The sequence below is a fragment of the Heteronotia binoei genome, chromosome 4 (genome assembly GCF_032191835.1).
Source record: "Heteronotia binoei isolate CCM8104 ecotype False Entrance Well chromosome 4, APGP_CSIRO_Hbin_v1, whole genome shotgun sequence".
NCBI lineage: Eukaryota > Metazoa > Chordata > Lepidosauria > Squamata > Gekkonidae > Heteronotia > Heteronotia binoei.
The window spans coordinates 128,262,590-128,334,678 of NC_083226.1; positions in this window are offsets into that span (position 1 = coordinate 128,262,590).

Genomic DNA, 72,089 nt, shown 5'->3' on the forward strand with positions numbered 1-72,089 from the left:
CCGAAGGCTGGACGGGCGGAGGTGGAGCTCTCACTTGATAATTGGGAATCTCTCCCTCCGTTCCTTGTCTCTGCTTCGCATATTTCCCATTGTTCCGTGCCTGACCCTTCCGGTTTTGTACTATCGGGGGATTTGTTACCGTTTGTTGAGGATTATATGGGCTGGGATTAATTTCCCCCTTCTGGTATTGAGAGTGAGGGCCGTTGTTAGCATAAGTGACAGTATGGACTGCCTCCTTAGGCCGGTCCTTCTTAGTACTCTTTTTCCCTTGCGCAAACGTGTCCATATATCTACTAATATTTTCCAGATTGGCATGAAGTGTGCTCCATTCGGGGTTAGGTGCATGTGTGGGTCCCAGTGACTGCCGCGTTTCTGGGTTGAGGCCTTTAATGACATCTGTTATAAAATCGGCGTCATTGTAGTCGGGATCCTGACCCTCTTCCTCTGGGAATACTACTTCAGCGGCTAAGGCTAAGAATTGTTTTTTTGCTAGATAGACCATAGGGTCTTCATCTGGACCTTGCACGGTCTGGGTATACACATATTTAACATTCTCTTCATTCCAAGTGATTCTCAATAGTTCAGCCATCCACTCCAAGGTGGTTATGGCGTCTGTTTTTGAGAGTAACAATTTTTCTCTCACCTTTTCTACATGAGGGCCGTTTACGGCCAATCTCAAAACCTGATTTAACTCCCTGATGGTTATGTTCAGGTATTCGCGGTACATTTGCATCATCCATCGGATGGAGGTTTCCCTATTATATGGGCCGAGAATTTGGTGTGCCATTTTAATGTCTTCGATTTTCCAATCCTTAACCTCCTTAGTTATCTGTACTGTCTCCTTGCTGTTCCCCTGTCTAGTGGTGGTGTGTCGGGTGACCACCGGGCATACTGGGGCGGGGGCAATCTCACAGGGTTGTATTTCCTCCTCATCCTCACTTTCCTCATCCGAAAAAGCATAAAAGGTGGATGGGGAGACCGTTGCTATAAGAGCGTTTTTACGGTTTAGCTTCTGCTGCAGTAAGGCAATCTCCTTTTTACATGCCTCATGATTGGCTGCTTCTTTGGTTTTCCTCACCGTTTCCGTGGCTATTTCAACGGCATATTGCAGTTTGTCATTCCGGTTTTTGGTTTGCTCCAACTCTTTGCTCAACACCTTTACCTGCGATTGAGCCTTATTTAGAGCGGCCACGGTGTTTTGGTAGGCTAGATTTAGGGTATGTCTATCTGCTTTAGTCTCCTCTAGGGTTTGATTTGCCCGTTGCCAATCGAGGTCCAAGCTATTGTTTTCCGCCGCCAGTCTGTTTATCTCTGTTTATCTCTGCGGCGTGTCTTCTATGCAATTCTGCCTGTTCTACCTCATGGTTCTGCCGAATTGTATCTATCTCGGCTGCATGGGTCTGGAGTACGAGTTCCTTTTCCGCGGTATGCTTCCGGAACTCATCCTCCAGCACCTCTGCATGTTTCTTAAGGCTTGCCTCTAATTCTTGTTCCTTCTTTTCTATCTGCACCTCTTGCTGTTCTATTTGCTTTTCCCTCTGGGTAAGCTGTTCCCTGAGTTGCTTATTCAGGGTAGTGCTGTCTCGTAGGGCTTCAAACAAGCCCCACGTGGCAAAAAGATCTCTTTTGCCGGCGCTAATTGTTTTGTTGCTACACCCCTCTTCAAAAATGTCCCTGAGGGATTGGAGGGGATCAGAGCCTTGGTTAAAGAGTCCCTTTTTCCAGGGATTATCTCCTTTTTTTATCAGCCACTTGTCCAATTTGGGGATCTCTTCCTTTTTGGCAAGAATATCCATTGTGGCGTATGTTAGTTAGTTTTCTTTGTTTGACTTTGGTTAGGGGTTTAAATGTCAAGCCAGCCGCTGGCTGCGCCTCGACCAAAAAGAAGGGTAGTGAGCCAGCCGCCGGCTGCGCCTCAACTACAGTTAAGGGAACGAGCCAGCCGCCGGCTGCGCCTCGATCCAAGAAAAGGGTAGTGAGCCAGCCGCCGGCTGCGCCTCAACTACAATTAAGGGAACGAGCCAGCCGCCGGCTGCGCCTCGATCCAAGAAAAGGGTAGTGAGCCAGCCGCCGGCTGCGCCTCAACTACAATTAAGGGAACGAGCCAGCCGCCGGCTGCGCCTCGATCCAAGAAAAGGGTAGTGAGCCAGCCGCCGGCTGCGCCTCAACTACAATTAAGGGAACGAGCCAGCCGCCGGCTGCGCCTCGATCCAAGAAAAGGGTAGTGAGCCAGCCGCCGGCTGCGCCTCAACTACAATTAAGGGAACGAGCCAGCCGCCGGCTGCGCCTCGATCCAAGAAAAGGGTAGTGAGCCAGCCGCCGGCTGCGCCTCAACTACAATTAAGGGAACGAGCCAGCCGCCGGCTGCGCCTCGATCCAAGAAAAGGGTAGTGAGCCAGCCGCCGGCTGCGCCTCAACTACAATTAAGGGAACGAGCCAGCCGCCGGCTGCGCCTCGATCCAAGAAAAGGGTAGTGAGCCAGCCGCCGGCTGCGCCTCAACTACAATTAAGGGAACGAGCCAGCCGCCGGCTGCGCCTCGATCCAAGAAAAGGGTAGTGAGCCAGCCGCCGGCTGCGCCTCAACTACAATTAAGGGAACGAGCCAGCCGCCGGCTGCGCCTCGACCCAAAATGTTGCCCGTCAGTCAGATTGCATCGGTCCACTGGCCCGCCTGCCTTCTTGACTGTCGGGTGCCTTAGACTAGCCTTGGCCCAGACTCGTGTAAGGACTTGGGTGTGTGTGTGTAGGTGTCTGAGTGTGTATGTAGTGTGTTTGCGTGTGTGCACTAAGCTCTAAAGAAAAGGGAGAAGGGAAGGGTGCTCTATCCAGATCTTAAACAATCCTAGCCTGTCCTGACATTCCCTCCCACGATAGACGCGTTTAGAAGGCCTCGGGACGGCGGCCAGACTTCACGGGACTTCCCCCTTGCGTTCTATCGGGCTCAGTCCTCTTGCGAGGTGTCTGGCCTCCTAGGTGCGGCTGAGAAGTCCAACGCTGAATGATAGAAAGGGGAGCAGCCCAACCCACAATTTATAGAAATGCTCGCTAGAGCCGTTCACACAGAACTCATTCACTCAATCACTCACGCAATAGCCTCGCTAGCAAGACTTTCTGAATGGTGTAACCTTATGTCTGTCTGTATGAAGGCACACGTGTCGACTCGCGTGTGTTCACACAAACAGGATAATGCCCAAGCTTTCTCCACCAATTTCTGTTAGGGAAACTGCTCTCAAAATGAGATTGGGGAATTAGACTGAGAGACAGCTAGCCCCAAAAAGGAATCTTTGTTATCTGTGTATACGAGGCTCAACCATTCAGATAGTCAATGCTCAATAAAGGACTCTAATTTAAAAAAATCAATTGTAGTTTATTTGAAACAATAGTTCTTTCATTCAAGGTACAAAATCAATCACACATTCACACAGGTCTAAGAAATATAGAGAGATCGATAGGGGAACATAAAAGGATGGACATACAGGGTAATACTACCTCTCGCAGACTCCAGGGAAGGCTCCGATGGCGACGAATGAGGAAATGGGGGAAAGGTCCCGAAACTGATCAGGAATCGGGGGTGTAACTACACAGCGGGAATGGGGGTTACTGAGTAGAAGGCACACCTGTGGGTAGCTAATCCACAGGTTATATAGAGTCACCTTAGTCCTGAGGGGATGGGAGGTGACTGGGAGTGGTAATGGGAGGTTCTGCTGATGACCAAGAAGGCTGGACATCGGCTGGACCAATGGCGAGCCAATGGCGACACCTGATTGGGTGTGTGCTTCAACCAATGAACATCACCTTCATCCTGGGCATCCTGGAAACTTCCAAGTTGCGACAGGGCCTGGGGCGGCTCCGCTGATATCAGTATGGGAATGGTTGGGTGATTGGGAAGAGATGGGATTAACTGGGAAAGGGACAATAGAGAATCAGATATGAACCTAGGTATCCCGGTGTAGACAAAGGGCTAGGATGTGTCAGGAGAGATCCTTCCTCTTTCTCAACTCTCCTGGGTGAAGACTGTTGTTCAGGAAATCACTTGGCAATCAGGATTAATAGTGGAGCCATTAATCCATTCATAAACTAGATAGGTTGCTTGCGGGCTAGGAATGACTCAAGGTGTGTACGTGAGGTTCCCACTTAGAAGGAATGAAGCCCAACCAGGCAGGAAGATGGCTACATGTGGTGTTAGCGAAACACAGTGGTTTCCATGCTTAGCGCTTCAACACCGTTCGCCTGGACAGCTCCGTTGCGGCGTAGCCTCCTCCTCGCCATGGCGGATCCCACGCGGTAGCGGGGAAATGTTTGTGTGCGGCTGCAGACACTCTGTGCCCGTCTCAAGCACTTGTATACTTGGTAATAAAAGCACTTGTATACTTGGTAATAAAAGCACTTGTATACTTGGCCCCGCAAAAATGACCACCGCCACCTTTATCCTCTTCAGATGAGGAGGGTGAAGATGAAGTTAATGCAGCTATTATGCAAAGGCTGAGGGCCCTGGAGCAAGCGTCTGGTATTTCTCCTTTGCACGGTTTTGGATCTGGAAAGGTTTCTAAAATGGCACTTCAGGCAGATACACTGGGTAAGGCTGGTGACACCCCACTGCTCCTGGACGAGCTTTTCTTCGTAGACTATATCGAGGTTCATTTCCAAGCTGCCCTGAGCCCTCCTTGGTGGGGTAGGGCGGGATATAAATCGAACAAATAAATAAATAAAATAAATTAGGTGCACAAAAAAGATTTGAACATCCATTGATCAACTTTTAGTGACCTGTTTTGACTCATTCTTTAAATTAGCTGAATGGTCCTTCCATTTCATTGTACCCAAAGTAAAAGCTAATAAATGGAACACTCTTTTACAGGTGCAGGCACCTATAACTCTGCTAGGATGGTATGAATCAATAAGCAGATTTGATGGCCAAGAGCCATGTGCTAGCTGTGGTGCTTGTAAATATGTGATGTGTATGATCTGCCATTTACTTGGGAGGCAGATTGTTCTATGTTTTTATGTTTTTACTTTGAACCAGTTGTTATAAAAGTGACAAGAAAAGTTGTATTCCACTCACCCACACAGTTGTTGTAGATGAAAAAAGAGCTTTTGCATTGAATTCTGTCCCTGATGAAAAACTATTGGGCTCCAACTCTCAGCATGGTTGTGAGCAGCCTTATGGTGGTGGGCAGTTGTCCACTCCTGAAACTTGTTGCCTATCACCAGCAAATTTGGTTATGGAAGGGGAAAGGAAGGGTAAAGGCAAAGCCCTATCACACCCCTGTCAAAAATTTCTGGTCTGTCCACCATGGAAACCACCTCCAGTGCTGGATTCCACCAAAAAAGCTTTGTTTCAGAATGTATGAGAACAGTGCTGTTTAGAGTATCAGACTAGGATCTGGGGTACTCCAGGATCAGATCCCCACTCTGCTATGGAAGCTAGTTATACATTCTCAGCCTAACCTTGCTCATGGAGCTGTTGTGAAGATAAAATGGAGGAGAGGAGAAGGATGAAAGCTGCTCTGAGTCCTCATTGGAGAAAAAGCAGAGTATAAATGAAGCAAATAAATAAACAATAATCCTTTCTGGACTCTGTTCACTGTCCTCTCCCCCCTCCCCGATAGGCCCAGGATCACTTCTATTACCAACTCAGATAGCAGAATTTATAGGGTTAGTGATCCTAGTATCTATAACGTTGGATCCTGTGGTTAAGCTGTGGATGTGCAGGTTTCCCCAAATCCATTTTTAAATTGTTACAGAATTTTTCTTTGTACATTATTCCATTTAATTCTGGTTCATGTAAGAGAAGTTTTAAAACAAATTCTGGAACTGGAGCATATACAAGCTTTGATTATCTTCAGTTCATCTGCATCTCCCCCTCCACTGTTAACGAAGCACACATTTACAGTGGTAAAACTCTGCAAAAAAGCAATCTTCAAATGACTGTATGCAAGACTACATCAAAATTCATTTTGTGCAGTACTTTACTGATATGCCTGTGTACTCTCGGGCTTATTGGTAAAAACACCATACAAAATAAAATTAATAGAACTGTTTTATCAATATGCATGTGTTCATTGGTGACACAGAAAATAAGAAAAGATGCTATTGAACAGAAATAAATCAAAGCTGTGGTAATCAGTTTATGGATAACATACTGTTCAAAATTTGGAGATAAGAATGGATCAATGAGTGGTGATTCATTAATAGAAACAATGACAGATAATCTGAAATTTCAAGATGGAGGGAGAGGATATCAGAAGTATTCTAAGAAGAAGAAGAATTGCAGATTTATACCCATCCCTTCTCTCTGAATGAGAAACTCAGAGCGGCTTACAATCTCCTATATCTTCTCCCCCCACAACAGACACCCTGTGAGGTGGGTGGGACTGAGAGGGCTCTCACAGCAGCTGCCCTGTCAAGGACAACCTCTGCCAGAGCTATTCTAACCCAAGGCCATTCCAGCATGTGAAGGAGTGGGGAATCAAACCCGGTTCTCCCAGTAAGAGTCTACACACTTAACCACTACACCAAACTGGCTCTCTAAATAAACCTCAATGTCCATTGGCTCCTCTGGATTTTTGAAGTGATTTTAGAGTGGTGTTAATTATTAGTGATAGATAAGTTGATTTCAGGTACCACATAGTAAACTTTTAAGCAAGGGATGTGCTATGACTCAGTGATAGAGTATCTGTGGTAGAGCATCTGCTTAGCATTTAGAAGGTCCTAGGACCATTCACAGGTATCTCCGGTTAAAAGAATCAAATAGTAGATGATGAATAATGCCTCCAGCTGTGACCCTAGTCCCACCCTTCTTGTTAGAGTAATCAATACTGATGTTGATAGATCAATGCTCTGGTATAAGGCAGCTTCATACATTCCTGATGGTTTGACTCAATATGCAGTTTGCATCCATAGTGGAAACTGATTAAATGGTATTAGACCTAAATACAATGCACTTTGAAAAATAATGAAAAGAAATTAAGATCTTCCCAGAGCATTTCAATATTGCTGTTTTTAGTTAGAAAATAGGGATTCAGCCTCCAGGCAGCTGCTGTCATCAGGCTTCACATGTCGCTGCCGAGCTCACAAGTAGTAATCTTCCTTGCATATCTTTAAGAATAAAAACCTCTCTAATTAAACTTTTAAAGCTTCTTATCGTTCAGGCCTGGTTGAAGCGGCAGCGGAATGTATCATTCCTAGTAACAATGGGTAGAATTGCAATTCCCTGAATAATACAAATCTACTTGATTGGAACAAATTACATTCATTAGAAAGTAATAGTTTTTTTTTCTTTTTCTTTGATCAAAGTAGTTGCACTTTAATCCAGTTTAGCGATAGAGTCGCTAGCTCACAATTAAAGTGCCAATTGGACTGCTGAAACACTGACATGAAACCAAACTCGATGTCACCTGTTCAGCACTGCAAGTGGAGATGCTATTCATGGTGCCACTGATGGTGAAACAGTATAGACAGAGGAAAGGAAAAGTCCCATTTAATAATGCCTGGATTTTTTATGCTAGATAAAAATACTACTAGTCAAAATCAGAATGTGTTATTTGTCTTCATTTCCAGCTGCTGCCACTCATTCAAGTCATTAAGGGAACCAAATCCTTAATCTATAATTTCTAGATTAGCTAGTCAGAGAATTTATTTATTTTATTTTTATTTGATTTGATTTATATCCCGCCCTCCCCGCCAAAGCAGGCTCAGGGCGACTTAAAGTATAAAACCACTACAAACAGTTAAAACAATACATATTATAATTTATCCATTCTATAAAATTACTCATTTTATAATAAAAACTATCACAAATTAGTTTGGTGCTAAACTCTTGATATTATACATTTTCAGTGACAACAATATTACTTTCTACAATATAGGCTCCATGTTAATTGAAGACCAGCCGGAAAAGAGTGGTTTTGCAGGCCTTGTGGAACTGGGCAAGATTCTGCAAGGCCCTCACTTCCTCTGACAGTTGATTCCACCAGTGGGGGGCTGCAATCGAGAAGGCCCTTTCTCTAGTGACTTTCAGTTTTGCCTCCTTCTGCCCAGGAATTACCAATAAATTCTGTGAACCAGATCGAAGTATCCTCTGGGGAACATGTGGAGAGAGACGGTCCCTAAGGTAGGCAGGTCCTTGGCCATATAGGGCTTTAAAGGTAATAACCACCACCATGCTTGACTGTAGGCAAGACACAATTGTCTTTGTACTCCTCACCTGGTTGCCACCACACATGCTTGACACCATCTGAACCAAATAAGTTTACCTTGGTCTCATCGGACCACAGGACATGATTCCAGAAATCCATGTCTGCAGCAAACCATTTGCAGGCTTTCTTGTGCATCATCTTTAGAAGAGGCTTCCTTCTGGAACAACAGCCCGCAGACCAATTCGATGCAGCATGTGGCATATGGTCTGAGCACTGACAGCCTGACCCCCCCCCACACACACACACACACCCCTTCAACCTCTCTCATAATGTCATGGTCTGGGGCTGCATGAGTGCAGCCGGCACTCATGAGGGAATCATGAATTCCAACATGTACTGTGACATACTGAAGCAGACCATGACCCCCTCCCTTCGGAGACTGGGCTGCAGGGCAGTATTCCAATATGAGAATGACCCCAAACACACTTCCAAAATGACCACTGCCTTGCTAAAGAAGCTGAGGGTAAAGGTGATGGACTGGCCAGCATGTCTCCAGACCCTATTGAGCATCTGTGCGGCATCCTGAAACAGAAAGTGGAGATGCACAAGGTCTCTAACATCCACCAGCTATGTGACGTCGTGATGGAGGAGTGGAAGAGGACTCCAGTGGCAACCTGTGAAGCTCTGGTAAACTCTGTGCCCAAGAGAGTTAAGGCAGTGCTGGAAAATAATGGTGGCCACACAAAATATTGACACTTTTGGCCCCATTTGGACATTATCACTTAGGGGTGTACTCACTTTTGTTGCCAGCAGTTTAGACATTAATGGCTGTGTGTTGCATAATTTTGAGGGGATAGCACATTTACACTGTTACACAAGCTGCAGACTCACTACTTTACATTGTAGCCAAGTGTCATTTCTTCAGTGTTGTCACATGAAAGATATACTTAAATATTTACAAAATGTGAGGGGGTGTACTCACTTCTGTGACATTATCTATCTATCTATCTATCTATCTATCTATCTATCTATCTATCTATCTATCTATCTATCTATCTATCTATCATTTAATAAACAGTATTAATTATTTAGCATAAGTACTTCAGTCTTGCTAGTAGTTATCATTCAAAGTCATCTTTTTAAACACATTCATCCATTCACACTATTTCATTCATCTGAATAGTCCAGTGTGGATGAATAAATCCAGGGTATTCATGATTACAGTATTTAAATCCAGTCTAAAACCATTCTTAATTGTTCAGAAAGTGATAGATTATGGAAATTTGAATTTGGCTGTAAGCATAAAAAGATACACAGATGGTGGCAACACAGAGAGAACAAGAGTTTACAGAATGGTGGGGCAGCACAGGTAGTCCAGAGGTAACACTATGGGTGAGATCACACTGGGAATTTGGCATGGCAGTATCCTGGCTTTGAAAAAGCTGATGCTCTTTGATGAATGCTACAGCAATCATACAGCCCCTGCCCTGCTACTGGGAGAGGCATGGGCTGCACACGTGCAAGAGGATCATTCAGACTGCTCCTGTGTGTGCAAGGTGGGTACATAATACACATCGTCTGTTCAGGCACCCAGGAAAAGTGCCCTGCTTGCATTTTAGAGATTTAATCTGGTCCCAGTCTATCCTAACATGTGGTATATACAGGTGGGACTCACAGGGCAGATGGCTGTGTGTGATCATGCACATGTGATCATGTGAACTTAGCCTTTGTGATCCCAAATTCTCTCCCTTACTGAGATCTAAGACCTAGTAGCTCTACTTCCTCAGAATTAATAGGACTTCTCAACAGTCCAGATGAGTAAAATTACTTTTAAGATGAAACAATTTTTAAAATCAAACCATTATGCCTGGTCTATGGAGTGGTTAGTCCTTAACAAACATCAGGAATAGGGCAGGTTGTTCATGATAAGTGGAGCAAGTTGGCAAGTACCCTGCACCAGCATCACACATCATGGAAGGTTGTTCTTGAATTGCAAATCATTCATCATTGTGGTGGGGTGTGTTGAAAGGAGATGCCATTGGTGCACTTCTTGTTGTTCTGCACTGGGTGATGGCACGACTTAATATTGGCATGTGCAGGTGAGGATAAATGAAGACAGCAATGAATTGTTGGTTTAGTGGAAGCATAGCAGGTTGAAGCTCAATATGAAAAGCATAGGGGTTGTTAACATATTGGAATACAATCATCTTCTCACTGCACCATTTTTTTTTATTTGTCTCTTTGTTCCAATTGGTGCAGTCACTTGTTCTCTTCTGGTTGTGTTTGGAGTCAGGGTAGAGTTGCCCAGACATTGTAGTCTTGAAAGGGCTACCTGGCTCAGCCTGCACTTTAAAAAAATAAGAATTATAACATAGATCAGCCTCAGCCAATTAATAAATTAGTTCAACCCAAAGTATGTTGGCCTTGTATCTTTAGTTGGGGAGCTATGCTGAAAAACTGTATTTTTTCTCCTTTAAAGTCAGCATTTAACACATGGCAGTGTTCTCATGTGTTTATTTAACAAATGCTTTATTACATGTCAACTAACCTGGAGATCTTCCACAACAATGATTCCCAGTCAATGAATTATTGATATAAATTTTCCATGTTAGCATGTGATTCAAGAGGTCCTGAAAAAAATTATATATGTCTGTTTAGCCATCACAGCTAAAATATTAAGAGATTGAACAGCTGGCTCTTTTTTTGGTGGGGTGCACTAAGGCAAATGAAGTTGAAAAAGATTAAATGCTGCAAGGGAAAAGAACCTTTAATAATTATACAACTCCTTCACATTTCTCGTGAAGCTTCATCAGCGGGAATCTTTCAGTTTTCTTTATATCATTCCCATGCATACACTTGAACAGAAACCTGTAGGGGTTGTATATTTAAGGATTCTTAATTTCATCTTTTTTTCATCTGTTGTTCAACATCAAATGTATTACCCAGAATACAAACAGTGATTTTCAGTCTGCATTCTCAAAGACTCGGTTGGGAAAGATTTAATGCTATTTAAAGCAGAAAGGTTAAGGCTATACTCAGACTCCTTTGGTTTGATGAGTGGGAGCACCTCACAAGCTTTCAAAATCCTCCTCCCATCCTGCCTCTTACACTAAAATCCTCTCCTTTCAGCTTTGTAAATTACTATGTTACTTCTGTTTCATTATCTTACTTTGCACAGTTAACACCAAATTATAATCAGAATTGGTTTTGCAAACTGTATGTCTAACAATACCATGCCAAGCAGAGTTACACTCTTCTAAACCCATTGACTTCAATAGACTTAGAAGGATATAACTATGCTTAGGATAGGACTGCAACAGTGGTTAACAAATATGTTGGTAAAGGGCTGTAATAGTGCAGTCTTAAACACAGTTCCACCCAGGGGTCATTTAATAGAAAAAGAGGTGCTGGAGCTCATTAGCACAACTCATTTGCATATACCACATACCCCTGACATCATCTGAAGGTGTACTAAATTATATCAGCTCAGCATCTAACTTAAAATGCTTCTTGAATTATAATTGTCATAATAAAACCCATCCAATACTCCCTCTAAACTTGGAGTCTTGTGAGCAAAAATTCTGCTGGCATTAAAGTTGTGAGCTACTGAATAAATTAGTTCACTCTGGGGCCATTTTTCCTGAGCTAAAACAAAATATGTGAGGTGGAGGCTAAAAAACTGTGAGCTAGCTCATACTAACTCAGCTCAGAGGGAACACTGCTCCCATCACACTTTTTAAATGACTTTCTCCTATGTGGCCATAGTGGCATGATGAAGATTCCCATCTGTCTGTTTTATATGTTTTGGTTATTTCCCCATTTTTTTGTGGGAGAAAATATTAGAAAATTTGTAAAATCTTAGATTTCAGCAAAATTCTCACATGGGGTTTGAACAATGGAGCCCAAAAAGCATGGGCGGGGGGAGATGATAGATAGATAGATAGATAGATAGATAGATAGATAGATAGATAGATAGATAGATAGATAGATAGAGAGGTTCTGGAGTTCCACTCCTGTGAGCTCCTGTGCAAAATGAGGCCTGGTTTCACCTTGTTTCTAAAAGAAAAAAGTAGGGGAGAGTAGAGGGGAGAGAGAAGGAAGAGCCCCTTGCTTGAGCTGTCTGCCCCAGGTGATAATGGGTTTGGTTACTGGGAGATATTATGCCTGCTCCAAGGTTAGTTAGATCTTTGGCCAAAGAAAAATAATAGCATGATATTCTAGCCAATAGAACTTGTTAACCCTCAGTAGAAAACCATATCACTGATGTTTCACTTTACCCTAATGTATTTATGTTGAGTGGAAATACTAGTCAGGTACATCATTTACTTCAAATTACTTCAAATTAAATAGATAATCAAAATAAATACTATGTTTATGAAAAATGTTTATGGGGGACAAGCAATTGAAAAGTGCTTTTAACAAGGCAAAAATCAGTAGCTCGGTTTTATTGGTAAATGCTTCTATCTATAGGATCTGTTAATAAAATAAATAAATAAACAAACAAATAATAGTAGTCATACTGCATGAATTTTTAGCCTATTTTCAAGTTCTTAATGGCACACTGATCTGAGAATAAGTGTCTTTACCTAGAATCGTATCTTTAACTAGAATTGATGGGGGGAACCACTCTGCATCTACTAATCTCACCCAAACATGTTTCCATAAATTCAGAGCCATGACATTATGATGATAGTATTAGGGGTATGCATTTAGTTCAGCCAAATGTAATAAACACCCCCCATAAAAAACAGCTTATTTGGATGTATTCAGGCTGTACAGAGCTGAATCAGATTCTCTTACCTGATTTGGCTGCCGAATACAGCAGCCACAAATAGCTAATTTGATGGCCAATGCACAGGATCTCAGTTCAAATTAGAGAATCTCTCAGATTTAAAAATTTGGATGGTGGGTTTCTTTAGGGACTGTAGCACAGAACCAGTACATTGACCACACTAGTGCCAAGCAGCAGACATGGGGCATGGACTTTCCACATGCTAAGGAATTGCATACTGAACCACAGCCCTACCTAATAAATACCTGTGGATAATCCTGTAACACTGCACTATAAAAAAGAAAATTTTGGAAACCAGGACAGGATACTTCGGTTTTAAAAAAAGTTTATGAGAAGTCAAGGCTGCTCAAGGAGAACCTTAACTTACATAGCAATAAGTTATCATCTATCTATCTATCTATCTATCTATCTATCTATCTATCTATCTATCTATCTATCTATCTATCTATCTATCTATGTCTGTTTCTGAACATTTATAGTCCGCCCTTTCCCAAGAAGGGCTCAGTTAGTAATCATTGCACAAATATTACCTCTAGTTATATTTTAAAAGCAAGTAGCTTGGGAACCTGTCACTGCACTGTACTTGTTCTAGTTCTTGGTTGTGGCATGGCATGCACCCAAAGAAAGAACCATTCCTATTTATCATAACAAACCCAAGAATCACTTGCTCAGCTCTTAATTCTTCCCAGAATTCAGACTGTTTTAAAAGTGCCACTGGACTCAAACTTAATTCTCAAGCATGCTACTAATAAGGACTGGAACAGGAGATTGCTGAATTACATTCATTATACTTATTGCAAAACTCAGGGCCATGGAATCCCCACACATCCAAAGAGGTTGCCCCCATTCCATGAAAATTTGGAGCCCCTACCTCAAATCCCCTCCCCTCACCAGCTGCAATTCATTATATCTTATTTTGCCATTGACTTCAATGACCTATAGGGCATAATGGGGCCATATAGGAATAGCAAATATCTTTTGAATCATATTCTGGTATCAAGTCTGCTATTAGGAGATATTTAGCCCCCTGAATTTTTAATCCTCAAGTACCCCCAGATCTGAATTTTCCAAGATTTTATTTTTACACACCCCTAGATGATATTACTCTTAACCAATTTTAATGACACTGATATGACAAGTGTGCACAAAAAAGGTTACTCTTACAATGCAAAGAAACCAGTTCCACATATTTCCACAGAGCTTCATGCATTTCTATCTAGCTAACTTGAAGAACTTGCCATGGGTATACACATTAAAGCCATGTGCCTATGTGGTGTTTCTCTAAATAAATATTGTGTGTATATTTTATTTCTGTGATTTTGTTTGGGATTTTATACATATGTTGCTGTAGGTTAAAATGCAGGCCTCTAGAGTAAGAAAAAGGGGGCCTGGATGGGTGATGGAAATGAATAATTGTTATGACAGCTGTACCCTATAGGGTGGACTTGACTAGTTTGAGGAAAGAGTATGTGAGAAAAGGAAGATGAGAGTTGAGTGGGTGAAGTTATCTGTGTTCCTCGTGGAAGTTATTAGCCTAAGACAAGAAATTAAGCTTTGTGGATATTAGTAGCCTAAGTGGCAAGTGGGACAATGCGTCTATTTAAGAAAGAACTGTCCTTATCTGAAACCATAAATCTTATAAACTGTTATTGTTATACTTCCAAATAAACTATGTTTAAGAGAACAGCTGTTTTATTTAAAGAATACCCTCTTACTTAAGAGCCATCCCCAAGTGCTGATCATTCCATCATTCTACTAAATGTAACTAAACCAACTTGTTCTTTGGGTCAAAGTAATTCCAAGGCAAGAGCCTTTGGTGGCAGTAAAAATAAGCAGGAAACACTAAGGAAGGCAAGGAGGCAATATAATATATTTCACCTCAGAACATTACAGAGAGGTGCCTTTATAGGTGTTTTATAAGGAGTCTCTGAAAAGAGCAAAACATTACAGTCCATATGATGATTATAGATATTCTGCTATTTAAATATGCTTCCACCATGATAGGATACATAATTGAAAATATTGCTCACACAATGCACACAAATGCCAATCCTGTTAGATATTATAGTGAATTGAAACAGCATGAGATTCCTTTTAGATGACACCAAATCAAAATATTTCAAGAAATGTAATCTTTCAACAGAATGGTCTTTTCTAACAGAGCTGGGATTTAAAATAGTATATAAAGAATAACAAGAAGGCACAGTGCATAATAGCATACTGTCACCACCAAATAATAGATTATAGATTTCTGTTCAAAACAGCTTCTGTCAATCAAGCTGTGCATTCATTCTTTCTTCCATAATTAAACCAATGCAAGTTATCATTTTAGCTTCAGAAACCAGATTGAAGGCTGGGACTTTCAATGCAGCTTGGAAAAATTTAGTGAGCTTTTAACTAAACAAAGACACCAAAGCGCTGAAAATATTTTTAAAAAAAATCTGCAAGCTTTGTTATCAATACAGCAAAGTCATGTTCTCAAGGGGGAGGGTGTTATTACAGCCATCAGGCAGGCTTGTTTCTAGTAATAATTAAAAATGCCATTAAAGCACAAGGTTGAGACCAAAATCAGAAGCCTGCCATAGCTAGGTACACAATAACTCAAACTATTAGGCCTATTTTTGGACAAAGAAATGTAAGTTACATTCAGAGCTTTCCTTCCTGCTTGAGTGGGGATCCCTAATTGATAGTGTGTGGTAATAACATGAGTTGCCAAGGTCCTTTCTCTGGAAGCTTCTAGTGGGGGCTGAACAAAGCTGCATCCTGTCATATATGTAAAATCAATCCTTGATTCAGCTTCTTGATATCAAGGCAATTAAATTGATGCGCTAACCCAGCAAATAATATACCACAAATATGACACTTTCATAGATAATATCAACAGCACAGAAAAAGCTATGGACAACTTTACTACCCAGCTAATCCATTTCTCATTAAGAACATAAGAGAAGCCATGTTAGATCAGGACAATGACCCATCCAGTCCAACACTCTGTGTCACACAGGGGCCAATATATATACACACATATATACACACACACACATACAAACACACACACTGTGGCTAATAGCCACTGATGGACCTCTGCTCCATATTTTTATCTAAAGCCCTCTTGAAGGTGGCTATGCTTGTGGCCGCCACCACCTCCTGTGGCAGTGAATTCCACATGTTAATCACCCTTTGGGTGAAGAAGTACTTCCTTTTATCTGTTTTAACCTGTCTGCTCAGCAATTTCATCGAATGCCCATGAGTTCTTGTATTGTGAGAAAGGGAGGAAAGTACTTCTTTCTCTACTTTCTCCATCCCATGCATTATCTTGGAAACTTCTATCATGTCACCCTGCAGTCGACGTTTCTCCAAGCTAGAGTCCCAAGCGTTTCAACCTTTCTTCATAGGGAAAGTGTTCCAACCCTTTAATCATTCTAGTTGCCCCTTTCTGGACTTTCTCCAATGCTATAATATCCTTTTTGAGGTGCGGCGACAAGAACTGCACACAGTACTCCAAATGAGACCGCACCATCGATTTATACAGGGGCATTATGATACTGGCTGATTTGTTTTCAATTCCCTTCCTAATAATTCCCAGCATGGCATTGGCCTTTTTTATTGCAAACGCACACTGTCTTGACATTTTCAGTGAGTTATCTACCACAACCCCAAGATCTCTCTCTTGGTCAGTCTCTGCCAGTTCACACCCCATCAACTTGTATTTGTAGCTGGGATTCTTGGCCCCAATGTGCATTACTTTGCACTTGGCCACATTGAACCGCATCTGCCATGTTGATGCCCACTCACCCAGCCTCAACAGATCCCTTTGGAGTTCCTCACAATACTCTCTGGTTCTCACCACCCTGAACAATTTAGTGTCATCTGCAAACTTGGCCACTTCACTGCTCACTCCCAACTCTAAATCATTTATGAACAAGTTAAAGAGCATGGGACCCAGTACCGAGCCCTGCGGCACCCCGCTGCTTACCGTCCTCCACTGCGAAGACTGCCCATTTATGCTCACTCTCTGCTTCCTATACTCAGCCAGTTTTTGATCCACAAGAGGACCTGTCCTTTTACTCCATGACTCTCAAGCTTTCTAAGGAGCCTTTGATGAGGAACTATCAATGTGCCTACACATTCTGTCCTTGATAATGCTTTCTACCAACTTTCACGGTATTGAAGTCAGACTGACTGGCCTGTAATTTCCCGGATCTCCTCTGGAACCCTTTTTTAAGATGGGGGTGACATTTGCTACCTTCCAGTCCTCAGGAATGGAGGCAGATTTGAATGAAAGATTACAGATTTTTGTTAGAAGATCCACAAGTTCAACTTTGAGTTCTTTCAGAACTCTCGGATGTGTGCCATCCGGACCTGGTAACTTATTAGTTTTTAATTTGCTATCAGTTGTAGGACCTCCTCTTTTGTGACCTCAATCTGACTCAGGTCTTTCAACAACCCTTCCAAAATTAGTGGTTCTGGGGCGGGCAAAAAGTTCTCATCTTCCACAGTGAAGACGGAGGCAAAAAATGCATTCAGCTTCTCAGCCATTTTCCTATCCTCCTTCAGTAATCCTTTTACCCCATGGTCATCCAAGGGCCCCACTGCCTCCCTGGCTGGTTTCCTACTTCTAATATATTTGAAGAAATGTTTATTGTTGGTCTTTATGTTTTTTTGCAATATGCTCCTCATAGTCCCTTTTTGCCTGCCTGATCACAGTCTTGCATTTGATTTGCCACAGCCTGTGTTCCCTTTTACTAATCTCACTTGGGCTGGTTTTCCACCACTTAAAGGAGTCCTTCTTACCTTTTACAGCTTCCATTACTTTGTTTGTTAACCATGCAGGCCTTTTCTTATGCCTGTTTGTGCCTTTCCTAACTTGTGGTATGTATTTTATATGAGCTTCTAGGATTATAGTTTTAAATAGTCTCCAAGCTTCCCCAAGGGTTTTGACCGTATGTACCTTTCCTTTCAGTTTCCTCCTCACATGCCTCCTCATCTCAGAGAATTTACCCCTTTTAAAGTTAAACGTGATTGTGCCGGTCTTTTGGGGCAACTCTCTATTTATACAAATGGTGGAATCAATAACATTATGGTCACTGCCCCCAAACGGTGCAATCACTTTTACATCTCTCACCAAATCCTGGGCATTACTTAGGACCAAATCCAGGATCACCCCACCCAGGGCTGGGGAACCAACTCCCAGCTTTGGACAGTGCATTCTTAACACTGACACTGATGGTTTGGGTGTGTTTCTGGATGCCTCCATATCAGGCAACTGGCCTCCTTTCCTGTCTTACTCTGACCTAGCCATGGTAATCCATGCAACATCACCTCCAGACTAGACTACTGTAACTCACTTTACACAGGGCTACTCTTGAGATTGACCCCGAAATTACAACTGGTTCAGAATGCAGCAGCACGGGTCCTTACTAAAAGCACATATGCAACCAGTGCTTTGCCAGTTGCACTGGCTCCAAGTTGAGTACTGGATCAGGTTCAAGGCTTTAGTGATAATCTTTAAGGCCCTAGATGTCCAGGACCAACATACTTATAGGACCACTTCTCCTGATATATCCCCAGAAGAGCATTACACTTTGGAGAGAAGAATCTTCTGGTGATCCCTTGCCTAGCACCCAGAATGGTGGAGCTTTCTGCGATTTGACAACCATGCCCTGTGGGATTTAATGCAGTTCTTTAGGACCTGTAAGACAGAGATGTTCCACCAGGCCTATGGTTGAGGACAGTTATGGTTGGTTTCCATTGAGTCCGGCATCCTCTTTTTCTCTTCTATTCCCAAAGCGTTAAGGACACAAATACCATCTGCAAATAGTAATTGTAATTAATTTGCATATATCACTCTTTTAATTGGGTTTAATTTTGATTATAAATGTGCTTATTGATATGTTGTTCACTGCCCTGAGCTTTGTGCATAGGGGAAGGTGGTCTATAAGTCTAAATAAGGAATGAATGAATGCTTCTATCAATCCACTTTGTTGTGACATAGTGATGCTTCCTGTCCATTATTATTTTTTTTTCCCTACAAAATTCAGATTTGTGGCCACAGTTCTCATCTGTTGTGGCCCCACGACAGTTCTATAAAGCAAGTTAGACTGAAAGAGAATGACTGGTCCATCCAATTAGCTTTACGGTGAGTGATAATTTGAACATGGATCTCCTTAGGTCTACTCCAACACTATAATCACTATACCATGCTGGCTCTAATTACCTGCTCTAAGACCAAAACTAATTACAAAATAAATCAATGTTGATACATTGCAATGTAGATTTCCCATTGATATAATGTAGATTCCCATGGATAAGCATATGTATATTAAGCCTAATTAACTCTTTGTTTGTGGTAGTGAAAATTTTCCAGTGTTAATTGCTTAAATGGTTAGATATACCAGATTTGAAAAGCATAGGCAATTGTTTAGTTCACTATTAATACAATATAAACATTAATTTAGAAATAATAATAGTGTGAGAATAAATTTCTTTGGAATTTTCTTACAGGATTCAAAGAATCATAGAGTTGGAAGGGACCTCTAGGGTCATCTAGTCCAACCCCCTGCACAATGCAAGAACCTCACAAACACTTCCCCCTCAATTCACAGGATCTTCATTAATGTCAGATGGCCATCTAGCCTCTGTTTAAAAACCTCCAAGGAAGGAGAGCCCACCACTGCCCAAGGAAGCCTGTACCACTGAGGAATCACTCTAACGGTCAGGAAGTTCTTCCTAATGTTGAGCTGGAAACTCTTTTGATTTAATTTCAACCCATTGATTCTGGTCCTACCTTCTGGGGCCACAGAAAATAATTCCACACCATCCTCTGTATGACAGCCCTTCAAGTACTTGAAGATGGTGATCATATCACCTCTCAGCCGCCTCCTCTCCAGGCTAAGCATCCCCAGCTCCTTCAACCTTTTCTCATAGGATTTGGTCTCCAGACCTCTCATCATCTTCGTCGCCCTCTTCTGGACCCATTCCAGCTTGTCTATATCCTTCTTAAAATGTGGTGCCCAAAACTGAGGTCTTACCAGAGCAGAGTAAAGTGATACCATCACATCATGTGATCTGGACACTATACTTCTGTTGATACAGCCCAAAATTGCATTTGCCTTTTTAGCCACAGCATCACACTATTGACTCATGTTCAGTGTATGATCCACTAAGACCCCTAAATCCTTTTTGCACATACTACTGCTAAGACAAGTCTCCCCCATCCTATAACCATGCATTGGATTTTTCCTACCTAAATGCAGAACTTTACATTTATCCCCGTTAAAATTCATTTTAGCCCAGTTTTCCAGTCTGTCAAGGTCATCCTGTATCCTGTTTCTGTCTTCTTCTGTGTTTGCAACCCCTCCCAATTTAGTATCATCTGCAAATTTAATAAGCATTCCCTCTATTCCATCCAAATCAGTTACAGATCCACCTAACAGTAACAGGATCCAAACCACATTTTACCAACTTGTCAACAAGGATAGTATGTGGAACCTTATGAAAAGCCTTACTTGAGTGTTGGACTGGATGGGCCATTGGCCTGATCCAACACAGCTTCTCTTATGTTCTTATGGTTTGTTCTAAAACTTTTCCAGGTATAGACATCAAGCTGACGTCGGTAGTTACCCGGATCCTCTTTTTTCCCCTTCTTGAACAACATTTGCCCGCCTCCAATTTTCCAGCACCTCTCCTGTTCTCCAAGAATTTGCAAAAATAATAGCCAGAGGCTCAGAAATCACATCTGCAAGCTCTTTTAGAACCCTTGGATGCAATTCATCTGGCCCTGAGGACTTAGTTTCATTTATAGAAACTAGGTGTTCATGTACTATACCTATGCTGATCCTAGGTTGGAACTTTATACCCTCCTTATATGTTCTGTTTTTGCCATGTTGAGCACCGTTTCCCTCAGAAGAGAAGACTGAGGAAATGTAGGAATTGAGCAGTTCCGTCCTCTCTTCATTACCTGTTACAATTTCACTTTCTTGCCCTTGCAATGGGCCTACCATGTCCTTGCTCTTTTTCTTACTCTGAACATAAGAAAAGAACCCCTTTTTGTTGTTTTTAGAATCTTTAGCTTTCCTAACTTTTTCTCTACAAACACTAGTGATTTGTTTATATTCATCCTTGGTTATAAGGCCCTCCTTCCAATTCCTAAAGGAGTATTTTTTATTTCTCAAGTCTTTAGAGAGCTGTTTATGGAGCCACTTTGGCTTCTTTAGGCTTTTTCCATTTTTTCTTCTCATAGGAATCGTCTGTGATTGCGCTTTCAGTATTTCGCTTTTAAGAAACTCCCACCCCTCCTGAACCCCCTTCCTCCTAAGTATTTCTGACCATGGAATTTTACCCAGCATAGTTCTAAGTTTATTGAAGTTTGCTTTTCTGAAGTCCAACCTATAAGTCTGACTACGTATAGCTTTTCCCTTTCCTAAGACTTTAAATTCCAAAATCACATTGTCACTGCTGCCCAGGATGCCCACTATTTCCACTTCTTCAATCAATTCTTCCTTGTTGATGAGAATCAAATCCAAGATAGCAGATCCCCTTGTTTCCTTCTTCACTTTCTGGAAAAGGAAGTTGTCAGCAAGACAAGTCAGGAATCTATTTGACTTTTCATTTTTAGCAGAGTTGGACTTCCAACAGATGTCCAGGTAATTGAAATCTCCCATGATCACTCTACTCCTTCTCTTGGAGAACTTTGCAATCTGCTGTAGAAGTATCTCATCCAAGTCCTTTGCCTGACTTGGTGGTCTATAGCTCTCTCTCTCTCGGCTTGACTTCGCGAACGAAGATTTAAGAAGGGTGCAGTAGTCCACGTCTGCTGCAGGCTCGCTGGTGGCTGACAAGACCAATGCGGGACAGGCAGATCCGGCCACAGTGGCTGCAGGGAAAGGTCTGATTTGGGGTTGGTGCTGTAGCAGTGCGATTCTTCCTCAATCTCCTTTTGTCCTCAAGACCAGCTATGGGGGTCTATAGCAGACCCCCACAATAATATCACTGTTATTTCTTACTTTTATTTTTACCTAGAGACTCTCAACTGAGCTGCCATGCTTCAGTGGGACCTCTTTACGCCATATAGTCATAATTTGATGCATCACTATAAATATGTGAATACTGAATTAAAAGTGATCTTTGCTGCTATTGTTGATAAAACCATGGGCCAATTGATGATATATATAAAACTTCCCTGACTTCCTTTTTTCTTCCTCTTAGCTATGCAGTTCATTTTCTTTTTTGTTTCACTGTTATATAGTTATAAGCTGACTCAGCCTAGGGAACTGAGGTCTGGTAAAATCCTTTATTTCAGGGGTGGCCAAGGGTAGCTCTCCAGATGTTTTTTGCCTACAACTCCCATCAGTCCCAGTCAAAATGGCCAATGGCTGGGGCTGATAGGAGTTGTAGGCAAAAAACATCTGGAGAGCTACTGTTGGCCACCCCTGCTTTATTTGTATATGTCTGATAATGGCATGTGAGATGCTGATTACAATTCAAAACAAACTATTTATTTCACTTCTAAGGGGAAATGGTCAGGTAGGTATCAGATTTCAGCTTGGCAGATGAACAGGCAGAAGAACTGATATATCTTTGTATAACTCAATACTGTACATAGTTTGTCACAATAAAGTAGCTGTTTCATTATACAGACAGGTTTTTAAAACTATGGGAAAAGATCTCTTGGCAGTCACTGCTTAAATAAGCAGGCATATTTATCATCTCAAAAATACTTGTTTGTGAAGGCAAGAACATACGCAACAATTTCCAATTTCCCTTCTTAAATACTTAATAGGGATTACTCCTTTTTACTAGGAGCTATTTCCCTCATGAAAGGACTACTGGTCCCACTTCCCTAGTTCATGATCCTCTCTAAATCGTTAACCAAATTTTACTGTTCTAACTTCCACTCTGAACCATCACTCTTAACTGAACTTCATTGTTCTAACTGCTATTCTCAACTGTAGAATTCCATCTGAATTCCCTGTCAATCAAGTTCTCAGACTAGGCTAACATATTAACCATTTACTGTCCATTAAAGAGGAATATGTGGAAATCCTCTTCATAAAAGTTGTTTGTCTTCTTGATATTATTTAGATATTTTGCCAAGCCATTTCCTCCTTTTGCTAAGGCAATGGGAGCTGTGGGTAGGAAATGTTTTCCTCCCAATAGAAAGCAGGGAACCCTACAGAGTGACAAGGGGAAGATGGATAAAAGGGCCCAGCTGAAGGAAGCAGGGAAGATATCTTGTGGAAGCAATCAGCAATCTAGAGAGTACCAGGCCTCCTGGAGACTTGAGAAGACAACATTCCTGGTCCAGAGGAAACCAGAAAGAACTTCTCTCACCTGACACAGGCAGACCATTCCCCCTCCCCTGCCTTAACCCTTCACAGTGGCTAGGATAGGAACATAAGAAGCTGAAAGAATGACTGAAGTTGGAAAAATAGCTCCAGCACCTAGGCATGAGCAGAGGTGGCTTGCCATTTTCTTTCTCTGCAGATTAATTCCAGTTGATTCATGATCTCCCATCCAAGTACTATCTATGGCCAACCCTGTTTACCTCCTAAGTTCTGATGAGATCAGGCTAGTCAAAGCTACTTAGACTGCTAGACAGAATATATAGTCAGTAAATAATACAGTATAAAGTGGGAAGAATATAAAGTAGCCCCACATTCCACAGACAATTACATGAAAACTTTATTAGAGAGAGGAATATTCCTTCCTACAGAATTCTGTTCTGTTCAACCTAATGCCTTTACAAAAATATCCACCTGAATACTTTTATTGTACACATTCTGTGAAACAATAAATATGTGGAAGCTTTTCTTACCGTATCAGGCAGGGCATTCTGCCAGGTGGGCACCATTGTTATCTTAACCCAGAGGTCATTTAATAGAAAAAGAGGTACTGAAGCTCATTAGCACAACTCATTTGCATATGCCATACACCCCTGACACCCCCAGAAAATGTAATAAATTATATCAGTTTAGCATCTACCTTAAAATGCATCTTGAATTATAATTGTCATTATAAAGCCTTACTCCCATCAAACTTAAAATTATTTGCTCTTATGTGGCCACAGTGACATGATGATTTCCATCTGTCTGCTTTATATGTTTTGGTTATTTCCCCATATTTGTGTGTGTGTGTGGAGGAATGTTAGAAAATTTGTCAAATCTTAGAGTTCATCAAAATTCTCACAGGGGGTTTGAACAATGGAGCCCAGAATCAAGGGGTTTTTTTTGGGGGGGGGGGATTGTTAAGAAAGAAAGAGCACAATAAAATTTAGAGGTTCTGGAGCTCCGCTCCTATGAGCTCCTGCCCAAAATGAGGCCTGTTTTTACCCCTCATCAGGGTAGCATCTTTAGGAGGATTTTCTCAAATTAGTGAACATATTGAGATAGGATGTCCTACAGATAAAAAGCTGTGCGATGGATTATCAAGGGCTAATGCTTCACAAAGTTTGAAATAATTCCTGCCCAGTGAAAAGGGAGGTAGCTCTAAAGAAATGAGTGATCCCTTAAGGATTTGGGGAACTTGGTTGTATGTTCCTACTTCTGAAGTGTCAGTGAAACTCAGCCAATGTCCAGATGCTTCTGAGTTAAAGCAGAAAGCATTTCTCCTCAAAGTTCAAAAGACTTTGTTGAAAATCAAAACCACTCTCCTCCTCCTCCTCTTCTTCTTCTTCTTCTTCTTCTTCTTCTTCTTCTTCTTCTTCTTCTTCTTCTTCTTCTTCTTCTTCTTCTTCTTCTTCTTCTTCTTCTTCTTCTTCTTCTTCTTCTTCCCTGAGCTTCCCCTCCCCCCATGTAATCACTAATACATCTAGCAATCAGTGCCTTCTGGAATAGTCAGCTAAACAAATAGTAACTAGCAAAGAAGAAGCCATACTTTCACTTCCATTATATAGACACGTTGTGAAGCATTTGGGACCATCTTCTCCATACTGAGACATTTAAGAATGTGTAAGTTCTTATTCATTTTCCATAGTATTTTCATTGGGAGCTCTGTAAGAAGTGAAGACCTATCTATACTATATACAATTACTACTACATGCCCTGGGCCCTGTGTGGGAAAATGTTGCAGCTGTATGTCTAAACAAATTTTAAAAAAACTATTTAAATATTCAAATACTGCTACCACTGTGACAATATCATTTAACAAGAATTTAAGGACCAAATTTACACCATTGTTTCTGTTGTCTTCATTTTCTCCTTGATCTATTGATACCATAGTATTTAGTGGAACTGAGATCATCTGATGCAGTAAGTGACAGTTTTGTTAAAAGTTTAATTTATTATGATACTCATTTAGTCTTATGTGCCTTTAAGATTAGGAGGTTAGCTTCAAGATTAGGTTATATCCAGGTGCACATTTTGCTTAACTATCACAGGAGCTCTATTAATCTTTATTCTACATTCCATTTATGTCTTTTACAGCCCTGGAAACATCCAGCAGTTAGAAAGACCCTGGGACTCTGTCTGTCAGTTGTGAATCCTACAGCAAAGAGAATTTTATACCTCTGCTTTTAGGTAGCAGGGATTTATTCCTTTGGAAAAAGGCAATAACCCCATAGTTAGTGAAGATTTCACCCTCATAAATTCTTCACAACATCATTCATGGCCATAAAAAACTAATAAAAATGGAGGGAAAACATTCAGATTTATGTTCTGAATCAGCACAAAAGTTCTAAGAAGAGTTCTGAGAAGAAAACTCTGATCCACCATTGTAGGAACTTCTTGAAACAGTAACCCATCCAGAAAATTGCCTTCATTATGAATGTAATCCAAATCTGTGAACATAAATGAGCATTTAGTCACTGACTTCAACAGAAAGTGTGTTGTAGTCAATATCCAGATTTTCATAAATCACACATTAAGCACCAATAGGAAAATATGTAAATTAAAATTAATTATGACAGTCCCATGATAGAGAATAAATATTTTCTATTGAGAATTCCATAGCTGCTTAGTTTCTTAATTTGAGTTCAAATTAAGATAAATGATAGTTATTATGAATTGGCCATCTATATCCTTTAAGTAGTTTTGATAAAGCACAGCAGCTATTTTTTTCTATGATCAGATTCAGCTATAAGCAAACAAAGCTTTTCAGTACAAAATAGGGAAAAGAGCAGTCAGACACAGAATGTCTTACATTAAATAGGGGCAACCAAAAGGGCAGGCCAAGGAGTCCAATGAACTAGATAATGAACAAGCATTGGAAGCTCCATGAGACTTTGGAAGATAGGTGGACACCAGCTGGGAATGCAGCTTGCTGATGTGAAGAAAGGAAGACTTGGCTGGTAGAAAAGGCCCAGCAAATCTACATGTTTCAGAATGTAATACTGATATCACCCATGATAATATCAGGATGCCTTGAGCAGACCTTTCTGGATATTTCAATTTCTTATGTGACAGTATCCTGCCAAGAATTATGTTGCAAAACACTGTTCTGGTCTAGGTGGTACATGCTGCAGAACGGTGTTACATATGTATTATTTTTCTCCATTTTGGTTTGTCCTATAGGGGGGAGGAGGATAATATGCATTAGATATGCTTTTGTATATGATGATGGCTAAATGGAACACCCATATTCAAAAGTAATATACCTTTTGATATAGTTGCTGAATAACTTGGAAAGACATTGTTTTCTGTGGCCTTGTTTATGGGACATCAGTATTGGCCACTGTATGATACAGGATGCTGACCAAGATGGATTATTGAGCTGATCCAGTAGGCCACTGTATGATACAGGATGCTGACCAAGATGGATTATTGAGCTGATCCAGTAGGAATGTTTATCTTATGTTTATCTTACTTATTATGGATTGCAATACATATAAAATACTATATGTATTCACAGAAAACAGTGAAATATGAGTAATGAAACACTTGATCCAGAAGATTAAGAACAAGTTACACAAGAACAATGAACTCCTAAAATTCCTCAGTTTTAGAACACTATTGTATATCCTGTGGATTGTTTAAAAAAGTAATTCAAAGCAGCTGTGGAAGGATATTCTTCCTTAATTTACAGTGCAATCCTGAACAAAGTAACACTCTTTAAAATCTGTTTAAGTCAATGAGCTTGGATGGATGTGACTTTGCTTACTGTTAGTCTTTCCTGGATATTCCTAAATTCATGTAATCAATATCCTGCTGATCCAGAAAGTCTGAACTTTATTACCTATCAGAAAGTATGCCTTTGTGAACAAACAGATGACATTTCCCAGAGAACTGATGGAAAGAATTTATTGGAAAAAATGATTTAAGGTCTGCAATATTTGCAATGTGTGAAAATGGTTATAATTGAACATATAAGGATATATAATGGGGTAATTCTCCAAAGAATTAGCTGAAGAACATCTCTTATCAGGGACCAGATGGTAAGATATATTTTCACTCTGAAGGGAGGCATGAATGTAAGACAATTAATTATCTTCATCTGAAGCCTCATTTTAGTAAGACTGAGCACCAAGGCCAACCACATATTTTGTAAAAATACGTCAGCCAGTAGCTTAAGTCTTTTTTCTGATACTAAGAAAATGAAAGTTATAGCAGATATAGTCCCTGCAGATGCTGAATTTGGTTTCTGTTTTGTTTCCTACAATCACCCCAAAGGTGAATAAGAAGTATGAGAACAGGAGGGGCATGATACACTAAGGAGACGCAGTTTCTCTTGCTTGAAATGCCAGAAATAATTTAATCAATCTCCAGTATCTCTGCTAGTGTGTCATTTCTTCTTAAATAACAGTTACACAAAGGAAGATGTCTATCAGTTTACTTGTAGGCTGAAATGTAGAAAAGTCCAAATGTTTGGTGTTTTTAATTGTATTATATAAAAAGTTGGGAATGTTCATACATTATGTTTGGTTCTGCTTTGGGTGTTAAAGGAATTGAAGGGGGGCAGGAAACACTAGGACATGCACTTCTGTTTTCTGAGTTTGTTTCAGATATCACCCAAAACAGAACTGCATTTGCCTTGAAATGACTTGATGTGAGATTTCCTCAGATTTATAAAATGGCATGGAATAATGAAGAATCAAATCATTTATAAATATATGGTGTCGCAAGCATAAGGACATCACTTCCAGGGAAACTCAGAAAAACAGCAATTCCTCAAGCTACCACAGTCACTTCCAGGTTTTCTCCAGAAGTGAGATCTTCATAATCATAACCCATGCCCCTGCCACATCCTGACAATCCTACAAGATAGGACAATGTTTATTCTTACCTGTCTTCTACTAGCAAAACACTTCTTTATATCAATATAACTTCTAAGCTAGAAAGCTGTGGCATGCTTTCTGGAGAGCTGCCCTGAAAGACAACTCAGAAACTATACTTTTGTTTGATTATTAATTAATTGGTCAATTATGATCATTATTGATTACAATAATCCTCAATCAGGGCCAGGGTCTTTTTGGTCCTGGCCCCAATCTGGTAGAACTCTCTGCCAAACACCATCAGGGTCCTACAGGATCTGATGCATTTCCACAGGGCCTGCAAGGCAGAGATGTTCCACCAAACCTTTGGCTGAGGACAGCAACAGTTTCCAGCTTGGCTGTCACCCTCTTCTGATATTAACATCTGTATCACCCTCTTCTCCCCTGCCACAAAGTACTGACATAAGAACTGGAATTAATTAGTACCCACCATCTGATTGTTAAAATGTCTTGTTAATGTTTTAAAGTTCTATTTTGTTTTATCTTGTTATGGTTTTTATGAATACTGTACATTGCCCAGAGACCTGCAGCAGTAGGGACTGGGTGATTCATAAATGCAATTATTATTATTATTATTACTATTATTATTAACAACAATAATAGAAATGTGGTGCTTGGGAATTATCTTAATTATTGTGAAAACAAAACAAATTTCCTATCCAAATTGCTGATGATAATAACACTAAAAAACAGACTATGATTTTCTTTTCTTTCTTTTATTATTTTAGTTTTAATCAGTTGTTTCACTTTTAAATTACAAGACTGCATTTTCTTGATAAGGACATAAGGAGAGCAGTGTTTCTTAGAGGTAAGAGGAGAGGATCTGTGTCTTGCTTGACTGACTGCAACCAATAGCCACTACGATAAAAGACATATGTGTGGTATTGCAATTGTGAAGGATATGGGGTAGAACTCTGAACGTGATATAAACTGATGTCACATACTGATGCTTGCCTACTGCTGAAAGAGAGTGCTGCAGGTTATTGTGCCAGTCAGAGTGACTATTATGCCTTCATTGTAAGGTTGCCAGATACAGCTTGGTAAATACCTGGAGATTATGGGGGTAGAACTTGAGGAAGAAGGGGTTTGGGGAGGGAAGGAACCTCAGCAGGATGCAATGCCATAGAGGCAACCTTACAAAGCAGCCATTTTCTCCAGGTAAACTCATCTCAGGTGCCTGGAGATCAGTTGTAGTAGTGGGAGATCTCCAGCCACCACCTGGAGATTCTTGATTATCATTTGGTGTTGTGTTCTCTGAATCATTTGTGTTCACTCCTTATTCCAACCTAATGCTTTGGTGATTAAAATATTATTTGATTCATGCTACTGCTTTTCAGACTAGTCTGCAGAGCTAAATTTCCTTATGCTGCTGTCTGAGTTCCACAATACTCCCAAAGACTTTAATTTTAAACACAGGTACATTCCATGAATTATTAATATAAAAAATTAGAAAAAAGCTGAAAACCCCACCAAAGCATTCATACTATCAAAATATAATCTAAGCTATATATATATTTCTGTTACTAAGTTCAATTGAACATGAACCAAAAGAACTATGGGTTGAAAACAGATATATCATCAAGGATGATTGTGCAAAGACTATTCCTGTAGCCAAAACAAATGAAAAGCCTTGATGGATGACTGATGAGAATCTTAAAATTGCTAAAGATAGATGAGAAGCTGGGTCAGTTACCTGCTTTGGAAATGCTAATGGATTTGACCTGCACTACAACCTGAACCTAACAAAGTATGTCACCTTTTTAAGAGCCCTCCTAGCCCATAGCTAGGTTTTGGTCTTTTGAAAGAGCTTGACCTAACCTTGCCTCAGTTTGTTTACTTTCTTTTCCTGTTTCTTGGTTGATTTTGAACTAGTGTCTTCCTTACTGTCCCCTGATTCTGGTTTAAAAATCTGTACTTGAGTTGGAAAACAAACCTTATAAAATTTAAGGTTTTTTTAAGCTACTCTCGACTATCCTATTTATACATATAAAAGCCCTTTCATGGTGGAAAAATTGAGCACCCTGATTGGTTGGGACTGTACTGCATCAACCTTTGGCCCATCAAACCATCAATCAAGGTCTGTTGCATTCCATTGGCTGGGTATGAAAAGGAGAAAAACAGACACAGAAAGTCTTCCCCCAATTGGCTGAGGGCTCCTGGATCTTCCTGGTGAGTGTATAAAAGGAAGAGAACTGAACAGAACCCCTCTGTTTGTTTGGAGCTGTTCTGCTTTCATTTTCCTGTTAGTCCTAAGAAGTTGCTTGAAATACAGCAGATGGTTCCAGTAGAGATCACAAAAGTGTGTGTTTACAAACTGGTTATTTGACCGCTTTGTGTGTGAGAGAGTGTGAGTGTTCACTTTAATTTAGTGGAATTGCTGTCAGCTGCTTGGGGAAAGGAAATGAAGACTATATTCAAGGGAATGGCAATGTTGTATTTTTATTTGGGGGGGGGGAAGGGGGATGGGAAAGTCTCCTGACTCCACCCCCAAAGTCCCCAGGTATTTTCTGAGTTGGACCTGGCAACCTTACAGTCAAAATTGGTTCTGTTGGTAAAAGGCAGGGAGAGGAGGCCTTTTCCAGGCCTATTTTGATGCCACCTGACTGGTATGACTTAACTAGGCCTGGCTACTTGCTCCTGTTCAGAATTTTTTTTAAAAAAAAAAACAACCACTGTGATATACTGGCTAGCAGTATATTTAGTAAAACATTTTTAAGAAGTCATATAAATTCTTTTAAATGCATTATAAAGAAATTCATATTTACAAGATTGCAAATAAAAGTCCATCCAATGAGCACCTGGATGTAGGCTCATTTTATCAAAAGTTTTCCTCAGGAGTATTTCTATTTTATTCAGCATTATCAGCTTCTTATCACAATTCAGTGTTAATATTGGGAGCCAGCCAGGCCTTTACATCTTCTCTAAATGGATGGAAAAGACTTCTGAATTTGGCCTGCAAAATGCTCTCTGCAACCTCTTTATTTTCTTCAGAATTCCTCATGCTGGAATAAACCTCATGCTGATTATAGTAAGCTACAACACAAAGCTGGGTGGAACTGGATAACTATTAAAATTTTTAAATGAATAATTTTTAAAAATATATTTTCGATTATTATCAAGAACTTACCTCTCAATATCACTTAAATGTTTATATTTATACAAGGAGCAAGCCAGTCCTAAACCTCTTCCCTAACCAGATGCTAGAACCTTCTGGATTTGGCTGGCCAAATGCTTTCTGCATTACATTTATATTAGGAGCCAGCTATTCCTGAATCTCTTTTCTAACTGTTAAATGCATGAGGAGATGTAGTTGTGGTGAATCAGAGTTCTTTATTGTGATTACAACATGGCAACGGTCAAACTAAGACTACTGAACTGGGCCCACAGGTCAAATATATACACTCCAAAGTTCCCGAGCTAGAATGCCATTGGGTCATTTGAACCAGCAGAGGGCTGGTGATTGGACTGGGAATTTGGATTCTGCTTCCAATTGTTCCCAAGCCCCCAAGTTAGTCCTAAAGGCTCCAATGAGCCAGGCAGGAACTAACAATCCACATGAAACGCAGAGTCAAACATACACAATAGTAACCAAATGCAAAAGCCTTCTGAATTTTGATGGCAAAATGCTCTCAATATCACTTAAGTGTTTAATTTAGAAGCAAGCCAGTGTCAAGTACTGCAAGTTCTTCACCAGTCAACGCACCTGAGTTCTCAAAAAGGGTTTTATTTGATAGGGAAAACATGACCGTCAAGCAAGTCCTTGCTAAAACTAGTTTTCGTGGGCAAAGCCCACCTACATATACCTAGGGTCCATCCGTTGCACAGTTCAAATGCAAAAGCTCCAAAACTCACCAATCACATTCCCTCCCTCCATAGTTCATTCCATTCCCCTGGTTCTCAAAGCAAGCTGGAAATGTCTCTGTGAACTATATAAGTCGACCTTGGCCAACATGCTGTGTCTAGTCCCAGGGCAAAGAGATACATGGTGAGTTATTCACACAATACTGCAGTGTAAGAACAATAGATACAAGACCAGATGGATGCTGTTAGGTTACTACAGGTCAATACATTCTAACAGCATCATACATGACAAGAGGCATTCTTGACAGTCCTGAACTTCTTCTCTAACTAGATTCAAAAACCTTCTGAATTCTATTGGCAAAATACTCTCTCCAAAAAACCTGAAAACTAACTCTACTTAAAGAAAACTAATCTTGGTAACTCCATGAAGTTGTGTCTTGGATATCTCTTTCTTAAAGGTATAAGACACAGAGATATAGTAAAGATTCAGTGATATAGTAAAGATTCATAAATAGTGTTCCATTAGATCCTCAGGGAAATAATAAGTTTCTGGTACGATTTTAAAATGATTTAAATACTTCATTGATGCAGGTCCATAGCCAGAAATTTTTGGGTGGAGGGGCCTTGGAGATAAAAAAATTGGTGGGGGGGCATGGGGCTTGGCTGCTTCTTCCCTCCAGCCTGCCCAGCATCTCTCTCTCTCGCTCTTCCTCTCATTTTCTTGCTCCCCCCCTCTCTCTTGCTGTCACTCTCTCACTCTTCCCCTCACTTGCTCTGTCCATCACTCTTTCTCCCCCCTCCCCCCTTCTCTCTCGCTAGATGAAATCTGGAGCTGTTAGGAGGGGATGTGAAGCCCCCTCCCAAAGACTGCCAGGTCCTGTCCCAGGCCTCTCTTGCAGCCGAGGGAGGCAGCAACTTTCCAGCTCTAGGCACCCTTGGCCCTCTTCAGCCAGACTGGACCCCGCAGCTTTGAGGCAGACTGAGCAGCGTATTGCCAAGACAAATGGAGGTGGGGTTAAAATCACAGCACTGCGAGCAAGTCCCTTCCCAACTTGTTTCTGGCTGGATTGAGCTACTGGGCTTCAAAGGTGAGGCAGCTCCATCCTTCCCTATGCTCTTGCTCTCTCCTTCCCAATGGAGGAACCCTACAGATGGAAGGGAGGTTTCAGTAGATCAGTAGAGGGGTCTGGCCCCCTTGGCCTCCCCATAGCTATGGGCCTACATTGATGTATCATTGAAGGGGATGGTGCTGCAGTTATTTAGTAAATGTAAGAAATAGAGCCCAGTTCATCTCTTTAAATTATTATATGTAAAGTACATTTATGTGGAAGTATTACATATAATTTCAGCCCACAATCACTTTGACAGCCACTGTGAAGTAACAGCCTGCGCTTCAGGGCAGGGTCTGCCAGACCCAGGTTCCTACTGTGAAAGCTGACTGGGTGATTTCAGACCAGTCACAGACTTTCAGCCTAACCTACTTCACAAGGTTGTGCAGATCAAAAGGGGAAGAGGATAATTATGTAAGCTGCTTTGGTCCCCACTGTGAAGAAAGACTGGGGGAGAGGGGAATCACATTGTATGTTTTTGTTCAACAACAAAACTAAGAGCAACCATTCAATATAAATACTTTAAATTGATTTGTTCAAATTTTTCAATTATGTCACCACACACACACAAACCACACAGCCTTAAACGTACCATAAATATACATAAGGTCAGACTCATTAGAGGCATTACACCTACATGCTTACACACAATGTGTGTTTTTCATATTTAATGGTCTCTCTCTGGCTGACATTTCATTTCTAACTCCAGTACAGAAGTGGGTACACAACTTGAATTAGAAAATAAATGTTTGAATTGGTGCTGTGCAAACATGGTTCTCTTCAAGTTCATAGCAGGGTCACATTTTCATCAAAGCATAAATCTTCCTGCATCTAATTTCCTGTCTTACTTACAGAAGTGTTAATGATGTGCAAATTGCATTCAAATTGGTGTTTTAGTTTTACTACTTTGATTATTTCTTATTTCGCTATATTTTATCATCAGACCAAACAAAGCTCAAGTCAAGCACGTCATCCTCTTACAATGTGGCTCAAACACTGCAAATCCAGTTGTGAACTGAAAGATTGAAGTGCAGTGATAAAATCCTTTGGTTATTAATGGATTTTATTATAGGTATTGGTTTTCAAATAGTTACATCCCGATCAAACAGTTTCAAGCATACAAGAGAAATACAGTGGTTAGCTGAATAAGTGTGGATGGGGGAAAGCTGATACAATACCTAGATCTTACAGAGTAGGCTCAGTCAGAGGAAACACAAGGCCTCTGGAGAGAGATTTCTCTTGAGAAGGGGGGGGGGGTGAAGACAGGAAGGGATGGAGAAAATCCTAACCTTGACAGGTAGGATTGCCTGTTTTCTAGGGTAAATTACTTCACTTCAAGCGATTCAATTACCCAATGAGGAAGAAGAGTGTCACAACAATAAAAAATCAGAGTGTCATATGTGAAATATCCAATCAGAGATTGTTGTGTCATAGACCCATATCACCAATAGAGGAATTTTAATTACACTGGCCAAATGACTTTTTATGGCCTTGTTTTTCCAAACTGATTCCTTTGAAGCTCCCCAAAAGTGATAGATTTCTCCCTTAATGTCAAACATGGATAGGCATCCATCAAGTGTTCAGGAGATTGGTTGACTTTGATAGCCTTAGCAGTAATTAAAGAAAAATAGAAATTTTGTTAAAATTCAGATTCCCTGGCAGAAATGTGAGACCAGTTTACAGGTATACCACACATTCACAACAAGATGGCCGCTTAACCTTTAGCCTTTGTGTTCTGCTGTCTTGCCCTGAAGAATAACAGAACATATATATACAAGCCATTTATTTGTGTTGCAGGGGTTCTGGTAACCCTTATTTTTTATGTTTTGATAACAGGACTTAAAAGGTTGCCAGAAGAAGTGAACGCACTTTTACAGCTCTGCCCACTACGTGTCCCTCTCTGGTCCTGGAATTCTTCATTTCCAGGAGCAGAAAGATGGATGCTCCTTAGCCTTTCAGCATAGCCACCACGTCTGTCAAGCCTGTGAACCAGACTTGACATAATTCCAGCCTGTCTGGTGCATAGAAGGAATTGGATTTTTCTCCCTTATGTGCAAGAAAGACCATTCCAATTCAAATGGGCATTGCTGTGTCATATTAATTTTCTAGGGTTACATTGCAATATCACATTTCAGGGGTGCATGGCTTGGGAATCAGTATAGGGGTGTCTTTCTGGATATCAAAACCTGGTGGAACAACTCCATCTTACAGGCCCCATGGAATCTAGAAAGATCCTTCAGGGCCTAGTGTCATCTGGCAGAAAATTCCACAAGGCAGGGGCCATTACAGAAAAAGCTCTTGCCCTCATTGGGCTACATCATTATAGAAAAAGCTCTTGCCCTCATTGAGACATCTGTTACCCCATTGATGGCCAGGTTTGATTTGGCTGAGTTGGCTGGCTAGGCAAGTGTTCCCTACCTCCTTCACTGCTCCCCATGCACCCCTCATGAAGCTGTGTGCTTGGTGGAAGTGGATGGTCTTCTCAGATATCATTGTACCATTCTTTGATTAAAGGTTTATGATAGCTGCACTCCTCCAAACAAGGTCAAATTGCTATGCAGTTATCCAACCACTACTCAGATGAGGCTATTGTTGATGTTATTGAGGTTAAGTGAAAGAAGCAAAAGGTAATGGGTTTATGTACTTCCCTTCAGCTTCTTTCATCTTTAGTGAAACTAACACACAGTCTTATTTTTGTTTTAAAACAATTTTATTAATTTGCAATACATTGTTATAGTATTCTTTAAGAAAGATTAAAAAAATAATACAAATTGAAAACAATACATCACATTTCCCCCCCCCCTTCTCCTCACCTCCCCTTTTCTTGACCCTCACCGGTGTTTACTTAAAATTGCAAAAAATACAAGGTAATTTAACAAATCAAGAATCTCCATTCTAAAACTTTATAACAATAAGGAAGAAGTAAAAACAAAAAAATAAGAAAGTTAGCTCTATAAGTTCATCTTCATTTTTCTCCTTTCACTTTAAACTCAAAGAAAGAAAAAAATTCCTTTTATAAACTTTAGTCCATTAATCCACCACACTTCAGCTATTATCAAAAACCACTAAATGACCCTTTACTTTCCATTGTTTTTCAACATAATTTTGAAATTTCTCCCATTGCTTTCTGAACTTCTCCAAATCATAGTCTTTTAAGATTCTTGTAAATTTGTCCATTTCACTCCATGACATAACTTTTAAAATCCAATGTCATTTTTCTGGTATTTTATCTTGCTTCCATAATTGCACATATAATGTCCTTGCAGCTGAAAGCAGATACCACACCATCGTTCTATCTTGTTTCGGAAAACTTTCCATTTGTAATCCCAATAAAAAAGAGTCTGCAGACCTCTTAATGTCATAACCTAAAATTTTTGACATTTCTTTTTGAATCATTTGCCAAAATTGTTTTGCTTTTTCACAAGTCCACCACATATGGTAGAAAGATCCTTCATGTTTTTTACATTTCCACCATCTGTCTGACACCTGATTGTTCATTTTTGCCAGTTTCTTAGGTGTCATGTACCATCTATACAGCATTTTAATATTGTAGTTTTCTTTAATATTGTAATATGTCGATATCTTCATAGAGTTCTTCCATAAATACTCCCAAGATTCCATTTGTATTTCTTTGTTAAAATTGATTGCCCATTTTATCATTTGTGATTTAACTACTTCATCTTCCGTAGACCACTTCAATAGTAATTTATAAGTCCTTGAAATCAACTTTTCGTTATCGCCCAACAGCATTCTTTTCAATTCTGTTTGCTCCTGTCTTATACCTTCATTTTTAATGTCCTGTTCCACCAAACTCTTAATTTGTTGTAGTTGAAACCAATTATATTTGTGCTGTAATTCTTCAGCTGATTTTAGTTCCACCTTTCCTCCCTGTATCTTTAATAGGTGATTATACGTTAACCACATCCCTTCATCTGTTTCTGAGGACAATTTTATTACTTCAGTTGGCACAATCCATAGCGGCTTTCTCTCATCACCATATTTTTTATATTTCAACCAAGTACTTAACAGATTTCTTCTTATATAATGGTGTGAGAAAAAACCATCTTATTTTTCCCATAAAACATATATGCATGCCAACCAAAAATATTTCCATGGCCTTCTAAAACCAACAATTTCTTGTTCAATAACATCATCCATTCTTTAATCCATACCAAACACACTGCGTCATGATACAATTTTAGATACGGTAATTGGAAACCTCCCCTTTCTTTTGCATTGGTTAAGATTTTCATTTTGATCCTTGGTTTTCTTCCAGCCCATACAAATTCTGAAACTTTTCTTTGCCATTTACTGAATTGTTTATTGTCCTTCACAATTGGAATTGTTTGAAATAAGAACATAATTCTTGGTAGGACATTCATTTTGATTGCAGCGATTCTGCCCAGCATAGACAAGTTCAATTTGTTCCATTTTATCAAATCTTCATCAATTTTCCACCAAAGCTTTTCATAATTATTTTTATACAAATCTATATTTTTCATGGTAACTTCCACACCTAAATATTTTACTTTTGAGGTGACCTCACACTCTGTTGTACTTTGCAGTTCTTCCTGTTGGCTCTTTGTCATATTTTTACACAAAATTTTCAATTTTTCTTTATTTATATAAAAGCCTGCTAATTCTCCATACTCATGTATTTTATGAAGCAGCAATGGTGTCACATATAAGGGATTTTCATTGATAAACATTACATCATCAGCAAACGCTCTGTATTTATAAGTAAGACATTTCAATTTCAACCCCTCTATTTCTTTATCATCTTGTTTTTGCCTAAGCAAAATCTCTAATGTCATTAAAAATATCAGTGGAGATAGAGGGCAGCTTTGCCTTGTTTCTTTACCAATTATCATTTTCTCCATCAAATCTGCATTTATACAGAGTCTTGCTTGTTGCTTCGTGTATATTGCCTTAACCATTCTTATAAAATCTTCTCCTAGTCCCAGTTGCTCCATCACTGGATTCATAAAATCCCAATTCACATTGTCAAAGGCCTTTTCTGCATCTGCAAAAATAGTGCCACTTCTTTTTCAGGATGCTTCTCATAATAGTCAACAATATCTATAACAGTTCTGATATTATCTCTAATTTGTCTCCTGGGAAGAAATCCTGTTTGTTCCTCTTTAATAAAATTATTCAAATGCTGTTTGAGTCGTTCTGCCAGTATCCTAGCATATATTTTGTAGTCATTCTTAAGTAATGGAATTGGTCATAATTTTTTACATTTGTGGTATCTCTATCTTCTTTCGGTATCAACGAAATTGTTGCTTCCTTCCATGTATTTGATATTGTCCCGTCAATCCATATAATATTCATCACCTTCTGAAGTTTCGGTACTAACGTCTCTACAAGGACTTTGTAGAATTTTGCAGTAAAACCATCTGGACCCTGTGCCTTTCCCATTTTCATTGAATTTATAGCTTCTTTAACTTCGATTTTTTCAATTGGTTAATTTAACACCTTCTTCATGTTTTCTGTTAAGGAATTTACTTGAATTTTCTGTAAATATGCATCTATTTTTCTTTTCTCCACCTTTTGAGCTTGTAATAACTTAGCATAATATTTGTAAAAATCCCTTTTAATTCCTGCTTGATCAACAATTTCTTTACCTCCCATACAATTTTGTTCACAAATTTATTTTCCCTTTTTTTTCATTTGTCAAGCCAGGTATTTTCCAGGCTTATTTGCTCCTTCAAAAGATTTCTGTTGCAGTCTCTTAAGATTCCATTCAACCTCTTTATTTAACAAATGACTCAATTGATTCTGCAATATTGTAATTTCCCTTATTATTTTCTTTTTTCCCGGTCTTTTTAAAGTTATTTTTCTTTTTTTCCAATCTCTTTTTGAATGTCCAGCATTTGTTTCTCTTTATCTCTCTTATCTTTATTATTCATTGTAATTAAAATACCTCTCATTACTGCTTTGTACGTGTTCCACACAGTTTGGAATTAAATGTCCTCCTTTTCATTTATTTGGAAGAAAGCTTTAGTTTTCTTTTCTAGAGACACCACTATCTCCATTTTCTGTAGCAAATCTTCATTTATTCTCCATCTCCTAGTCTTTTTCACACTTTTTCTGAACCACATCAATGGTAGAATCTCTATTTTTTTTCTTCATAAGTCTAAGATCTTTTGTAGTCCATAACGTATCAATTCTTGAGAAAGAGTTATGCCTAGTTGAATAAAAGTCATGCACCTTAGGATTAAATTTCCTCCATATATCTTCCAAACTCTCTTGTTTCACTAAATCAAAAAATGACTTTGGTAATTTCCCCTCCTTATTTCTTTCCCCTGATCTGTCCAAATCATTAATAATTGTTCCATTGAAGTCTCCCATTGCCATTATTTGTTCATAAGTCACTTGGTCTAGTTGTCTTTAAAGAAGGAGTCTTTCGCCCCATTTGGGGCATACAATCCCAACAACAATGTCCTTTTATCATTCATTGTCACTTCCACAGCAAGATATCTTCCTTCATTGTCCTTAAAAATCAATTTTGGATTCAGTTCCTATTTAACATAAAAAATCACTCCCCTTTTCGTCTCCTTAGCCAAGGAAAAAAATTCCTTACCCAACTGTTTAATCCATAAAAATTTATAATCCAATTGTTTAATATGTACTTCTTGTAAACAAATTACACTACATTTCTGTTTCTTGATCCAATGAAATGTAGCCTTTCTTTTTTGCAGTGAATTTAGTCCATTTACATTCCAAGATATTAATTTGTAATCCATAACAATTCTTCTTTTATTCTGTATCCCCAAATCCCTCACTTTCTTCAAAAAATCTCCTCAGTTCCTGTACATTTGTAATTGTAATCCTCCTTCCACCATGTTCAAAACTTAGACCTTCAGGCAGTATCCATCTGTATCTCACTTCATTATCCCACAGCTAGTCAGTTAGTTTTTTGTATAATCTTCTGTCATTTATAACCTTTCTTGGCATCTCTTTCATGATTCTTACTCTGCTTCCATGAAATTCCAATGTGTTTTTAAATTGTTTTCTTAAGATCTTTCCCACCATGTCTCTTGAAATAAATTTTATTACCACATTTCTTGGTAGTTTGTTTTTCTTGGCATACAATGAATTGACCCTGTATATATAATCATAAAGATGGCTAGATTCATCAGGTTCTATCTCCAAAAACTCAGCAATAATTCTTATTATATGTCTTTAAGTCAGATCCTTCATTCTCAGGTACCCCTTTCAAACATATCTGGTTTTGCATTAACTTACAGTCTTGCAGAACTACATTCTCCTGCAATTTATTAATCATGGAATCTTGATCCTTCACCTTATTTCAGCCACATGTACTTTATTTAGTGTTGCTTGTGGATCCTTTCTGAGATCCTCAGTTTCTTTTTTGATTTCTGTCTTCACCACTTCTGCACTTGTTTCAATATCTTTTTTTAGTTCTTTAATTAATTGCTTCTTATTGTCCATTATTAGATTTTTTTTATCACTTTAACCAGTCTTGCCTCCATAGCATCCAATTGGTCTTGTATTTTAGGCATTATACCTTCCTCGTGTGAACCAGTCCTTGCACGTGTCTGTTTTGGTGCTGGCTTATGATCAGACATTACTATCTTCCCACTACCAAAATAGGCTCTTAAATTGATCTCACCAAATTCAAATTAAACCATAGGATCTTGTAGATTAGGAAATGCCCTTTTCAATAAGCCCAAAATCACCGTTCTCAGGGCTTCCTAAATTGAGATATTATTTTTTAAAGTTTTAAAAATACACAAAATGGTGTCCGCGATTTTTCAGACCCTTTTGAAAGTTTTTTTTCTTTTTTCACCAAAAGACCACCAAAATTGGTTCCAATATTATAATCCAATATGTTTCACTATGTACTCATGATATCTGCCAGCTCCACTAATTTTTAAAGTCTCATTCTTTTTTTCTTGAATTTTTAATTTTTTTGACCTTCCCCTAATGGCCACCGCAATTTCACTATGGTTTTCAAGTCCTAGAGAAGGCCAGGAGGCTTGAAAAATTCCCTTCTTCTAATGGCTCCTTCCTGCTTTTCTTGACACGAAGTCACGTTCTCGATGGTTGAGAGATCTTGCAATGCTTGTATGACGCCACTTCCTATGATGTCTTCCAATTCAGCAACTCAGTGACAATGGGGGTTTTTTTGCAGAAACCGCAAGTATTCCAAACAATAGTTGTTTTTCGTGTTTTAACTTTGCTTCTTAAATTCCAAACGTCCCAAAATTACCCCCTTCTCTTCTTTACAACTTTAGAATATTGTAGTTAAGTCCAAATTTTAATCCTTGTCTCATGTAGAATTAATTTTAGCCCTGGAATGATAAAGATCTTCCTACCTTGCAGCCAAATATATCCTCCTTAACACCATCCTTTCCAAAGATAAATGTTTAGATATTAGTATAGTCCAAAGAAAGCTTGAATCTTGATGAATTTAAGTCAATTTAATGACCACGGAGACCCTCTGTAGACACTAGAATGCAATTCTTTACCGGGGACTCTTCAAAGCCTAAAAGGAACCCCACTGGGACTCCTCATCAGCCAAAGTAAATCCCCTCAGAATTCTCCTAAGCATGTCTTGGCCTTTTCCCTCACTGAGAAAAGTAGGCAGCAAGCATTGGGATCGCCTTCTCTGCCCAGAACAAGGGCTCCAGTCCTCTTTTGAGAAGTGACTCAATTCTCCATGATCCAACCCCGGAAGTCCAACACACAGTCTTATTTTAGTGGCTATGTGACAGCTTCTCATTTGCCTAAAGAGGGGGAAGTGACCATTTTAAAAAGAAAATTGTGCCAATCCAGCAGCTGACAGTTGGAATAAAAAACAAAACATATTTTGAAGTACTTTGAGTATGAAGTTCTGCTGGTGAGAAGATGCTGCCCTTCTTTAGGGGGGGAATGAGGAAGAAGATGGAATGATATAAGCAATCTCTTCATCCTTTCAGAATCCCCAAAATGATCATTGAAAAGGGGATATAGTTCTTGGGATGAATGAACACCCACTGGTCAGGAACAATAACCTGTTCTTAAATTATTCATTCAACTGTTCATCTACTAGGTTGCCCACTCCCAAATTACCATCAGTACTTAAAAAAAAACCAAAAATCTAACCTGCATCCCTTGCATTTCTTTTTCTTTCATCTTCCCTTTTCCCATTAAAAATGGCATAAATCACATCATGAATATAACTTGAATCTCCTAAGGTTAGCCATTACTCTCTGGGAAATATAATTTCCCGCTTGCTTAAGGTATCTAAAGCCTGGGCATGCCCAGAAGCAAGACATGAAAGATAAGAGCCAAATGATTGTTGACCCTTGGCTATCATATTTAGTACCTGTTGCTGTTGTTTTCAGTTTGCCTGGTTAAATTGCATTTTGTTTATTTATTTTAAACTAGTATATTTGCAAGTCACTTTGAGAAAGAAAGAAAGAAAGAAAGAAAGAAAGAAAGAAAGAAAGAAAGAAAGAAAGAAAGAAAGAAAGAAAGAAAGAAAGAAAGAAAGAAAGAAAGAAAGAAAGTCTAGAGAGCACAGGTTAAGGAAGTTCTATGACTTACAGCTGCTCTACAATACATTTTCTGTCTCATAGGAGACACCAGAATATATTAGCAGACACAACCTCCTCAATAAAGCAGGATAAATGTGTTGTGTGTTATCAAACAGCCATTGTAATGTTTGGAATTGAGTTTGGAAGCCATTGTAATGTTTGAAAGCAACTTTGGAAGCAAATTTCTCTCTTAGATGTACATACTACAATGAGATTTAAGGTGAATGTTTTGAAATTAAAACCAAATCATGCTAACACAATGTTAATGTAACTCAAAGATGACTTTCACAGCCAAAGCATTCCATGCACCAATTTGCAAGAGAAAATAAATCTTTTAACTAGAAAAGAGATGACTTGTCATGAATTTTGATTTTCGTGTTAAAATTAGCATGTTCAGTGATAGTGTTTTATAGTAGAGGGAAGTACACTATATTAAAATTAGAAGGATTTCCCTAAGTCTCTCTCAAGTTCTGAATAATTTCAGCAGTATATGATACTGGCAGTACTGGTCAGAGATCCCAAGCATTTTCTTCTTAAATGGCTACTGGGTCTCAATTCAGATAACCATAGTATGGAATAAAGAGGGTTTAATCTTTAACCCACCACTCACACACCAGTTTCATGACCGGGGTGGGGGGGGACCAAAGTGTACAAGCATAGCATTCTTTTTTTAAAAAGGCATTAAAAAATCCTGGTACATACAAAATCCCTCATGCATCAGAAATATGACTGTGGAATTAGCAATTCTAGAATTTAAGGCAGGATCAGGTAAGAAGGAGCATCCCTGTGGGAACTGTGTTGAACCAGGTCACACAAAAGCAAGGATTGCATTGTTCTCATGGATATTTCCATTAAACATGCCCTGTGAGCTAGCTGAGTGATGGCATATTTCCCTGAAGCCATTAGCAAAGCCTTTTTTATTGGACTTTGTCCAGGAATCTGGAACCCTGAATTACATTATCTGTATTTACCAAGATATGTTTTTCAACTTTGGAACAGAGTGCTGTGCTTCTACAATTTGTTGTTGCAGTATCATGGGGAATTAGTTAAATCAAATTATATGCCAAGTGGAATCAAATATTTTATAGGTGATTCTGGAATCAGCCAGGACAACAACTCCCAGTGCATGATTTGCCTCAAGTAAATGCTATGACTTGGGTAATGCAAAAGGAGGTATAGTCCATTTTATTGCTCTGATTAAATTAATTATAGGAGAGTTGATGTGGTGCATCTGTGTTAGAATTTAGCACCAAATCTCATGTGAACTAACCTACTTGCTCATAATGGGTATGGCTGTTATTGATGAACTACAGTGTTGCCTGCTAGAAATATACTTGGTACAAATGTTTATAATTTGCTCAGATATCTAGGTTTTCCTGAAGCTCCATTCTGCATGGCTGTTTGAGGTGAATGTGTTCATATGCTGGCTTGGCATCATACATGATCATAGGACATTAAAACTTTTCTCTTGGCTAGAGTGTATGGTTTTCTGGGCCCCCCATTATTTAAAGTAATCTTGTAGAGGTTAGGGTCATATGTTGGCCTTGTATCAGCCATGACAATTAATAATTACCGTAATTCAGAATCAAGATGGCAGCTGGCATGGAGCCTTGATTGAGAGCTTTCATGTGTGCTGAGATATTAGGCTAATATAATTGGAAATTTACCAGCTAAAAGAGCATTCTACTACCAGGATGTGAAGCCCACCACTTGCTTCTTTGACTTGTGCCCATCTTGGCTGGTCAAGGCCTGTGGAAAAGGGGTATGAGCTCCTCTGAGTGATATTGTAAATCTATCCTTGATGTTTTCCCAGGGGGGTTGAAAGAAACAGTGGTGCATCTGCTCTTAAAGAAACCAACTTCAGACCCTGTGGTCTTGGCCAACTACTGTCCAGTATTGAACCTTCTGCTCCTTGGTAAAGTAGGTTGCCAAACAGCTCCAGGCATATGTAGATGATGCTTTCATCCTGTATCCTGGACACAGGACCAAGACTGCACTGGTCATCCTTACTAATGACCTCCGGAGGCATCTGGATTGAGGTGGGGCAGCACTGCTGTTACTTCTTGACCTAACAGCAGTGTTCAATATGGTTGATTATGATATTTTGACCCACCATCTCACTGACAAGGGGATTTGGGGGACTGCCTGCAATAGGTCTCCTCTTTTCTCCATCATCAGGAGGTGCTTGGGGAAAGGGCAGCACTTGGAGAGATGACCTCTTTCTGATTCCCACTGGGTTGTGGTGTCCCCCATGGAATGATCCTCTCCCCAATGTTATTCAACATCTATATGCACCCCCTCACCCAGCTAATCCAGAGGTTTGGGCTAGGATGTCACCAAAATGCAGATGACACCAAACTGTATCTGTTAATGGACAGACTTGGCTTCAGATATTTTGGGCAGAGGCTTTTTTGAGGCATGGCTGGTTGGTTGTGGCAGAGTCAGCTGAAATTGAATCAATTGAAGGCAGAAGTCCTGTACCTGAGTTGCAGGTGGGCATATATAGGAATTCACCTCCCAGCTCTGGGTGGGGAGCTCTTGCCATCAGTGCAAAGATTGAGAGGAGCCTAGGAGTGATACTGGATGCCTCATTATTGATGGAAGCTCAGATTACTGTGGTTGTCAAATCAGCCTTTTTCTATCTTTAGCAGGTTTGGTGACTAGTCCTTTCCTCCTGTGACTTGGCTACAGTGATCCACACAATGGACAATTCCAGGTTAGAGTACTGTAACTTGCTTTCCATGGGACTACCCTTGTATCTGATCTGGAAGTTGCAACTAGTGCAAAATATGGCAATGCATCTGGTGACTGTGATGTCTCCATGGTGTTAATGCCAATAGAATTACAGATCTGCTTCAAGGTGTTGGTCTTGACCTTTAAAGGGACCAATATATCTTCAGGACTGCCTTTCCCCATATGTGCCCCCAAAGAACCCTGTGCTCAGCAGATCACCATCTACTGGAAATCCCCAGTCCAAAAGATGTCTGCCTCACCTCAACCAGGGCCAGGGTGTTTTAGCCCCTGCCCTAGCCTGGTGGAATGAGCTCCCAATAGATCTATTACAGTACTGCAGGGGCTGTAAAATTGAACTATTCTGCCAGACCTTTGGTTGAGGTGGCAGATTGATATTCTGCCAGACCTTTGGTTGAGGTGGCCCCTCCTGCTTAAGTGTCCCTTTGAGTCTGATGGTGACAATCCTACCAGTAGCCTAGTTCTAATTTTGCAGGCCTGACATCAGCTATGATCATTGAGAATTATAATGTACACAGTGTCCAAATTAGTGGGCTCATTTGACTTATTACTCCAGAAAGTGAGCTTTTAAGGTTGCCAATGTGTACATGTAGTTTATCATTTTTACAGTATTACTGACAAAGACCATTGGCCTTGCATAACCAACATTCAGTAAAATATGCCAATGGGCAGGTCATCACATTTTTATATGGCCACCTTAATGTTATATACACTTTTTTCCCCTTCGTATCTCTATTGCCATAAAGCGTTGACCTGGCATTGCTAGGTTAACCATACCCAGTACAAGGGGATTTGCGTGGTCATAACATTATTATGTAACCTTATAATAGTGATTAACACTCAGTAATTAATAGAGATCCACACTCAGAGTGTGCTGCCATTTGGTAGACATTCAGTTAACCATCCTGGACTGAGTAGACTTGTGCAGCCACCATGTATCATGTAAAACTTATTATCCATTGCTGGATATGGGCAAGGGAGGAAATCGCCCTGGCATTTCATTCCAGAATAGCGAGGAGTGCCTTTATTCATTATTAGTTCTAGGCAGTTACTGCAATGGTGCATACCAGTGCTGGGAATTGGGGACTGGGGCAGTCACAGCAGATGTTAGGCTAGGTTTCCTAGAGCAAGCTATTTAAATAGTAGATAGGAAATGTATAAGATAACAAGTTTCCACTTTTGTTAATAGTATTTTATTGCATATGGGAGAGTAAAGGGGAACTTAGGCGGGTTTTAATTTACCCTATTGCATTCTGGACTGCATCTGCTTGGCATGCAGAAGGACTCAGGTTCAGTCCCTAGAATCTCCAGTTTAAAGGATCAGGCAGTTTATGATCTAAAGTACCTCTGCCTAAGACCATGAAGAGCCTCTGCCACTCTGAGTAGGAAATACTAATGCTGAAGAATAGATCTCTGATTCTGTATAATGCAGCTTCACGTGTTCATGGCTTCATATAAGATAGCCAACAGCTCCAGCAATTTGAGAACTTAGATATGTAGTACTGATGATGGAGCTGATGAAGTACTGACGATGGAGCTGATGAAGTACTGATGATGGAGCTAGTTCTAGGGTTGCCAAGTCCTACCTTGGCTGGGGCAGGGGTGCACCTCGTGTATGCCGTGTGATGACACCACCCAGAAGTGATGCCATCATGCCAGGCATGTGACACCAGGGATGCTCTAGGATTTGGGTTAAACACTTCTGGGTGACGCCATCATGCCAGGAACATTGCACAATGACAGAGCTCTTTGGGGACAGGAATCTCCCTGGCAGTGCACTCTGTACCTGTGGGTTGGGGCCCCCCAAGCCAGGGGAACACCTGCCCCCACCAGGAGAGTGGCAACCCTAGTTGTCACCCCATTTCCACCAACATCTGAAAGGGGGATGATGCCCAAAAGTCTTTGTAATCCAATATGGTAAGAATAACCTGGTGTACACCTTGGGCCTTGTTCTGAGTCCATGGGCCTCTAAAGATGTGGAGTTGACTGGGGAGTTGTGCTCAGTGATCATAATTATGTGTACTGAAATGTTAGAAAGGAGAGTGGAAAGGGACTTTTAAACCAACTATCATTACTATTATATAAGGTAACAGAGACTTGCAGTGGGTAGTGAGGGCAGATAGAAGTAGCTATCATTGTTATCCTTTAAAAAGTTCAACCCTTCTTAGCATATGGCCACAAATTTTACTACAATCATTTCCAAACTACATGTGCATCATGCTCATGTGCTATAAGGATTAAATACATTGTACTATTAAAGGCTATTGGGAAATCAAAGTAACCTATTGCAGAGGAAACTGCCCAATGCACAGCTGAATGATTCACTTCTCTGAACTTTCAGCCCTCCTCCACTAATAATTATAACTAAGTGCTGTCACATCTTAACCAGCTCATGGCAACTCCACATGGGGTTTGCAAGGCAAGAAATAAGCAGTTTGCTATTACCTTCCTTTGCATAGCAACTGGTAATCCATTTGTTCCATTTTGGGTTCTCAGGGCTTAACTGTTGTCTGGAGGCTGTAAGAAGCTAGATCAGGGTAAAGAAACTGAAATAAAATCCAAATAACATACGGATGCCAGAGGTAAAGCTGATTTGGGAACAAGTGTTTCAATTGTATTTTCTCACAGAAGAATGTATGGCTCTTTGGCTGTGGGAATCCAGGTGGCAGAGGTAGACAGACAGACATGCATTTTTCTAATTTATGTTAGTTTTCCAGCTGCAGCCTCTTCCGGAAAAGATAGACTACAGGATTCACATAAACTATGATAACTTCCAGGCTGGACTACTGTAACACACTGCATGTGTGAAGACATTTCAGGAGGCAGAGTACTTACAAGGACTCATTTGCAGTTATCAGAGATTGCTCCCATTGTACTGTAATGTTCTTCTGAGATCAGTGCAAAGTATTTGTGGAAACCTTCAAAGTCTTAAATTATTTGAATACAAGCTGACTGGTGGACTGTCTGTGGTTGACTGACAAAGGCTTATTGGGATCCCATCAGAAAAATCCATCTTTATTAGAGATGGCTCTGACCAATTGAAATTGATTGCCCTGGAAATAATTTGTGTGCCTTTTCACTTTCTGATAGAAAAGCATGCAAGAAAGTTCTTCAAAGGACTTTTTTGCTGAATGTATTCACTGGTTAGGATATGTTGTCAAGAGCTGCTATTTTTAATGAAAATGATGTGGTGATTTAATCATTACTATATCCTTATAGCATAATTAATGAAAGTATTGGCCCAACAGGATGATGTGGGTTATAAAAATTTCAATAAATATATAAAATTCAAATATGGGGGGATAGTAAAAAAAAATATTATTTAATTCACATTTACATAATTAAACATCTAAAAGAAGAAGATGAAGATGATGATGAAGAAGATATTGGATTTATATCCCACCCTCCACTCCGAAGAGTCTCAGAGCGGCTCACAATCTCCTTTACCTTCCTCCCCCACAACAGACACCCTGTGAGGTGGGTGGGGCTGGAGAGGGCTCTCACAGCAGCTGCCCTTTCAAGGACAACCTCTGCCAGAGCTATGGCTGACCCAAGGCCATTCCAGCAGGTGCAAGTGGAGGAGTGGGGAATCAAACCCGGTTCTCCCAGATAAGAGTCCGCACACTTTTATATATATATATATATATAAATCAAATTTTATTATAGACTCATTATAATTCATACCTATTCCAACAGAAAAGTGTACAACAATAACAAATCAAAAACAACACAACTTAATAACATCTCACCTGAGTTAACATAAACTAAAGTTGATCTATCTCTTTGGAGATTAATTCATGTGTTACCATTCCACACTTCTTAATATGTATATATGTATGTCTATTTATATTTATTATTATTATTAGTAGTAGTAGTAGTAGAGGAATAATTAAGCTTAACAATACTATCTTCCCTAACACATTTTTAAAGTTTAATACCACAAGCATTCAATATTTCCTTCTTCTTCTATAACTTCATTATTCCTTCTACTCTCAACCCCCCCCCCAAAAAAAAAAATCAATAAGATTAAATTCTAACAAAATATCTCAGTCCCTGGAAACCTCAAGAGTTAAGTTCTAGAAGAGATACCTCCCTCCTTCCACCTGGACTGAATTAGCTATGGAGGGATATTACCCAATTGCTCGCGCCAGCTGACCCCACCCAACCATAAATTCCGAAAGAAAAGTCTTTATAAATTATAAATTTTGTCAACTTTTCCATTTTCTTGTTGCTTCAGTTTCTTTTTAGATAGAATCCATACTTTCTTTCAAGTTTACATGACCTTCTTCAATGCAAGCATGAGTTGTCCTTAAAGAGACGAGTGGAGAGCATTCCTTTCTCTTGTTTTCTCTCAATGCAGGGGAGTTAACTTGGAGAGTAATAATTCACCCGAGGCTGCGTAGTATGCTGTATATGAAGTGGAGCCATTTTGGACGTATAATTTGTCTGATTGTAGCCATTTATATTTAATTTTTAAGGCCCCCAGTTTGGCAGTTGTATCCTTGAGGTCTCTTCTGATTCTTAAAAATTCAGGAGGGAGATCTGGAAAGACCTGAATCTTTAACCCCTGATAGTCCAAGCCTCCCCTCTCGCTGGCCTCTGCAAAGACTCTTTGCCTCATTTGATAGTCCTTAAACTGCACCAAAATATTTGTAGTATAAGACAAATTGCACCCCCCAGTCGGAATAAAGAGGCTGACACATAATTATTGGGAAAAGGGCCACTTTATTAACTACAACTTAATACGCCAAGGTAACAACTATAGGATAGGACCTAGGGTCTTCCCCCGACCCCGCCAAGTCCAACAATGAGTGAGCCACCCTGCCCCCAGCACGAGCCAACAGATGTGGCTAGTGCCGGGCTAGCACACCACGACAGCCCTCCCCTTACCCTTCAACCCCGATCACCAGAAGGAGGCGACTAAGGGGAGTATGAATACGATCCGCCTTATACGACATTGAGCTGTAAAACCCATCTGCCTTTCCTGCGGATCGACTGCACTCACCAGGTGCAGAGGCCTGGGTGCTCACCAGCAGGGTATAAACCCCTAGCTCCTTCTGCCAAGTGATCAATTAAAACTACCTACCTAACTGCCACACCACTGCTTGTAGTACAAGGTAGGTGAAAAACACCTCACCAATGGCCAATCAGGTGAGTGTGAAAAAATTCCTACCCGGCCCCTAATAAGACAACCAGTCAAAGCCTGTACTACTGCAGGGCGGGTGGGTGGGCCAAGAGCTTCTGGAAACTGCAATGAACGAGCGGACTGAGGCTATATAGAGCCCAGCTCCGCCCCTCCCAAAGCACCCGGATGCCCGGGAAAGAGCCGAATCGGCCTGCATCCTTCTGGATATGCAAAGGATGGCCCCGCGGTGCGTAGCCACTAGCGCGGCTTGGCCAGGGCGGAGCTGAATTGCACCCCCCAGTCGGAATAAAGAGGCTGACACATAATTATTGGGAAGGGCCACTTTATTAACTATGACTTAATAAGGCAAGGTAACAACTATAGGACAAGACCTGGGGTCTTCCCCTGACCCCACCAAGTCCAACAATGGGCGAGCCACCCTGCCCCCAGCACGAGCCAACGAAAGTGGCTAGTGCCGGGCCGGGAGACCATGACAGCCCTCCCCTTACCCTTCAACCCCGATCACGAGAAGGAGGCGACTAAGGGAAGGTATGAATACGATCCACATTATACGACATTGAGCCGTAAAGCCCATCTGCCTTTCCTGGGGATCGACTGCACTCAACAGGTGCAGAGGCCTGGGTGCTCACCAGCAGGGTATAAACCTCTAGCTCCTTCCGCCAATGCCAAGCCTCTGCTTAGGCATTTGTGCCCCCCCCCCCGGGCGGCCCAGAGCCACCTGAAGACCTTGCCACAAGTCACTCAAAAAGGCTCGATTCCCCTCTTCGGAAAGATGGACACCATCTGGCCGATACAACTCTACCCTATCCACCCTAATTCCAGGGTGGAGAAGGAAGGTATCCAGACCACCTTCCAAGGCCTTCCTCAGGGCCCGAGTTGCCTTTTTTCTGGCCTGCTCAATCCCTGCAGGGTCCAAAGCAGTCCACCAGACTCTCTGAGGCAACATGGCAGACCAGACCAAGCGAACTCCGGGCCACCTCTGCACGATGGCCCGCAGATCCGCAACCAGCTGCAAGGACAGGACCTTCCCCTTCATCATACCCAGATCATTCCCCCCAAGGTGAATGACTAGTATGTGAGGCGGCGGACCAACCCTTCCAACAAACAGCAAAGGCAGAAGCCCAGGCCAACGAAGCCCCCTTCGCCCCTGCCATTCCACAGTAGTCCACTCGCTCAGCCCCAACTGGGAGCCAACTGGCGATCTTCTGGCAAAGTGGGCGGCCCAGGATATCATGCTGTGCCCGCAAATGAAGATCTGCAGCCTCCCATGGCGAGCCACAGCACCTTTAATGAAACAACAGTCAACCAATTGAAAAACAACAGCATAACATGCTAACTATGCCCTTCAGGGGAACAAAAGTGGGCGAACATAGGCCCTGTAAGCTGCCGATCACCACCGCCCAACCCTTTGGATGGATGGCCCTGGATAGCCCATTGCTGCCACCATCGATTCCGCCCCTATCCGGCAGGAATGGGTTCCAAACTTAAATTTTCCCAGTCCTATCTTCTCCAGCGCCTGGACAGTCACCGCCCAGAATTGATACTTAGTGAGGAGGTCCCCCCCCGAATGGCAGAAAAAAGGCCCTGGGGCACTCCCCTGCACAGCCACATACTGCTGCAAGGCTTGTACCGGGCATAAACCCACCTCAAAACAAGGGCCTATCTTGACTGTGGTGCCCTTCTGCTTTTGATCCATTTTGGATCGCCGAACCCGCAACAACACGTGTTCATCCTTGAAAGTCACATCTCCATACTGCAATGCAACATCGGACTGGTCATTCCAAGACAGCAGTACCAGCTCACATACCCTCAGGGCGCCAAAGAATGCTGTGAGGGCAGTGGCGTGAAACAATGCAATCTTGTAATCTGAACTGCACACCTCAGGCCATCTCCACCCAGCCCTCTAAGTATGGAAGGGGAAATGGGCTGACGGGCATCTGCCCGCACTCCCCGCTCCCTGGACCAACCTTCCAACATCTTTTTTACTCTTAAATCATCTACAGCCAAAGGAAACCCTTGCGCCTTACTAATAAATGCTAAGGCAGCTAACTGCCCCTGAATGGTTTTAACCGCTATTCCCCTGCTCTTCTGCTGCACACAGAACTGTATCATGTGCAAGACCGGGATGGGCCAGCATTCTCCCAACCCTGAAGTGGCCCTGAATACTTTAAACTGTAAAGCGGCACATTCATAACCCCTACGAGTACTTGGGGCCAAGGCTAAGAGTATTGCCCTACCAGCTTCACCCTGCCAAGCTGCCAAAGGTCCTGAAGCATCCGGAATGGCTGCAGATCGGCCTCTGGGGCCAACTGACGAAAGCGCTCCATCTGTTGACGAGACAGAGCGTCCGCCACCCCATTATTAATTCCAGGCACATGTTTGGCAAGAAATAACAGGTTTAAACATAAGCAACACAGCGTAAAGGCTCTAATCAAGTTCATCACCGGTATAGACTTAGAGGACAGAGTGTTGATGACATGCACCACTGCCAAATTGTCGCACCAGAAATGTACCACCTGGTTGGCCAACAGCTCCCCCCATATAAAAATAGCTACCACAATAGGAAAGAAATCCAAAAAAGTCAAATTCCTAAAGATACCACTAGCTTGCCAATCCTCAGGCCACTGCTCCACATACCAGTGACCCCTAAATAAAACTCCAAAACCTATCGAACCTGCAGCGTCGGAAGAAATTTGAAGGTCCGCCTCCATCTTCATATCCTCCCGCCAAAAGAAAACCCCGTTGAAAGACTCCAGAAAGCTTTCCCAAGCCTCCAAATCACAGCGCATACTAGCCGTTACGTGCGCTTTGTGATGAGGCAAGCGCAGGGACCCCATGGCGTCACAAAGGCACCGAAGAAATGCCCTACCCGGTGCTACTACCCTGCAGGTGAAATTAAGATGTCCAACTAGTTGCTGCAGCTCCAACAGTGACACCTTACACTTCTGCTTCAATGCTGCTAACATAACCCTAAGTTGCTGCACCTGCTCATCTGGTAACCAAGAAGCTTGGTGGCAGGTGTCCAATTCGATACCTAAAAATGTAAGCTGAATGGCCGGACCTTCCATTTTCTCATGTGCCAAGGGCACCCCAAGTTCATCCGCTAGCTTCATAAAGAGTTCCAGTAGCTTAGCGCAACGCTTGGTCCCTGCAGCGCCCACAAATAAAAAATCATCCAAATAGTGAACCACCTCACTACAGCCTGACCTGTCCTTCAGCAGCCATTCCAGGAAGGAACTGAACTGCTCAAAGGCGGCACAAGAAACAGAACAACCCATCGGTAATGCTCTTTCCATATAGTATTTCCCTTCAAACTTAAACCCCAACAGTTCAAAATCCTCAAGGTGCACTGGTAAAAGCCGAAATGCTGACTTAATGTTGCATTTTGCCATCTCCGCACCCAGGTCGCACCCACAAACCACTCTGACTGCTTGGTCAAAGGAAGTGTATCTAACTGAACAAAGGTGGTCAGGAATTCCATCATTCACCGACCCCCCTCTAGGATAAGAAAGGTGGTGGATCAACCTAAATTCACCAGCAGCTTTCTTGGGAACCACACTCAATGGGGAGACCCTTAAACATGGCAGAAGAGGGACTTCGAAAGGACCGATCACTTGCCCCTCAGCGCATTCCTTCCTGATTTTCGCTCTGACAACATGCTCCATTCCCACTATGGAATGAAGGTTCGCTGCCCCACAGGGAGCCCTAGGCCCCTGAAATGGGATCCTAAAACCCAAACTGAACCCATCCCACAGGTAGACTCTGTCAGCAACCCTGGGATAATTGAACAAAAAATGCTTAAGAACCATCAGTCGAATGGGACTGGGACCCTTTACCAGGAGCCTGCGAATTACCCCCGCCACCGGGGCGCTTTGTCTCTCCTTTCTGTTTAGCTCTGCTGCATGCCAAAAATGCATGGGACCCTCTGCACAGCGGGCATTCATGCCAGAACTTGCATGCTTTCCTCGAGCAAACTCCTTGCGACGAGAAGTCCCAACATAACAGCCGGGGTTGAATCGGCTGACCCACCGTGGAGCGGGCTGTTGAGGTACCAGTCTGTTTGTGCACTAAATGCCCACTATCGGCCCTGTCACCCAAATTGGGCTTAGCCGGGGCCATCAATTGCAACCATAACTGCTGATTAATTTGATCCCACGGCAACGTTGGATTGCAGCTCTCATCCTGAAAGTCTCATCGTATTGTAACCAGGCCACACCCGCGAAATCCGTATACGCCCTGTATATGATGTCACAGTACTGAAACAATGGCACCACTCAACTTGGCTGTGCCTTGCAATCACCCCTGCGTATATGAGAAAACCCAGCAGCCAATTGGCCCAGGTCCTGTTCACCTTCCTACACCCAAGCTTCTCCTTCTCTTTCTCATCCATTTTTTCCTTACTTTTCTTTTCCAATTCCCTGTACTACAAACTAAAAACATCAACATATTCTCCCCTACCTTCAAAAGCAGGCGGTGGCACCGCCAAGGCCACAGGCTGGACTGGCTGTTGTCTGTCCTCGCCCATGCCCTGTTCAACTCCATCATCGCTCGGCTCCACCTCTTTGTTCGTACTGTCCTCCTGGGTCTGGTCAGGTGGCGTCCTGGGGTCCAAACCCTCCTGCAAAGCAGAAAGCTTTGCCAGCACCTCTCTCTCGAATGTAAGTGTCCCCGATCGCCCCGTAGCACTAAGACGACCCTGCCATACAGAGGACACTCCCAATGCGCCCCGCTCCCTTTCCAACGCGCTTAGGCACTCCATTATGGCCTGCCTCATTTCGATGCTATCCATTTGCCCATCCCCCGGGGCCCCAGGATGGGGCTGTTTTCTCAGCCCCTTTGCAAGTTGTTTGCCCTTGGAAGAGCCCTGCCCCTTTTTTGGACGCATTGCTTCACAGGCTCAAGGTGCACCACCACAACAACACACTCTAAGGGCAAAACCAGACTCTCTCACTACAATGCACCCCCTCCCTCTGATGGGTCCCACACAAGCCCTTGGCTCTGTGAGCTAGCTCATGCTCACACAGCTTAGCTGGAACACCAGTGGACTCCCCTTCAAGCTCCAACCCAGGCTAACCCTGCTTAACTTAGTTGCAACAACTTGCCACTGTCAGGGCTAAACAGGCTGCCAAAAGTGGGGGGGAGGGTAAGGGATAAATACCCAGCACGCTCCCAGGCAAGAAAAGCCCGTCCGCCAGGGACACCCCGCCCACAGAGGGCCCTAAAGACGCGGGCCATGGCCCTGTGGCTTCCCGCTATTCCCTGCAGGTGGTCTCTCAACTTCCAGGATGACGCAGTGGCCTGACAGCTCTCAGCGCTCCAATGCTGCCCCGACACTCGCACACCCGTCAGTTATGAGGCCCGCTCCCACAAAACGGCCCCACTCGTGATCTCGGCTGAAGGCAGCAACATGCCTCCGTCCCAGCCTAGAGCTTCTGGAAACTGTGCAATGAACGGGTGGGCTGAGGCTATATAGAGCCCCAGCTTCGCCCCTCCCAAAGCATCCAGATGCCCGGGAAAGAGCCGAATCAGCCTGCATCCTTCCGGGGATGCAAAGGACGGCCCTGCGGCGCGTAGACGCTAGCACGGCCCGGCCAGGGTGGGGCCGAATTGTCTTCACATACCTTGCCAACACGATATACTTTATGAATGAGTGGGAGAACTTCGGCCTCCAGGTGAGTTGCTTCAGCAAGCCAATTTGTCATAAATACATATAAGTCCATTTCAGCTTTCATATCAGATTTAAAACCTCTAAACTTTAAACACAGCTCCCGGTTACGAAAGTCCATTATTAAAACCCATCCCCTCATCCATGCATCTGCTGTTTTCTCAGATATTCTCCCTTCACACTCTTGAGCTCTTTTTAAAGCTTCTTGTGCTGTCTGGGTAACTTGTTTATAAGAATCCTCTAGTTCATTCAGATGCTGACACAATGGTTGTAACATAGAGGTTATGTCCTCTTGTATTTCTTGTCTTAACTTAGACATTGCCTGCATCAATAAATTCAATGTGAGAGGACATTCTCCAGCTGGTTCCTCGTATCTCTCCAACCTTGTGTGGGAGGTGGATGGCAATTCCAAGAAGTCAGTCAAAAGCTGAACGCTTTTTTCCTGCTGTTTACACTTTTTCACCCCTTTAGGAGACATCTCTCAAAGATTCAAAAAATATAGTTAAAAGGGGTAAAAAGAATATAACTTTGGAGCCAGCTGGGAGAGCGTTAGGCAAAGGCTCTTGACCGGATATTGGTCAAAGCCACTCCCCCTCGCACACTTAACCACTACACCAAACTGGCTCTAAAAGAAAGGTATATTACATTCAAAATACTTCAGTATCCCAAATTTTATATTTAGTTTTAGAAATGGTGAGCTGCAGTTCTTGAAACACTTCATCCTGATTAGGAAACAAAAACATCTTCAGACAGGAAAGGTCAAAAGGGATTTTTCATGCTAGTGTCAGAGTACACAAAGCACTATTTCTGCTGACCACTTGAGAGCTTGTCATTCTTTAAAGATTAACACGAAAAATGAAATTATAAGAAAATGGAGTTGGTTGATAGATAATATACCAACTGTCACTCTGAAGGGTTTTATGCTCTTATAGGAAAAAGATGGCTTTGGCTCATGGCAGCTTTTCATGAGATTATGACTGATCAACTTTGATGTTTATGTCTAAATAGATTTTAAGGAGCATGCCATGAGTGACAAGCAAAGCTCCAGAACAACATTCATAATAAATCTGGCCCTCATTTCATTTCCATTTCTTGTCACTGACTAACAGACACTTTACATTAATAAGAGCAACATCAAGCCATAAAGTTTTAAAAAGTAAAGCACGAGTTGTCTGATAAAATGCAACATCATTTGAAAGTGGAAATAAGAGAAAAAACTCAATGATGTAATATAAAAATTTGCCTCTATGCAACAGCAGGACAAACATGCTCACTAGGGCTTTTTTGTAGCAGGAATGCCTTTGCGTATAGGGACCCCCCCCCCCCCCCGATGTAGCTAATCCTCCTGGAGTTTACAGAAGGCCCTAAATTAAGAGCCCTGCAAACTCTTGGAGGATTGGCTACATCAGGGGTATGTGGCCTAATATGAAAAGGGGTTCCTGCTACAAAAAAAGCCCTAAGCATACATACAGATAGCTACAAGTGAGGGACCTGCAAGGACTTGCACAGGCATCTCATTTCCTCCTCCTCTACTATTTCCTCTGTCCCTTTCCTGGCAGCCCCTGTAGCCTCTCCCATTTTCCTGCTTCCTTCCTACCAAATCAACCTACCTTTATCTGCCCCCCCCCCACTCTGTCTTTAGGCTTTCCATCCTTCCCTTCCCCTGGCAGTGTCTCCCTGGGTAAACTCTGGCCAAGTTGCATGGTGGTAGTTGCTGAGCCCAATTGTACTTAAAAATAGTGCAATACAGTAGATTCAAATCTAACTTTTATTAATAATAAATTTATTACAGATGAACATTGCCACCCTCTAAAACTAAAATAATACATTCACTACTTGGGACAGCTATAAGATCTGTGGCTATAAGGAGAACATAGGTCTGCTCTGTGGTACACATTGTTTTTAGCCAACTTTAGTTAATGTGCCAGCAGATCAAGATGCATGATTTGGTCACAGTTATCCATACCGTTATTACATTAGATTACTGCAAATAACTCCAGTTGCTCAGTGCTGCACTAAATGGAAAAAGAGCACAAGGGAGAAAAATTTCTTAAGCCTTTTCTCACAATTATTTATTTACTTATTTTATTTTATTTATATCCCGCCCTACCCGCCGGAGCAGGCTCAAGGTGGCTCAAGGCAATTACTGCTTTTTCTTGAGAGTGAATTGTTAAAATTCAGTTTCCCAGTCCCTGGGTGAGGTCACACTTACATTAAATCCATCAGCAACCCATCTTTAAAGCGCCGTTATTTCGTATGTCAGATAATCCGCCGCATCCTGTTTCCCGATCAGACAGATGCTGTTCCGATGGCATGCCGTGTTGATCCCGTCCCCTGCTCGATCACACAGCGCCCTCCCGGAACTTCTTTCAGATGGCGGCAATCCGCATTAGCGCAGGCGCAGTGCTGGGCACTAACAGGAGGGTTTGCAATTCGTTTTAGCGCATGCGCGGTTGTGTTTGCGCTGGCTGGCCTAATTTAAAATGGTGGCAATCCAAAGTAGCGCAGGCGCGGTGCTGCGTGCTATGTTTCTTTCTGGGCGCATGCGCGTTTGTGTTTCCCTATTTGCGCAGGCGCACTGCTGCGTGCTGCAGAGGGTGTGTTTCTGCTGAGCGCATGCGCGTTTGCAGTAGCGGGGTTTCCGGCTATTTAAACCTTTTTTTTTTGTTTCCCCGGCAGCTCTATCGATATATCGTTGTGTCGAAATGGAATCTGATGGCCTTGTCACATTAGCGTGCGCGGTATCAAATGCCATGGCTCTCATTGCCATGCTGCTTTGTGCGTTGTTTTCCGAGAGACGCCGATTGAACAGGAGTGTTGTTATGAGGTGGCGGCGTGCTGTTCTGATGCGTCGTTATATCGCCATTCACAGAGCTCGCTGCCGCTACTTGCATTCTTGTTGGTCCTTCTCTTGTTCCAGCATAACTCGAATAGCGGAGGAGGTGCCTGCCCGCCGGTGGTGGGTTTTCCCTAGGTCTTCGCAGTGGTGGAGGGTCTTCGTGAACTGGGTCTGGCAGGACGAGCAGTGGATTCTGAATTTCAGGATGTCCAGGTAGGTGCTGCGCTGTATGGTCTATCCCCATGGGAGGTTTGCCAAGTCCAATTCTAACAATATATTTTAACTAGTGGAGACTCTAATTGGGCTTGGCATACATATTTAAGGGGATGTAAAGCCATTTCCAATCCATCCAGCAATATATATGTATAAGGATGAATAGGGAAGCGTGCTGCCGCCTTGTGCAATGCTTTGGCTAAGGGGGAGGGGGGGCTACCTGCTATTCCAAATTTGCTGCCGAGTATCTGGGGCTATGTGGGGGGCTGCTTTTTGAGATATAGCCACCAGATTTTCAGTACAACATGTAGTGCCTATCCCCAAAATACTCCCCAAGTTTCAAAACGATTGGGCAAGGCCGCCCCATTCTTTTAGCCCCCCCAAAATGTGCCTCTAAACTTCATTATCTCCTATTGAAGGAAGGCATTGGAGTTCAATTATGCTTGTGTACTTGGCAGGTGGACTTGGCAACCCCGACTATGGCATGGCCATGAAACATATCTTTCTTAAATTGCTCTTTGCTCTTTGCATGATCATCTAGCCATTTATTTCAAGCACAGTGGTCTGCCTGGAAATTGCATTCCTGCCCTACCCCAAGAACACGTAAATCAGAAGTAAAAGTGGGAAATCTGGTAGCTGCTCTCTTATTAAGAAATAGAATAATCTTTTTAACATTGCCTATCACCTCTCTGCCAAGCAACCTCCTTGTTGAATGCAGCTTCTTTATTGAGAGTCAACTCCATGTGCCATCACAGAAATTGTCCCATGATGGTTGAGAGGGGGAGGAGTGCGGTCTCCAGTCTTCATTTGCTGACAACACCTTTTTTCCTATCACACCTCTCAGGGCTACATTCCAGTGGCTGGTGGACGAGCTTCGTGAGCAACTCACAAGATCGGACACGGATATGCGCACAGCAGTATCAGTGGAGGAACGTGTCGCGGTGGCATTGTGGTGGTTTGCAAACACTACCAACTACCGCTTGGTTGGCAATCAATTTGGTTTCGCACGTTCGACAGTGGCAGGCATTGTTGCAGAGGTGGCACTTGCAATGGAGCTAAAGCTGCTGAAGAAAACGGTGCATTTGGGACAACATGAACAGGTGAGGTCACAAATAAAATGTGCATGCATGCCTACATAACAATGACTTCTGTTTTTTCATTTGCCCCTCTTCTGCCTTTGCAACTTGCTGTACAGCTCCTTGTTCATGCAGATGTCCGGCAGATGTGCGTTAGTTCTCATAGCAGAAATCTACAAACACAACATGATGTTATAGCATAGAGTTACATATATTTATAGGGTGCTAGCGATGTTCACGATTGCTTAATAATATCATCTTCTCTTGATCAGCACTATCAGGTGATGTAATATGTCTCTATATTGTTGCATTAACAATGTGACTAGCATGCTTCCTACTTAACGGCCAACTACCAATTTACCGGATTTGATCAGCCATTACGGATGATATTTCCCCCCCCCCCACTTAGATTATTGCTGGGTTTGCAGCCATGGGATTCCCGCAAGCCATTGGGGCCGTGGATGGATGTCATGTGGCGATACGCGCCCCCCCGGGGCAGGCGAATGAATATATCAACAGGAAGAAGTTCTATTCGGTACTGCTGCAGGGCACCGTTGACCATCGTGGACAATTCACCGACGTTGTGATTGGGCACAGCGGGAAAAATCACGATGCTCACGTTCTGCGTTGCTCTAACCTTATAGACCTAATGGATGCGGGGGTTTGGGTGCGAGGGAACCCCACAATCACCATCAACGGTGTACATGTGCCTCCTGTCATTCTTGCGGACTCTGCATATCCTTTAAGACGCTGGCTGATGACACCCTATGGTGGCAATGTAGGCCCACAAGAGCTTCGTTTCAACACTGTGCACAGTCGTTGTCGCAACGTGGTGGAGAGGGCGTTTGGTCGTCTAAAGGCGCGTTGGAGATGCATTGGGACTCTTCTACCAGTGCAGCAGGAGAACATTAATTCAGTTATAGCCGCATGAGTCATCTTACACAACCTGTGTGAGGAACGTGGGCACACTGCACCTGACGAATCGGTGAACTCAAATAGCAGCAATGTGGCCAATGACGAGGCGGAGCCTGACCCACCGCTCGATGATGAAAGACAGCTGCAGGAGGGAAGGCGGATCAGAGCTGCCATAACAAGACTGATTTGGGAACGTCGTGGACGACGGAGATAATGTACACCTCACCACCTATGTGCCTACCTACATGCTGCTGATTCCAAATGAGCGATGATTTAATCTTTGCGGAGAGGGTGGTAGTGAGTTGCAGCCTTTGTTTACTTGTTGTGCATGCTGTTATAGCTGAGGGTGTCCCTACCTTAACTATTAATGTACAACAGCTGTACAGCTGATGTTGCCTACTTTGGTGCTTACATAAAGGAAAACAATATCTCAGGATTTCAACAATAACATTACTTTATCACAACAAACAATTAACAACAACAACAACAGCAACATTATTTCACAGGCCCCCCCCCTTGACCCCGCTGTTCCAGTCGATGCAACCGTCGGTCAAAGGTGTCCATTCTTCTAGTGAAGGCGCTGACTGTAAGTTAAGATGAAAGCAAGTCAGTGCAAAGTCCTCAGGAATGCAATCAGAGCACTCAATCACGCACTCACACGATCTATTCAAAACATTTAGCACTCACATGTAGACCGACACAGTGCCTCTATACGTCTGATGTCTTCCAGCCAGGTTTCTGCAGGGACCACAGGCTCAGGCTCTGCCACCTGTGCAACTCTGGATGGCCCTGAAACGCAATCACACCATGAATATTGGAAAATTTTAAGCATGCGATGCATTCCTCAATAAGCCTTGCCTACTTTGATTACTTTCAGGAAACTGGAGTTGTTGCTTGCGCAGGGCTCCGAAAGGAAAATTAGTATTGCAGCAGGAAGCGCAATCCTGTAATCATCTAAAACAGAGCAGTTTAGAAAGGGCGCTGCACATCATTTCAAGTTCAACCTTGCATTCAAATGCTACTGCTTTCTATCTGCAGCTCATATCCATGATCGCCCAAACCCACCTGCTTCCTCTTCAGCCGCCGCCACAGCTGCCGCTGCTGCTGCTGGTGATGGTGTTGGTGATGATGCAGGCTCCCCCTGTGTGCCTCCTGGGCTACTTGCTGCTGCTTCTGCTGCTGCTGATGGTAATGCAGGCTGCACAACTTCCTCCTCCGCTATGCCTCCTGGGCTACTTGCACCTAAGATTTGTAACATTAATCTGTTAATACTGTGGAAACAGCAGTTCTCACCTGCACGCATATATATGATATACATTCCTGCTTATGGCCCTCTCAGTCTAACTTCCTGGCTCCACCTGTAAGCTCTGTACCTGCCACCCTCCCTCCCTCCTGCATGCATTACTGAATGCCTTCCTCAACCCCTCACCAACCCTTCCTCAACCCCTCACCAACCCTCCCTTGCTCATTAAATGAATGCGTGAGAGGCAATATTCGCAGTGCATGATTTTAAGCACTGCCCATTTTAATTCCACATCCGCTCGCTAAGACACATATTAGGTTTTGGAGCACCTGCGCACGCCCCTGCTTAATGCGTTTAGTGTGCATCAAGCAACCCAGAGGTGGCTGCTTTGTCAGTTGATGCACCTTCTTGCTCCATCTGATGACCCTCCATTTCGGGATCACCCTCGGGATCCTGCTCCTCTTCCTGCACGGGTGGCCCTGGCTGCTCCACCGCACCTCGTGGACGGTTGTGAACTGTGGTATGATATAGAGAAAAATGCAATTAATAACACTGGGAGAAGGGGGGGGGCTTTGTGTGTTGTGCTATGATATGGAAAAACATGCAAGTGATAACACTCTTACATGAGCACATGCAAGTTATGTGAGTGACAGCACACGTGTAAGGGCCACCATTGGCTAAACGGCAGTGCAATAACAGGCATTTGAGAAGCCATGTTTGTGCACATTAACCTTCACATTCAGCTCCATTCATTGCATCGCTGTGTGGGGGGGTGTTCTGCTATTACTCACATTCTGGGTGCCTGTCCTCCCAGCGCGGTCTCCCTGCCAGCTCCCACAGACGCATCATTGCGTCATGGTAGGGTGTCCTCCCGGACACCCTAGGGATCCCGCCCCAGGCCTGCAGGCTGGCCATGAACTCGCAGCGGAGGCGTTTGAATTTTGACCGGCACTGCTCTGCAGTCTGGCCAAACCCCCTCCGCTGCAACCTCCTGGCCATTGCCTCGTAAATCTGCCTGGTGTTCAGGTGAGTGCTGGACATCAGCTGGTCAGCGTTGCCGCTCCTCTCCGCTATGTCCAGCATAGCAAGGACTTCCTCCCGCTGCCAGAAGGTCCCGCGTCGTCTTCGTACAGCCATAACTTCGAAATAACGCACTTTCGATTCAGCGCGATAAATAGGAACTAAATAGCGCCCACCCTTCTTTTGAATTATCCAATCAGGCGGCAAAAAAAAAGGCAGGTCGAGAGGGCACAAACTATGCAGGGCAAGAGCGCATAACATCTCTGTTGCATGTTTGACAGGGCGCATCAACTCGGTAGACTGCTCGCTAACACGGACATTTCCCCATTTCAGCTACCCCTCCAGGCAGGGAGATGGCGACCGGCGACCTGACATGTCATGCATCCCGCCTCCCACCGCCTCCCACCGGCAGACAGGGCAGTTTGCTGAGGCGCCACGGAGGGGATGACATACGATTGTTTGAGGAGGAAGCGGGGAGGAGTTCATGCAAATGCAATTCTGCCCACAGCTATCCCGTCCTCGCCAGGGTGCCTGGAGTTTGTTCCTCCACCACCCTCCCTACCCCTTTGGGCTAGCAAGCCCACCCTTGGTAAAAGGTAGACTGTTGGGACCATGGGGAAATGGCTTCAGAGCACTTCATTTCCCTTCGTCCCTCGCTCCCCGGCTGAGAGCTGGAGCATGTGTGGGGCGGGATCATGCAGTTGACTCAAGCCTATGGCTATCTGGTGAAAGGGCGATGGGCATCACAACGAAAAAATTATTTCATGGGGGGAAAAGAAAGTAGGGAAGGTTCACAAAAACTTTGGACAATATACTGAGAATTGAAAATTGGGAAGGAATTGATAGGACTACGGCCTCCTTATGACCTAGGAATCAGTCGCAAGGAGAGGGGGAACAGAGATGTTCTGGGAGATGGTCTTTGTATGTTGGCTCCATATCTTCTAGTCTGGGGTTCATCTCCCTCTTGCTGACATACACTCTCTGGTTCATGTCTTCTATTTTTTGGGCTCTCATGCTCTTCCCAAAAAGTAAAAGAAAGATCTTGGGGGAAAAGGAAAAATCTGAGATGTTTTCCTGTGCCCTTGGTTTTGTTTGACAGATAACTCTGGACCTTGTGGTGATGGAGCTCCAAAGCTGCCATGCAAGTCTGCACAGAGCAATCCTCCACCTGTTTGGTTGCCAGGAGTTATTCCTGGCCATTTTGGAATTCTTCCCCCCCCCCCCCCCCCATGCCTACCCCTTTGGTCTAGCAAGCCCAGCCTTTAATTGGTAAAAGATAGATGGGTTGAATAAATAAACCTGTTGGGATCATGGGGAAATGGCTTCAGTATTTCATAGCAAGCACCCTAGGACACATGTGCCATGCATTCACATGCTCTCCCCATGTGTAGAACCGCAGATGTGTGTCTGATTATAACCTGCAGAGATTGATTGCAAATTTTTTTGGCTTACAGCATTTTATTTTTTTGTGGAAAGACTCCTAACAATGGTAAGCCTATCATTTATTTCTTGACAACTGCATTTACTTGTCAATTTCCCATAGTTTACATTTAAAAATTAAAGTTCAATAACAGATTACCTCAAACTGCCTAACAGAGAACTGGTTATAGGGCAACATGCATAGCTGTTTTCTTCTCAAAGTAATAAGTAACTAAAGTGGTTAGGAGCATCTAGGAATGTAAGCAATGAACAACAATAAGGCGGCATTCAAAACATTGAATCAAAGCAGGATTTTCAACCTTGCTCAGCAAAGCAGCATGCCATGATAAAGCGATGCAGGTTTGAAAATAATGATCTCAGGGATCACGCTCCAGACATCAGCAGCACCTGCCTTGTGTCACTGTTTTGGAGGCGAATATAGAATCTTCCTCTTAGCGGCCCTACGTGACCTCTGCTGACTGCTGGACACAGTCCTCTGTGGTGCAGCAGATTGGGAATCATCATTATCACCCATTGCAAGTGCAGCTTGATTGCCCTCAAGGGGTGTACGCCTCGGTGTACCACCACGGGAGGAATATCTCACACCTATGGCTTGTGCAAGAGGAACCATTGTGTTTGAAAGGTCCCTCAGGCAGTTCACTGCAGCGAGCACAAGAGCACTGTTGCTTTCCCTGGCCGCCCTTTCCTCTTGCCTGGCGGCCATTTCCTGTTGCATGATAGCCATTTCCGCCTCCCGGGATGCCCGCATCTCAGCCATGAATTCTTGGTGCTCCGCTCTTCCAGCCTCAAGCATTAAGGCGTTTTCCTCGCTAATCTGTGTTGCAAGTGTCTCCCCCACTCTCTGTATGGCAGACACCTTCTTGTGGCGTGCCTTGATGAGAGCCAGCCGGGATTTGGGTGACAACTCCGCCATTATTGCTCCAGGCGGAATACCTAAGGTTGAAAGAAAATAATATTCACATTAATACACACTTGCCTGATGCACGGTGGAACGATGAAAGCTCACTTTTTAAAGGGAAAAAAGTATGATATACTCACGATCAGGGTCTCTTTCTGGGCTCCTAGATTTGCCTGTTGAAGTGTTGTTGTTTTTTTTTGTTGCCTTCCTTCCAGATGTAGAGGGAGTTGGACCGTCCCTGGCACCGCCCTTATCCAGGACTGCAACGTGTCTCTCTGCTGTGTGAACTACAGCAGCTTCACTTCTTGGTTCTAGAGCAGAGTATGAACGGAGTGTTAGTGCTCTCACTTGATTTGCAATCATTCGTATTCACTGGCTGGCTGCCTGGTCTGGTCTGGTAGAGAGGCCAGGCAGGGAGGCATGGTGAGCCCCCAAGGTGGGAGAGCACTCTCAGCCTTCCTTGCCTCCCTTCCAGCCAAGCCCAGCCTCCCCTGGCCACCTCCAGGAAACTCCCTGGTCAACCTGGGCCAGGGGGGCTTTCCTGCCAGGGCTTTGGTGGGAGGGAGGAAAGGAAGCCTTGCAGTGCAATTAAGCAGGCTGCTAGTGCAATGTAAAAATTGAACCCATTCACATTCGACATGAAAACTTACCGTCCCCGGCACTGCCCTTATCCATGACTGCAACGTGTCCCTCGGCTGTGTGAACTCCAGCAGCTTCACTTCTTGGTTCTAAAGCAGAGTATGAGCAGAGTGTTATTCCTCTCACTAGTGGTGCAATGGCGCATCTTCACTGCCTGGCTGCCTGGTCTGGTAGAGAGGTCAGGCATGGAGGCAGAGTGAGCCCCCACAGTGGGAGAGCACTCTCAACCGTTCCTTCCAGCCCGGGCAGGCAGCCATCCCATGCACCCCAATAGGTATCCTTCCTTCCCTTTGCCAGATGAGGAAAACCATAACTTTTCCTGAGTGGTGTTGGCCCTGCAAAGGCAGTCAGGCAGCTGCCCCTCACCTTAGCTATCAAGTGGATAGCAGGTCTTTTGGGAGGTGGGGAGAATCTGCGTTGCAGGCCTGTGTAGCTAGGTAGGATATGCACATAGACTTGCTGCATACCAGCCATCCACTTGGGGTTGCATTTCTGGGGAGAAAGGTCCATTTGACTTTGAAGATAGCCATCCTTGGACAGAGAGGGAGAAATCTGCATCACCCCCACTTATAAAGCAGCTATAGAAGAATCTTAGCCAAGACTCACCTTCCTGCAGTAGAACCTCGATTTGGGTTGGGTCGCTGTCTTCCAACGAGCCATCCACAATGTCTGAAACAAGGTACACAACATCTAAAATAAGGAAATAATGCACAGTTCGGATGAAAGGTTAGCTGGGCACCTGCCTAGAAACACAGGACAAAGTATACTAAAATCATGGATTACTAAAAAGTAAAATCTTGAGCGCTGTCTAGACCAGCTTGTACGGAGCTTTCCGGTGTTCTAACCTTGGTTGGCAGAGTTTTTCTTGTACAATCGGCTTGTCGGGCGCCTTATTCTGGAGTGTAGTAGGGAGAAGGCGCAGTGCAAGTTGGGGCATGTGCAAGAGGGAATTTTAGACCTTTTAGACAGTCCCTGGGATAGGGACCCCAAGCCTCGTGGTCTGGAGTTGAGCTCCTTGTGGCTGGAAATGGCCGCAACGGATCAGTTTTAGAAGTATGCAAGGTATCTCTTGCTACTGCTGGTATACTCTCTGGTTCGGTTCCCCCTCTCCCAGGGCTTTACAGCCCTCCCTTAAAATGTAAAAGAAAGATCTTAAAAAGTGAAGGGAAGAATCCCACACCCGGTGGGCACCGAGAGGCTGCGTTGCTTCTCGATGTTGAAGGGGCAATACTTCCACATGGCACGGAGATCGTCCACCTTCCAAGTTGGAGCAAATTAATCTATTGCGCAGTCGCTTTCAACAACCCCAGGCTCAAATCGTTCCCGCACTAGCATCGACTTGAGTGCGATGCCCTTAATTTTTTTCTCTCTAATAAGTGCGTCTGTGGCCATTACTACGTGATAACGAGTCGAGATTTCGATATATCGCTATTACGCAGTAAAATATAATAAATAAAAAAAAATGGCCGGGCACGCAGTAATCAGGACTCACCTGCGCCATCGGTTGCCTCCACTTGCACCGTCTCATCTGCAGTCGGCCCCGTGAAAAGAAGTAGCGTTTCAGTCATTTCAGTCGGTGCGGGTGCATTGGATTCTTCGGGGCTGCGGGGCTCCGGAGCATCAGAGCTCTGTGTTACCCTTTTGGGCCACACATCAGCATCCCCATGGAGTATGGCATCAATCTCTTCATAAAACGGGCAGGTCTTCCTATCTTGCCCTGACTTAGCATTGAGCCCGACCACCTTCTTGTATTCAAGACGAAGGGATTTCGTCTTGTTACGGCACTCCTGCGCGGTCCTATTGTGACCGCAGGAACGCATCTCGGAAGCAATCTCCTCGTACAGATCGATGTTTCTGTGAGACTGCCTTAAGGCTATCTGGATCCTTCGCTCGCCCCAGATGGCAAGCAGATCCAGCGTCTCATGCCTCCTCCACAAAAGACCTCGTGCAGCAGCCATGTCCCCTCGTTGCTGAGGATTGCGATGCACGCATCGCTTTTAAATGTGCCGATTCACACAGATGTGTTGCAGATGTGTTTCTCCGTTTGCACTACTTTTCAGAAAAGATCGCCTCACATACTGGAAATCTCGATACTCACATATCGAGATTTCGATATATCGCTATTACGCAATAAACTAAAATATTAAAAAAAAAAAGGCCGGGCACGCACGCTAATAAGCAATTTTTTCGAGTTCCTTCCTTCGATGGCGCAGTGATATGCATTTTGTTTGTGGTGGGAAGCTGGAAGCGGGAAGCGCTGTTGCGACTCAGCAACGATTGCCCGTTCAGATGCTCCAGAGCGCTCAGGAAGCGCTCAGGAAGCGTCTTGTTCCGGATTAAAAGCGGTAGCAAATTAATCCTCGAGCAAGGCGCATCAGCGTGGGGCGGGCACGGGCTAAGCACACTTCACAGATGCGGACGTGTGAACGTCCGGGTAAAATCCGACATGCTTGCGGCCTCAACTCATGCCAGTAGCGGGGTTTTTTGGACGTCTGACCGCACCCCAGAGCGCTCAGGAAGCGCTCAGGAAGCGTCTTGTTCCGGATTAAAAGCGGTAGCAAATTAATCCGCGAGCAAGGCGCATCAGCGTGGGACGGGCACGGGCTAAGCACGCTTCACAGATGCGGATGTGTGAACGTCCGGGTAAAATCCGACATGCTTGCGGCCTCAACTCATGCCCGTAGCGGGGTTTTTTGGACGTCTGACCGCAGCCCCTGAATGTTCTTGTCCTTGAAGTAGCAACCATAATGGCTGCATTTAGAAAAGAAAAAAAAATATTCTTAAAATTATTACAGAATTGCACATTGTACCCTGTGTCTCTAAAGAAGACTGTGGTCTCAAATGCTACAACATTTCTTAACAGTGATCTGTTTTCTAGCATCTTTAGAGGTCTTCTCCTCTTTAACTTCTATACTAATTGGTGCTGCTCTCAATTCTTTTATTCTCTAACAAAATAAGAACAACAACAAAAGCACCATCATATCAAGCTGGAATTTTGTGATCTGTAGGGACAGGGGAAATGTGAATTTCTTTAAACTGGTAGCTTGTAACAGCTACATTTTTATTTTCAGCAGGAGCTCACAAGAGCACAGCTCCTGAACCTTTCTGAGGATTCCACCTCCTCTTTCCCACCTTGCCATTGAATACTAGGTGCAGTTGCATAACAATTCCTGGATGAACTCCACCACCTATTTTGCTACAAAATGACCCATGCTTTGGTCTTGTGTCTTCATTTGGGGTGCTGGGGCAAGAGGAAGAAATGCATGAACGCAACTAATTCAATATTTAGTAAGTCATGATCTTTGATCTGAAGTATTTGATATCAGCTACATTTCTGAGAATTTGGATGACATCACATATCTACAAAACTATAATGTGTGTGTGTGTGTGTGTGTGTGTGTGTGTGTGTATGCAGTGTTTATACAGATGCATGGTAAGACTCTCTCTCGGCTTGGCTTCGCGAACGAAGATTTAAGAAGGGTGCAATAGTCCACGTTTGCTGCAGGCTCGCTGGTGGCTGACAAGACCAATGCGGGACAGGCAGGTCCGGCCACAGTGGCTGCAGGGAAAAGTCTGATTTGGGGTTGGTGCTGTAGCAGTGCGATTCTTCCTCAATCTCCTTTTGTCCTCAAGACCAGCTATGCGTGCGTTCTCAAAGGAAGAGACAGCCTGGTGGATGGTGTGCCTCCATGCTTTGCGATCTGAGGCTAGGTCAGACCACTGGTGATGGTTGATGTGACAGGTGCTAAGGGATTTCTTCAAGGAGTCCTTGTACCTCTTCTTTGGTGCCCCTCTATTTCGATGGCCGGTGGAGAGTTCGCCATACAGGGCAATCTTGGGAAGGCGGTGGTTTTCCATCCTAGAAATATGCCCTGCCCAGCGCAGCTGCGTCTTCAACAGCAGTGCCTCGATGCTGGTAACCTCTGCCCGCTTGAGGACTTCAGTGTTGGTCACAAAGTCACTCCAGTGGATGTTGAGGATGGTAAGACTGCACAAGGAATAAAATGACATGAAATAAAACCGTGGCAAGCTGAACACATGCAGTATTCCCCACCAAAGACAGAAATGAAAGGATGGCACAATGGAGCATTTCTAATATATTGGGTCTGCTTTGGATATGGGACAAGGTAATGCAAAACAAGAAATTCAGGAAAGAAAACCTGGAGAATTTGGGAAGCTGTCCTACTTTTAAAGAAACCATTTTGAAGGTGCTCATATGCTCAGTTAGTCAAAAGTGTCTGTAATATGGGGCAATTGGCCTACAAGGTTCTGTCTTCATTAGTCACAAAGGTCTTTAATATAAATGGAAACAAAATCTTCCTAGTAGGTTAATTGCTCTCATGTGATAGGGAGCTTTCGGAGTGTGGTGGGATTTTCATCCATATTAAGGACATCTGTAGCCAACAGAGCACATGAACTCAAAATTGTTTCCTTAAAGCAAACCTTTTTATTTCAAGTACTGTGAGGTGTGCACAGTGCTATAAGTGCTAACAGTAGTACATAAGAATTAGTTTAACAATTCCTGAAAAAGAAATGGCAACCCTCAACTTTCCCAATGTTTGAATATAATAATCAAAACAGCCTTATCCCTTTTTCTATTTTACATTATTACCCCCCATTAAAAAACCCCTACAAAAAAACACAAACCACTGAACAACAGCTTTTCATTTATTTTCATATAACTATGCAATGAAAGTAACCCACCTGACTGAAATTCTTTCTAGTTTATCACATATTTAAGTAAAGGGTTAATTGCTTTCCTGGTACACTAAGCACATTATCGCGTTATTTTAATAGCGTCTCCTTTGACTTTATTTTGTAATTAAGTGGATCACTTAGCATAACTTTTGTATCGCAGAGCTGAGTTTCTTTTTAAAATTCCCACAAAACCTTTAATCACAAAAAAGGATAATGTAAATGTAATCTCTATTTTTCACTTATTTTTTTAATCTATACAGTTTTAACTGCTACTCATTTTTTTCATAGATGTTTAGTAAAATACCTGTCAAATGTAATTGCTGGAAAGCAGCCATTAGAGCTAATTTGGACAACCAAATGCAAGAACCAACTCTGTTAGAAGCGGCAAATCTCTGACCAATCAGTCCCAAGTTCTTCTTTGATTAATTTATGAGATTTTTTAAATTCTGCCTTTCTACTCCTAAGAGGACTCAAAGCAGTTCACAGCATGGGAAAGTTTATTATAAAAATATCATAACCAAGTTTTGCAGAAGGTTCAAAACAAGTCAGGATTATTCCCACAAGTAATGTGGGAATAACAGGTGAAAATGCCCCATCACAACATCCCACCAGCCTCACTTCTAATAAATGAAGATCAACAGGAGGTAGGAACAGTGGCTTAGTGGTAGAGCATCTGCTTGGGAAGCAGAAGGTCCCAGGTTCAATCCCTGGCATCTCCAAAAAAGGGTCCAGGCAAATAGGTGTGAAAAACTTTAGCTTGAGACCCTGGAGAGCCGCTGCCAGTCTGAGAAGACAATACTGACTTTGATGGACCAAAGGTCTGATTCAGTATAAGGCAGCTTCGTATGTTCATATGTAACAGAGTAAAGCAACATAACTCAGCTCTTCTTCAAATACATACAGGTTGAAGTAATTATTAAAATACTTTGGACCCAGGCCATTTATGGCTTTAAAGA